The following is a 72,089-nucleotide window of genomic DNA, read 5'->3' on the forward strand; positions in this document are numbered from 1 at the left end:
AAAAATAAAATGTTGTATGCACCTCAGGCATTACTCAATATTTAACCCTCGGGCGACTTACAATCCCTCGGGCCGGAGGCCCTCGGGCTCTGTCGCCCTCGGCATAAATATTGCCTTAATGCCCTTGATGCATAAATAACTATTTAATTAAATAAGAAACATAAAATCGTTAACACTGATTTAATAAAATTTACCCTATGTTCACTTTATTTTACTGAATACAAGAATTCATTTAATTACCGCGTACCTAATTATCCATGTTTCGTGAATTTGAATACTTTCCCAATATCACGTGACCAATTCAAACGATTCAAACTTAAGTCATAGTCTCCCATTTGCTTTCAATAACGAGCATCTGTGCCAATACATTTAATACCGAGATGTACTTTGCACTGTAAGTACAACACTGCTTATCTGCAATAAGTAGCATTTTAAATGTGTAAATGTGTCCAGCGAGGTGTCCAGTGTGACACGTTGAGATAAAAGGCCTAAACTCCGTACAATCTGCGCATGCGAAAGAAACGTCTAAGCTGTAATGTTATTAATTAATATGTAGGTTATTTTATTTTTTATTTAATTATTGTTTTCATCACAGGCTGTTATAATGAATAAACATATTCGTAAATCGTAATGTACATTTAAACTCACAGACTTTTGACGTTGTTATACCAAGAGCCATGTTTCGCTGCGGCAGTATAAAATCCGAAAAGGACAGTATAAGGCCCCATGTTCACAAATCGTAACCCAAGACATTTCAAACACCTACGAATCGCTCATAAACCGGACGGCTACTACGGTGATAAAACTGGAACGCTCCTACTGGCATATAAATTTGCTTTCCTACCGCCTCCAATAAGACAGCCCGATTGTAGATGACAACCGACACAAACAGGCCGTCACGTAACTTCATAGTTCGTGCATTACATCAACGGACCCGACACTCACCGAGAGCACGAAGGAATGGACCATCAAAACCAGACTGTATAAGACCATGCACCAAGTCGTTAGAGTACACATAAACTCCGCTTGCAAGGCATCTTTGTACGAAGAACTGAAACCTAAAAGTAGCAAACATTAAATTGAATGCAGGGAGGTGCGCCTGTAACGTTCACGTATTCCAACGACTTGGTGCATGGTCTTATACAGTCTGGTTTTGATGGCCATTCCTTCTTGCTCGTGGTGAGTGTCGGTCCGTTGATGTGGTGCACTAACAATGCAGTTACTTGAGTCTTGACGGCCTGTTTATGTCGGTTGTTCTACAACATTGCAACTTTAACGTTTTGAGTTTAGGCCTTTTATCTCAACGTCAGTGTGACTGCAATGAATGAATAAATCTATTTATAAAACACATTTTTTAACATACAAGATCATCAAGGATTTAAAGTCTGCCCATTGCGGTTTCGTCACCAAGCATAAATCCAGTCTTAAAACCATCTAACATTTGACAAGACATGGATCCTGCCAAGGATTTAAAATGTAACCGGTGTGATTTTGTCCCTGAAAACACACATTCAATTTTAAAACACATTTGTTAATACACAAGACCAGTAATAATTTCCAATGCGCCTGGTATTAATTACAACCCCTTAAATCCCGTTACTTTCTAAGGAAATAATGTTAATATGCCACGCGCCAGTAAAATTTCGGGAATGTCAACTCAGTTCGTATAAGATCTTGCATCTCTGTTGCACCGTGACTCCCTTCGGTGCTAAGAGTAAAAAATAAAAGGAGAGAACCTTGCATTAAAAGGGGACTTGACGGAAATGGACAAAAAGGAAGTGATAAAAGTGCGAGAAGAGTGGGGAGAAACGCGTCATTATTGGCAGTGGTGTAATAAAACAAAACTGACTTCATCTCTTCTGTTTTATGATAAGTCAAGTCGACATAACTGACCAGCGCAAAGGAAGTGATATTTTGACGACTTTCGTCGCGTGTTATGCTATTTCCCACCATCGTTATATTCTCTCCTGTTATTTTTTACTCGTAGCTTCGGTGGCTCCGCACTGTCCAACCGCAAGCGCGCTAGAATTTGAGTTTGCGTTGAACCGAACTGTATTATAAGGAAAAGGGGTAAATCTACGAGTAAAAAAATGTACTCGTGGGGGTACATAATAAAGATAACCTCTGCCAGCCTCCGAAGACTTGTGAATATTTTTAGTGTGCCCACTTAGATTGCACCGTCTCGTAAAATTTTTTTCGCGTAGTCAGCAGGAAACGTGGAAAGTACTATTTAAGTGTACCTATAATATCTTCTTATACCGGGTGAATATTTCGAAACCGAACATAGGCAATTAACATGGGAAAAACGTTTTACAGATTGTTCCTCCCCATGTTAATTTAGAGGGTTTATAATACCAATCGAAAGAAGATTTTTTTTCTCATCTAATGGTATTAGTTTATTTTCAGGTGTATTTCTCATTATTTTATCAAAAATTCGACATTACCGTAACATAATTTGCGGTTCTTCTTTTCTTATCCGAATAATAAATATTTTGTTATAAGCTGTCCCCGGTTCCTCAGTAGACCAAAGTCTTGCATATCCAAACGAAGGAGGCATCATTTCGAATTCCCCTTTTTTACGCAATTTAATATTTACTGCTCACGGTGTACACGCTTACAAGTTACAGGTTCTTTTTCTTTAACTTATTTAATTCAAAACATTAAATTCGTCGATTTAAAAACGAATTTGCAAATTAGGTTTCACATTAATTTGCAAAACCAATCCAAATTTTGCCGATGCGCATCCTTAAATTTTGTCGCTTTCATGTTTAGTTACTATGTACGCTGCCTCCCGTCTATATTGACTCCATAATAAAATCAGAATACGACTGGAAGGTAGGCAATAAGCATACGAGGTGAGATTTGGTACACGCGCTTCCTATATAAAACAGCAGAGTGCCGCCACCGTTATATCTACCTTGGGCTTGCCTCTATACCATCAATTTGAATGCGGGTTTAAGCATCATAAACCGATACGTCTCTTATTCTGACCACAGCTGCCGGATCATACTCATACACTAACTAATCATAACAGACTTTCGTCTTGTGCGGCTGAGAGACATTCATTTTGCTCTCGGAATGTTGTAGGGTACCATTCTTGAACGTGTGACTTCCGTGTGAGTGAGTGGGTATGACGTTATGTCGAGCGATTTTCATAATTTCGTATATTGTTGACACTTTACGCCAATTTTTCCAATCTCCAGTGCTATTTAAAGTAGCCGTACCTACCTTCCACTTCTCCTGTATATTTTTATTCGTAAAATTAGTGGATGTCTTCCCTGTCACAAAGTTTTTTTTTTTTTAATGCAGATAGTAGCATGAGTTTTTGCCCTTCTGAAGCGCAAGACATAATTTACTTTTAAATTTGAATTGATTGCAGTAAATGGCAAACGCAAGCGCATTGGATAACACTATGACAAATCCAAACGGGCGGTTTTAATTTAGTGTCAAAAATACGAAATTTGGTGAGGGAGTGAGTCACCGATGAGAAAGTTACACACTCACCGATTTTTTTCGAACGGTTCAAGCAATGGGGGTTTTAAAGAGCGCGTTCGGCTGAAGTCAAGCGATGTACTCGGTCTACCTATTACTTACGGTACACGTCCCCAAAAAAATGTTGTTATGAAGGAAACATAATTAGAAATACGGTATGAGTGGTATTTTGTACCTCAGCACAATGCAAACGTCATACATGATTTTTAAAAAGGTATATACAGTAGTCAACTTGACTAGTCTCCCTACTTTTCGACCCTGTTTCAAACCTTTGCACACTAAACTGTTGACGACACCGCGACTAAATATTCACAGTGTAAGCGGTAAATCCTAAACGAATATATTTATTTTTAATCAAAACGTATGCGAGACGTATGTAAAAGCCGGGAAACTAAACAATTTGGCGTTTTACGTGAAGTCGGTGTAGTGGATTTGGTTTTTCGATGTTGGCGCCAGAGATCCCCAGCAGCTATCTTGATCTCGATCCGATCAGTGTGTCAGCAAGACGTGTGCACTGTGCAGGCCTTTATAAATATCGCTGGTTTTGGTGTTCTTTCTGAAAGACACCATGCCTTTTGTGAAGAAAAGTGCTCAGCAGAAGAAGGCAAAGATTGCCCTAGCTCAGTTATATACTAGACTAGTGGAAAAGTCGTCAGATTTAAACGCGTGTTGCATAGCACACCGCCGCGCCAGAGCAGACGCCGCTCCGGCTGTAAATATCTTCCTTATTTCATCATGAACATGTACTTTTCCGTGCATATTTAGAATCGTCACAAAATTTCGCTTCTAATGAGACCCATCTCATTTAAGTCTTGATACAAAAACCTTCGCTAGCTCAAAAAAACTGAGTGTGTCCATAAGAGCCCTGTTTTTACTGTCAAATATCTCAGAAACGGTACATAGGAACACTTTTTTCTTTTGACCATTAGAAAGTGCGTCTCTCAGAGAATAAGTGACCAAATTTTCACCAACTTCTTGTTACTTTTACCTAGGCGCTCTTAACTACTTTAATAAATCTATAAAGCGAACAAACCGAGTCGATGCGTGTATTACAAAATATATTTAGACGGTACTAACTTGTAAGGAGAAATCATTCATCGGTATTTTAGCATGCAGAAAATTAAGCAAAATCCCTCTTTTATAACATTAAATTATTTTTTCATTACAGTGCGCCTTTTTCAGCATAATTTGTGATAATCGTAAATAATCTTCCAGTCCTCTTTCAAATTACCTAATATTTACAAATCCACAGGATATTTCCGTAAATTAGTTTTTCTTAACAAGAAAATTTGTATAAAGGTAGGCTTTCACAGAATAACACTTTCAGAAGCGTGCTCACTATATCTAAATAATTAGGTCGGGTGATATATTTGTGCACAAAGCTGCTCGTTACACTTATAATTACAGTAAGAATTTACTAGCATTTAAATATAAAATTAAATGTTCTTTCTAAAAACCTTTCTATCTCTATAAATGTATAATGTTTAATAAACTTTTAATTAAGAAATATTGTCGTATATTTATAATAATGCAATATATTCTGTAACAGGGTCGTCTCCTGGGAAAAGTGGACGCATACTTTAATTCATTCAGACGCTGCAACTACCCTCGTGTCAGTCCTGAGGGAATTGTGGAGATAGTAGAAGAATGTGGCCGCTACACAAGGTAAAAATTCTTCACGGCGTAGTCTAATACGTGAGAGTGGGTAGGCGGATGCGCGAGGGAATGCATTTTGTGTGAATTACTGCTCTTTTATTTTCTCTATATTACATTCTGTGGATGGAATTTTTACTTTATCTACAATTGCTAAGACACATTAGTGAATTTTTTAGATACAGAAACCGTGAGCGAGACGCATTTATTTACGTACAGTGGACTAATAGACGAAGAGCTGGCTACGAAAAAAGTGATTTATCGCTACATGGTTGATTTTTGGTGTAAAAAAATATGCTGATACATAGTGAAGTAGAAAAAGTCTTGTCTGTCAGCGAGATCCCGGGGATTAAGGTTGGGAGGTGTGGTCAAATATGTCAAATTTTAATAAAACTGCCGAGTTTCCGACTATACAGTGTGTCCCAGACCGGGTGGGATTGCATGGGTAACTCTCTTATTATTAAAGATAGAGAATTGGTTAAATGGACAATGTTTCGCAGTTTTAGATGCTTATTTAAAATTTTCTTGTGGAAATTCTAACTGTCGAATAGGTTCGACGTAAATTCAAAAAAACTAAAATTTCCTTTAAGGGGGGATTCCAGTTGTACATTAATGCCTAAAAATATGCTATTTGAAATGTCGTTTTACGCGTTTAAAATCTGAGTTGAAGAAAGGGTCTCTATCTGTACGTCTACAGTAACTATTCAAGAAGCCGGCTATAAGCCCATAATTTCGTATTTTTGAAAAACAATTTTTTTACAGGGCACGACCCGGACTGATTACATGCGTCTCACGCGATATTTAACAAAAAACCTCTTATAGCCGGGATGAGTAGGTTGTAAGGAAGATTTTAAGCTTTTGACCGGGTTTTCAAATTCGTTCTACGCCGTTTAAAACGAAATTTTGTAAAACGCTCAATTACGAAAGTGTAGAAAAACGGCATGCAAACGTTAGGCAACACATCATGCTAGATACGGTCGGCAAATCGCCTTTAATTGCTTCTGTTCTATTGGTTGCATTATTAGCTAATTGTGTTCACTTTGTAAAATCGGCGTGTTTACTACAACAAGGCTTAATCATCATTTTCCATTGTTTATACTACTGCGGCTATAAATAGTAGAATGTGTATAGTAAAAGCAATACATTCCCGGACTACAATAGCCGAAGCCAACTAGAATTAGAGTTCGGGAATTTGCTTTCACTACGAGGTACACATACTATTTTTTTCTGAAATCGCAGTCAACATCGTCATAAATTAAGGAATTGATAAATGCCATAAATGTGCATAACAGTTTATTATTATTAATAATTAAACTTCATCTTTTCAGTCAAGTACAGTAGGATACCGTAAGAAAAACAATTTGGGATATTTTGATACCTTAAAACTTGACTGCGTCCACTAAGAAAGCGCCTAAATTCATAATTTTCAAAATATGAAACAGATATTGATGATCTATGTTACAGTCATACATTGTCCTATTGGGGATTGAGTAGCTTTGATCTGCATGTACAAGTTTATTAATAACTGTAGATAATCTTTTTGAAATTGCCTTTGCGATTATCTTATAGTCTGTTGATAAGATGGATATTGGACGCCAATTGTTTAACTCCAATAGATCACCTTTTTTTGGTAATAGAGTTACAACAGCTTTCGTTGTTGAGCTAGGCAGTTTCTTACTGATGAGGGCTGCTTTAATCATTATATGGTACGCGTTTTTTAATACCTCCCAAAAATAAATGTAAAACGCTGGAGTTAACCCGTCCAGTCCAGGAGCGCTGTTTTTGTTTAACGACGAGAGGGCGCTCTGTAACTCTTCCAAAGTAAAACCATGTTGAACGCTGTCTCTATCCGCATTACTAAGCGTGGTGAGATTTTCATAAAGTCAACTTGACCTGTTCACTCTGATGCCTTTACTCGCATGTACTTTGGTGTAGTATGATACTACAATTGAGCATAGCGTTTGTGGGTCTTGAGCAATTGTGTTGTTATGCCTCAGCCTGGTCTACAGTTGGTTGGTCGGACATGATTAAGCTGTTAAATTTTGAAGCTGCCAGTTGTTTTTCAGCTGCCCTGAAGTAAGCGGCCTGAGAGTGCTTAATAACGGTAGCTAGTTGTTCGTTTCGTGTTACGGGATTAAGATGTTCGTCGAAAAGTGTGGCTTGTAACATTCTTTGTAACGACTGGAGCTCGGAGTGAGCTTTTTGCTTGTTTTGTCTCATATATAATATAGTTACTTCCTTGATTTTCAGTTTTAACCGCTCCCACCACATCAGGATGTTCGAGTTGTTTACGTGCTTGACTTCAATAGCGAGAAACGTTTTCATCAAGTCAGTGAAGTTACTGTCTTGTAACAATAAGTCATTAAATTTCCAGTAAGGAGGCGGAGAGTAGCCTGCTTCTGTTCTAAATGCAGCAGATAATGAGAAATGGTCCGAAAAGCTGGTGTGCAACGTAGTAGCGATCAAAGGTCTAATTAGATGGGTTGAGACGTATAGTCTGTCTAAACGAGCTGCGGTTTGATGTCCCTTCGTACAGAAGGTAAATCCACCCTTATTGGGGTTAAAAATGTTCCAGCAATCGTGCATTCCCGCCCTTCCCAGAATGTTTTCTAATAATGGCGCAACATCTGGATATCGGTCATAGGAGCCATCGCGATCTCTTGTTGGATCTAGCGTGCAATTGAAATCCCCACCTAAAATTACGTGAGAGCCATTTTCGAGGGTCCTAAGAAAGTTGTTAAGGAAGTGAATGTATAGTTTTGTGTTTTCTTGCGCATGGAGAGAGGGAGGACGAGCACGCAGTTGCAATAAAGCATGTTAGCAGGAAGGTTGTTTTTATATCTTCGAGAAGCCATTCGTTTTTACCGAAAGTAACAAGTAATACAGTCCACTCTATTTAAGGGCAAAACATTGGTCCTTCGAGCCGGATATAACAGAAGAAAAATCAAATGTGTTATCAATTTTAGCTGTTGACGTGATATTCGCATGCGGCTTCCCCTCAGTGTTCCAAGTAAAAGATGGAATGGTAACGTCCCATCCGTTGATAATGAGCTGCACTGTTTGGCGCAAAAACTAAGGAATGCAGGTAGATGACATCAGCTCTATTCATGAGAAATCGCATACGCACATATCGTAAAACTATCTGGGTGAGTTCCCAATATTCCTTATTCCTAGCTCAAATCTCAATTTGTCAATAAATTTAATCAAATCATTTTGATCAACCAATAATAATATTGACAAGCAACTAGTAAGAGCGCATACAGGATTTTTTTAATTAGGGACCATTGATTTTTTAATGCGTGTAGCGTGTAGGTACAACAAAACAACAAAGCGAGGGTCATTGACCAGTTAAATTAAAAAGCAAAATATAATAATTAATTAGGTGTTATTATCTACCTAATTAAGGTGTTAAAAGAAGGGCATTATTCATTGTTGTCATAAATATTTTAATATTTCATATTTGTACTGGGTATTCATAATCAATCAAAACAAATTGCAAATAAAAAAAAAAATGGATGTGTCTAAAAAACAACGCGCTATTATAAAAGGCAAATTGACCGTGTTTACGAACTTTATAAACGAAATTGATGCAAAGGTAAAAGCAGGTGAAATTATTGATGATGTTAGCGCAGCTAATATTCAACGGCGTTTACCGCTGATTGAACCGCTGCTAGATCAATTTGAAATGAATCTTGGCAACATTTATTCCGAAGCAAATGAAGCCGAGGCGGAATTGAAGGAATTGGAAGACTTCCAGCAAAAATTCTTTGAGGCCACGGCTAAGGCCGATTGTTTATTAAGTAAAATTATAGATACTGACAGAGGGCTCTCCTCTCGCGGTTCACCGGCAAATTCCGTCGCGAATTCTATTGCGTCTAGTGCTCGTTCCGTTAAAAATTCTATTAAATTACCGACAATTAAACTGCCGAAATTTGACGGGAAAAGCGAAAATTGGCTTGAATTTCGGGATCTCTATGTAAGTTTAATAGAGGAAAATGCGAATTTAGACGAGGCACAAAAATTTCATTACCTGAAGGCAAGTTTAGAAGGCGACGCGGCAAGGGTAATAGAATCTATTAAATTTAGTACAACAAACTATACTCTCGCGTGGACCAGACTGCAAGAACGGTATAACAGTGAAAAGGTGTTGATTCACAATCATGTGAAATCTTTGTTTAATTTAGAGTCCATCCAAAAGGAATCCTCTATGAAAATAAGAAATTTATTAGATTCAGTGTCAAAACATTTGGCCAACATAAAGAGTTTAACTTCTTCCGAAACTTTGGGAGAGACTTTAATCATATATTTAGTCACCTCAAAATTAGATTCTATGACCATGCGCGAATGGGAAAAACATACAAAAAAAATCGATATGCCTAGTTTTAACCACCTCTACGAATTTTTGAAAGAAAAATCAGATTTATTAGAAACCGTAGAGGCCAAGCAAAAACACAAAAATCAAGAAACGGTAAAATCCAGATCACTAGTAACCAAGCAGGAGTCCTGCGTGGTATGCAAAAATTCTCATGCGATTTGGTCATGTGACAGCTTTCTGAAACTCTCTGTAAAGGATAGGCAGGAAAAGGTTAAATCTCTTAGAATATGTATCCTCTGTTTAAAAAAGGGTCACTTTATCAGTAGCTGCCAATCAAAATATCTGTGCAATAAATGCCACAAACGGCATAATACACTTTTGCATGAAGAGGTCAAAATCGCTCCTGAAGATGAGAACTCACAACTAGTCGCGGCGTTCTCTGCCAACACAGCGCAAGTGTTGTTGCCAACAGCATCCGTGAAGGTGTTTGGTTCTTGTGGTAAAGTGCGCACAGCTAAAGTCTTATTAGACTCTGGTTCTCAATCATGTTTTATAACCTCAGATTTGTGCAAGAAATTAAAGATTCAAACAAGCAAAATTGACATGACTATAATCGGGATAAGCGAGTCAGAATCGCCCGTTCAAATGAAATGTGATGTACAAATTCAATCGCACTATAATAGCTCTGAGCTAAAGTTATCATGCCTTGTTATTGATAAAATAACAAGCTCCTTACCAAGCCATAACATTAATTTATCAAATATAAACATTCCTCAAAACCTTAAGCTGGCTGACCCGGCATTCCACAAGCCAGGAAATATTGAAATACTTATTGGCGCTAGTCATTTTTGGAATCTGCTCTGTATAGGTCAAATAAATTTGGGACATAATCTGCCCACGCTTCAAAAGAGTAAATTTGGTTGGTTGGTGTCAGGGCCCATTTCAACTAGTTTTGCTAAGCAATCGCGCTGCAATTTCAGTAAAATTAATGACGTGCAAAATCAATTAAGTAGGTTTTGGGAAATCGAAAAGGTGTCAGAAACGCGCACATTGTCATTAGAAGAAAAGGCTTGCGAAGCGCATTATAAACAAACCACGAGAAGAGAATATGATGGCCGTTTTGTGGTATCCATTCCTTTAAAGGAAACCGCGGATAAATTAGGTGACTCTTTTGAACAAGCAAAAAAGAGGTTTCTTGCATTAGAGCGAAAACTACAAAATAACCAAATTTTAAAGGATCGTTACCATAATTTTATGTCTGAATATGAAAAACTAGGTCATATGTCAATTGCTCAACCCAAACCAAACGAGGCTTCTTTCTATCTTCCGCATCACGGAGTTTTGAAAGAGGAAAGTGTATCCACAAAACTGAGAGTCGTATTTGACGGCTCAGCAAGCAGTACATCTGGTTTTTCGTTAAATGACTTGCAAATGGTGGGACCTACAATACAACCAGATTTAATATCAATTTTGCTATGGTTTAGAAAGGGACAGTATGCAATTTCTGCGGACATCGAAAAAATGTACCGCCAAGTGCTAATTAACCCTGAGCAACGGCAGTTGCAAATGATATTATGGAGACCAGACCCCACCGAATCAATAAAACAATACAATCTAAACACAGTGACGTATGGCACGTCGTCTGCGTCTTTCTTAGCCATTAGAAGTTTAATTCAAATAGGTATGGAGAACGAAATTTCGAACCCAGACATTGCCAAGATTATAAAAAATGATTTTTACGTCGATGACTTGTTGACCAGTACAGATGATTTAGAAAAGGCTAAATATCTTTGTAATACTCTTCCCAAAATTCTAGCCACCGGTTGTTTCGCTTTGCGGAAGTGGATTTCAAACGAACCCGAAGTTCTAAGTGGCATAAAGCTAAGTGATAAACACCCGAATGTTCTCAATGTTGGTTCAAATGAAAACATCAAGACTCTTGGTCTGATGTGGTCGGGTAAAACAGATAGTTTAACGTTCAAAATATCGCATTCTCAACAACGTAAGGTCACAAAGAGAATAATTCTCTCTGAAACAGCTCAAATTTTTGACCCTTTGGGACTTTTAGGTGCCTGTACTATTTCGGCAAAGATCGTACTTCAAGATCTTTGGCGCGAAAAATTAGACTGGGACGAATCCGTTTCTAATGCTTTGTTTGAAAGGTGGTCTCGATTTAGGGAACAATTGCCTATATTAAATAACTTAAGGGTACCAAGACATGCCATTTGTAAAAATCCAAAAAGAATAGAAATGCACGGTTTCTGCGATGCCTCCACAAATGCTTATGGAGCATGTATTTACATACGTTCTATAGATCATAACGATGAAATCACGACTAGGTTATTGTGCGCAAAGGGTAAGGTTGCTCCAATCAAACCGTTGACCGTGCCAAGACTCGAGCTGTGTGGAGCTGTCATGTTGACAATTTTGGGAAAAGTTGTTTATGAAAACTTAGATATAACGTTTGACTCTTGTACTTACTGGTCTGACTCAACGATTGTATTGGGTTGGTTAAAGACCTCACCAAGTTTGTTAAAAACATTTGTTTGTAATCGAGTCGCCGAAATTCAGGAGATTGCTCCAAATATTAAATGGAAGCACATTTCAACGAAAACAAATCCAGCAGATTTGTTATCCCGCGGGGTGACACCAAATGAATTGCTGGAATCAAACCTATGGTGGCATGGTCCATCGTGGCTATCTGAAGATTCAACTGTTTGGCCTATTTCTAATGAGAGTACTCCCAGTTTACCAGAATTTAAAGTAGTGACAAAAACACATATTTCAACCTGTTCGTCGTCATTTGATTTTGACAAGTACTCCGATCTTAGTAAGATGGAGCGGATTGTGGCATACTGCCTCAGATTTAAAAATAATAGCCTTAAACCAAGGGAGGAAGGTCTCACTGGACCGTTGCGTGCTGCTGAAATTAAGGCGCATTCTTTTGTTTAATAAAAATTGCCCAAAATGTGTCATTCAGTAATGAAATCAAGCAGCTCAAACAAAGCAAACCAATAAAATCAACTATAATAGTCACATTCAAAGTTTGACCCCATTCTTGGACTCTAAGGGTCTAATACGTGTTGGAGGCCGTCTAAGTAATTCAAAATATAGGTTTGACAAATGTCATCCTGTATTAATTTGTGGAAAACATAGACTAGCTAAATTAATATTCGCACGTGAACATATACGTTTAGTGCATGCTAGACCTCAGCAAATGTTAGCCGCAATTCGCGAACGTGTTTGGGTCACTGCCGGAAGAAATATTGCCAAGCAAATAGTGCATCAATGTGTAAAATGCTTTCGCGCAGCACCAAAAGAAATAAATCCTATAATGGCCAATTTGCCTCTCGCAAGGGTACAGCCCTCATTTCCTTTTCAAACCACGGGTGTTGATTATGCTGGCCCACTACATATACGTGATCGTAAAGGCCGTGGTTTTAAGACCTCAAAGGCTTATATTTGTATTTTTATTTGTTTCGTCACGAAAGCTGTGCACATCGAACATCGAACTAGTAACTAGCTTGTGTACTGAAGCCTTTATTTTAGCACTCAGACGTTTTATTGCACGTAGGGGAAAACCCAATAATATATACTCCGACAATGGAACTTGCTTTGTTGGTGCGAAGTCAGAACTAAAGGAATTGCAAAATTTTCTCAGCGCTAGTAAAAATATTACATCTGACAAAATGAGCAATAAGGAAATTAATTGGCATTTCATACCCCCACGGTCACCCCATTTTGGCGGGTTGTGGGAGGCTAGTGTGCGCTCTTGCAAGCATCACTTAAAACGTGTAGCGGGGAATGATTCATTGACGTATGAAGAAATGTATAGTTTATTGGTTCAAATTGAGGCAATCATGAATTCTCGACCCATGTCGCCCATGCCATCTGACCCTAATGATCTTAACCCCCTTACCCCCGCTCACTTTATGATAGGAAGATCCATGGTGGCTGCTCCGGATCCAGACGTTTTGGGCATTCCAGAGGGTAGACTATCTCTTTTCCAACGGATACAACAATTAAATCAGCATTTTTGGAAGCGATGGAGTAGGGAGTACATAACTGAACTTCAGCAACGCACAAAATGGAGAGCACAAGGCAGAAATTTGGAAAAAGGTGCAATGGTGTTGGTCAAGGAGGACAATCTCCCGACGTCATTGTGGAGGATCGGCCGAGTAGTTGAAGTATATCCAGGACCTGACGGAATAAATCGAGTTGCCGTTATTAAAACAATCAACGGGAACATCAAGAGAGGATTCGCAAAAATTTGCCCGCTTCCCTATGTGACAACATAACCACTTCAACCGATAGTGAAGTGATTTAAAGTTTTAGTGTTTAGCAGAGGTCACAGTGATCGTTCTTTTGTTAACAAACAATTGGGTTTTATGTTTCCAGGCCACAGGCTGTTTATAATTAGGACAAATATTTCGTTTTGTTTGCATATTATTAGAGTTAATTTTGATCAATTATATTTAACTTGTTTGTTTTTGAAAACCGCACTGTTTTCAAGGTGGGCGGTATATGTTAAGGAAGTGAATGTATAGTTTTGTGTTTTCTTGCGCATGGAGAGAGGGAGGACGAGCACGCAGTTGCAATAAAGCATGTTAGCAGGAAGGTTGTTTTTATATCTTCGAGAAGCCATTCGTTTTTACCGAAAGTAACAAGTAATACAGTCCACTCTATTTAACGGCAAAACAAAAGTTGTCCAATCTTAATAGTATTTCTTTAGTAGTAACTCTGTCATGAGGTAAATATATAGTAATTAAATGCCATTTTACATCCTTGAGCGTTATATCTAGTCGTTGTAAATACGATGGATACAAAATCTCATGATAAGTTAATTTTAAGTGTGCACTTTTTCTTACGGCAAGTAGTGTTCCACTATAGTCCAAGATGCATGGATTTACTAGGAGGTCGTAGGAATCGCAAAAGTGAAATGATGCCTTTTGAAGAATGTTTGTTTCTTGAACCATTAGAATGTCCTTAATTCGTTCCATTAAAATTCAGAACGTAAGCTTTTCGCATTAAGTGTAAAAATCCTTAGAGTAGCAGATAAAGAGGACGGATTGTTAGTACAGTGTTTGTTATAGTTGTTATACATGTTGTGGTTATTATTTATTAATAAGTGCTTTGAATGCTGTCCACCGATGACGTGCGTTCTAGAGAAGAAAATTCCTGTAAGGATTTAGAGGAAGAGCAAGTAATTCCTTCTTTCGCGAGGTCTCGTTTTAAATAATTCATTAATCGCTTACATCTTTCTTTTATAGCTCTTTGGGAGAAGAGGGGTATTACATCTCTTATTAAAACGATCAAGTCGTTTTGATCTGTGTATTTTCTTGCTATCTCGAGCAGTTTATTGTGACCTTTAACACTATTTAGGAAATCCGTAAAGGTAGTAAAATCTAATATATTCGATCACCCTTGGACCACGCTTGTTCCATTTCATCATAGCATTCCGGAGATGGTGAAGGGGGTTGGGAAGATGACTGTTCTACTTTCCGTTTCTTGGTTATTAATGAAGGCCTGGTAAAATTAGTGGATTGTGCATACTCGTCGACTGGGATTGTCATATCGGTGTTCATAATGTGTGCTGAGTCAGTTAGTTCCTCGTTTGACTCCTGTAAGTTTGAAGTTACTTCCAAAACTTCTGAGGTAGATGCTTCCGTGGATGGGTGCGGTCTTTTATTTGTTGGAAGATCTGCAGGTGGCATGGGAAAGTGTTCATTGAGCGGCTGGACACATTTTGAAGCAATATGTCCTAGTTGCTTACATTTGAAACATTTTACTTTTTCATCGGATACAAATACCCTATAATCCTCGTCGTCATATGTTATTAGGATAGATGGCGGTAAATCTAGCTCTGTATCTTGGTCATTGGCTATGAAAATTTGTCTACGGAAACTGTATACATGATTGTATTCTTCCACCCCTATTCCTGCACCAATAAAGGATAGAGGTGATACCAATTGCAAATTAATGTTTTTCAGTTCGTTTTCAATTACTCGGTGGGGTATACATGGTGATACATTTGATAAAATTATGCGTTTGGCCGGTAATATCAATTTTCTAGCAGGTACGAAAACATTGTTAATGTTTACTCCCCCATGGTCATCTATGAAATCGTGAACCAATTCCTTTGATGCTAAGTATATGCAAATACGGTTATTGCTCATTCTTGAGGCAAATAATATATTTTTTGCCCCTATGACGTTGCCGGTAGCTAAAACATAGTCTTTGACTGAGAAACCATCAATAGATCAAAATATTATGGCTTGCTCTTTTTTTGGAAATGTAGGAGCTGATACTACGTTTGAAAACGATCTTATTGTACTGTTCATATTTAATTGTTCTTGAGATGCCGTATTAGTTATGGAGGTTGCACCCCTGTGGTCAGAAGTGGTGGGTAAAGGATTTTGCGCTAACATTGTAATAATGGAAAAAAACAAATACGCAGTGGGAACCGCAAAAGAAACTGACATCACGTAGGTGTTTAGGGGACTAAGGTGATGGAAAGGTTAAATATGTGACACTTATCACGATAACAAACGTAAATATAAAATTTACCTTGAATAAATTTGCTGTTTGGGTTTAACCGATATATGTATGTAAATTTAACACTGTGAATTAGCGTCTTTTCGCACAAGGAAGAAAAAAAGGAAGGATGACACCTTCCCCTTCTCCTATAGAAACCTAGATAACACCGTTACTTGTTTTTTTTTCACCGCACCGCGTAAAACAAACGGAAGTCAAGAGAAACAAACGGAAGTCAAGAGAAACAAACGGAAGTCAAGAGAAACATACTCTGAACCGTATATTCGTGTACCTGACATACACAATTGTGTGTACTATACAGTGAGTTTTTTTTAAATGCGAACATAGGATTTTGCATGCAATGTAATTTCCCTATGATCGATTAAAAAAAAACACATCAATCTATGAGGTGTGCGCGGTTCACATTCCCACCAGCAAAACGCACAACTTGCGTGACTACGAACAGCAACGGTTTCTAGTCTTCATGATGAATACCACTAAGATTGTTTCTAAAGAAGCCATGTGAGACCATGTTATAACAACTTTAGGATACAATAATTTGACCTTACAATTTGATCTATTCACTACATAAATGAAGAAAATAAATAACGAAAACAACTACAATAAATGTTGGAAGTGTCCTCCTTGACATTATAAGCAATAACGTAAGAGATTTCGAAATTAAATTGAAGAAGTGAAGAACGAATAGGCGAACGCTGTTAACATACTAAACATAACCTCACTCTTGTTAAAAACGGACCAACGGAAACGTAAATGTTCAACTTCAACCAACTTTTCCGTCGTAAACGGACGACGTACGATTTAAAAATTTGCTGTCTTCTGATTGGCTAACGGACAAACGGAAACGTATGAACGGAGAGCTATGAACTTACCTTAAGGGGTTGGCATGGCAGCATTCAGTCTGACTGGTAGTCTTCCGCGCTCAAGGGTCATGTAAACAAATATCGCGACTGCTTAACCGCGATCCTCGCCAATTAATTAAGTAACTCACCGGGGGGATCTCCGAACACTCCGGTTGGCGATTGGGGTTGAATGCGTCGTTGAGGATGACTTCCTGAAGGGTTAAAATGGAGCTCATACCTATTTGGGAAAGGGTTACGCCGCGCGCACGTGTATTATTTAGGATACACATCCCGCCTTGGCCCTCTGACTAGGGCCCTCGGCCAATAGATCAGTAACGTCAATCTATGTCACTCATTGCCCTACCTGTGAACGACACCCAGGTCGAGCTCACCCCCGAACTGTTTGTGTTAACAATGAGGCCTTTATGTTTCATATTGGGTCGACACCATGATTTACTCGAGCGAGTAGATCACTCAGGGGACCGCGTCATAGGCACATGCACACAATGCACTCTAAAAGCCTAGGAATATATCCGGATATCTGCCAAGGGTTTTACCATAGCCCAACAACAATGCACGGCCAGCACGATGGCCTGCACAATACACTCACCACCTACACGTGGGAGACACTCACCACCTACGCGTGGGAGACACACATTAAAGGGCTATTACACCAAACTCACTAATACGTCCGATGCTCTACTTAGCATCCCTTATACGATCGTGACCAGAGCGTGTACGCAACTTAACTGCCTTAACACGATCCCCTAAGACCCTTGCACCCATATGTGCAGAATGCGCATACTTGAACAGTCAGCTTGCCACATTTATCAAATAGGGGTTGCGTTGACATTTTACTTTTTCGTTATTAAGGACTACCCTAAAAAAATATGGTTCTTACAATTTATATGTTTGCATTAAAAAAAAAGTCACTGTATAAAAGTAAATTTTTACCAGATTGCCACATTTTTTCTAATACAAATAATTGTAACGTAAATTTAATTACGTGCTTTATTTATTTACAATTACTTAACAATAAAACAATCTAGAACTGGATTAATTTATATCATCACAACGAAAGGAATTAATTTCTACCAACCACCATAGCCCTCCTCCTCGACCTCTTATCGTGATTGGGTATATTCCCTTATACCTCAAGAACGAATTGTCGGAAGAGAGTATTCACAAAGGGCGATTGAGAGGTTTGCAAGAAATATATGTATATTGGTGATGTCAAAATAAAAGCTATTTCGGTAAACAAAATACGCTTTATCTGCACAAGCGAGTGCACAAAGTTGTGCGCAATGTATACTTTTCCACTTAGGTAGCTTACATGTTGAAACCTATTTAACAAAAAAATCGCAGCCTCCGAGTCCCAGTGCTGAGCTCTCAAGCCCTCAAACGGGCGGACGAAGGGGTAAATGGAATTTACACATACAGGGTGATTCCTATAGTACCTGCCACCGTTTGGGAGCGTGTAGGTGGTGCGTAGGGGAGTATTTTGATATAGGACACTTGGGGTCGGAAATCTAAAATAAGGGTGCCAGAGCCAAATTTACCTTCTGGAATTTCGCGCCTGTAGGTAGGCAACCCAACCGGCCGGCGGTGCACACGGAGCGATCTCAGGCGGCGATGTGTGGCTGACACTTGATCAGAATTTTGTTTAAACCCACGAAATCCCGTCTGCAACGACGCGTATCAAGTGAATAAACACTATGGCAATAGTATAATAATAGTTGGCTAGATGTAGGAAGTGCATTGAGAACAACGGTGGCCACGTTGAACACTTGTAAACGTTATTGCTTTTGACTGTCGTTTTCCCTCCTTCCCTCCCATGTCGCTTCCTCGCGCTAACTCGCTCTGCATCGCTCCGCGCGAAACGTCGGTCGGTTGGGTTGCCTACATACAGGCGTGAAATTCCAGAAGATAAATTTGGTTCTGGCGCCCTTATTTTAGATTTCCGACCCCAAGTGTCCTATATCAAAATACTCCCCTAGGCACCCCCTATACGCTCCCAAACGGTGGCAGGTACTATAGGAATCACCCTGTATATAAAGAATAAACTATATACTTTTCAGAAAACACGCTTTTTGAAACTGACTTTTGTGCAAAGAAGTACGGCAATATACAACATGCAAGCATTTGGCATTACTTATGTGATGTTCTTTTCAGATTTTGGGATATTCCAAGTCCTTGGTGGCAAGCGAGTACAGTTTTAGTGGGCACCGGCAGTGCCCTGTCTCTATTAATTGCGGTTACGGCCACGGCTGCGTGCTGCATAAAGTATGTTGTTTACTCCACAACGGCGCGAATTGCAGGAATTTTGCAATTTACTTCAGGTAAGTTTCATACTTAATACAATCATCCAAACCATTTAAAGTGCAATTTTCTAGTAAAACAACTTTATGTTGTCGTTAGAAATACTGACGTTCTGAAATTTTAACAGTTAACTACCGATTTTCCGTTTAAGCAATAATTCACTTTAAAGTGTAGTGAGGTTAACGCTCATGGGATACTCTCAGGGAATTAGAAAGCGTATAAATCGTTGATCTGTCTAAAACCCCAGTGTTTCTGTGAGAAAATTAGTTTTATAATTATAAACATGTAGATACTGACACTTGTGGGCAAAAAGTAAAAGCATAAAACTTTGATAAGCACCCAATTAGTTGGAAAAATAAAAAAGTATACAACTGCAACACACATATTTTCTTAACGGTGTACCATTTAAACCGCTGAAACTGCTTCGAAGTGAAGTTTTCATTTTCATTATAGGTCTAATTAGAAATTTTATTCAACCAAGAACTTAATTTTAGATGCCAATTCCTTCTTAATAACCAAGATTATAAGTTACTTTTACTAGAACAGGGTGGCTTAAACTGCTTTGCATTGGCAAAAGTTTACACTGACATCAATAGGTTATTCAATTTTTTTTATAAAACTCAAAATTGACAAGATTTTGTCTTTTATTATGATTTACCTAACAATCAGAAGTGGGATGTATTATATAATGGAAGAAATATTTAATATGTGCAATAAGTTTAATACTTTACAGTAGGTATATGATGATTTTCAACATAAACGCTTCACCTGCTCTTCATACTTTCTCATTTCTAACCTTACCACTCCATTTTGCTTTTAACAACCTCCTCCAAGTTCACATCTCGAATGCTTCCCGTCTTTCTAATTCTATTTTATTTAATGTGCATACCTGACACCTATACAACAAAACACTCCAAACTAACTATTTCACCAGTCTTTTTATCAATTCTAAATCTTACTGTTAAGCAACATTCTCCTTCTCATATACGCTGTCGTGGCCATTCCAATTCTTACCATGATTCATATTTAAAGATTTTTTAGGTAATTTCGTCAGATGGATCAGTATGGAAAAATCTTTTTGCAGGGCGATTTTTGTTATGTTACCTCAATGTAATTTATGTTTTTTTTAATTTGGAACGCAACATTTACCAGGGAGATTGGAGCGCGCGCGCTCGATGGTTCGAACTCGCATATAATCGAAGAGCGGCAGCCTTATACAGTTGCTCTACGCACCGTCCTACTAAATATACAGTGAATTTTTTTAAAATGCGAACATAGGATGTTCGATTTAAAAAAAACACACATCAATCTATTGAGTAGTTCAAATGAGTAGTAGATACAATTGACATCTGTCACATTTTTAAAAATACCGCCGTCCAACTTAATTACGAAATTGGTTAGGTTATTGCTTAGAATGTCAAGGAGGACACTTCGAACATTTTATTGTAATTGTTTTCGGTATTTATTTTCTTATTTTCTTCATTTATGTATTGAATAGATCAAATTAGTAGAATACCAGGTGCACATGATCTACAAATAATTGAAGGTTGATTCACAGTGAGTTGTGGTGTCAGTGCGTGGCCTGTGAGGTCAAGTTATCATAAGTTTAAGAAAAATGTATCCTAAAGTTGCTATGGCCTCACATGGCTTCTTTGAAAAAATCTTACCGAGTGCTCTTCATCATAAAGACTATAGAGTTGCTGTTCGTAGTCACACAATTTGCGCGATTTGGGAATGTGAACCGCGCACACCTCATAGATTGATGTGTTTTTTTTTTAAATCGAACATAGGCAAATTGCATTGCATGCAAACTCCTATGTTCGCATTTAAAAATTCACTGTATAACGGGCGATCAAAAATGTGTCGATTCGCCTTTGGAAGTTCAAGTTAAGTACGATTTCCAGTGTAAACAAAAATTCCAAAGGTGACTCGACAGCAACTCATTTTGATCGCATAGTATAATAACGTAATAGCATTCTGAACGCAGGACGTTTTTAGTCTTTTCCGCTGATGAATTGAATCAGCGTCGAGATCGTGGCTATCATTACTCTCACTCAACGTTCAAGGTATCCTCTTTCACTGGAGAATTAGGCATGTTTATAAATTAATACAACAAAATTAAACAAAAATTAAACAAAATTAAAACAACGAATTGTGCAATTTATTACATTTAATGCATTTTTTCGATCCAAAATGTGAATCCCTTAAACAATTGATTCATTGAGAGATAATTTGGGTTTCTCTATTGCTGCTATCTTGTCTTTAATTGACAGTTTCAAAAAATATTGGCAATTTAAATAGCATATGATTTTCCACAATGTTTGCAAATCAATTTACTGAATATGATACAACGCTACCACCAGAGTGACTGGCGTTGGAAAGAAGTAAAACAGTGGATTAAAACGCACAGACCATACTTATCATGAGTGCTCTACTGTATGTTTATTTGATGACCTTAGACATTACATTAAAGGAGGATATACAAGGATTTCGCATTTAGTACCACACGTATTACCCTTTCTACACCCTGTTATCTTATACGCTTCGCCCTTATTATAACAAGTAAAAATTGTGCTCAACCCTTGTGCAGGTAAAGCGCTTTTTTTTAAACACCCCTACGAAATTTCTTCCATAAATAAGAAAGTTGGCACTGGGCATGCGCAAAACCAAATTTGGAAAATGGCGCTACATTTGTTTTTATTCCAATTGGCTATGTATCAAATTTCATTTAAATCCCTCCCTAAATAAGAAAGTTGGTACTGAGCATGCGCACAACGAAACTTTGAAACTGGCGTTAAATTCGGTTTCATTCCAAGTGGCTATGTATCAAATTTTATTTAAATGCCCAATGGTTATATTTCTTCCAAACGTCCCAATCGCCCTTTGCAGGTACTTTCCTTTGACAATGCACTCTTAAGATATATAAGGAATTATAACCGATCACGACAAGGGATCGAGGAGGAAGACTATGGTTAGTATAAATTAATTCCTTTCGTTGAGACCTTTCATTAGAGTACCAAGAGTAACTAGTTCACACACCCCACCCCCCACCCCCTCAGGCCCCGTCGCTCACTGATCTCGAAATAGAATCGCACGGGAAAGTTATAGTTTGTACAAACCAATTTATTTCGATGATACCACTAAAGGCATGTGTATGCAAAATACCATGAAGAATAAAACTAGTTCCACTCCCCCTCCCCCCCCCCCCCCCCATTCCCATTCCTACCCGCACTTTGATAAGAGGACAGAAAGAAGGGCAGGAGTTTGTAGAAACCTGTTCCTTTCGTTGACACAATGAGAGATAAAATTAATTTTTAACCCCCTCTCCCCCCCCTCTGGCCCCGTCGCTCACTGTTCTCAAAAAGAGTCGCACGGGAAAGTTATAGTTTGTACAAACCAATTTATTTCGGTGAGACCTTTCATAAATTCTTTTACATTGGCATTGTCATGAATGTAGAATATGCAGAAAAAAGACAAACTAACGATTAGCGCTTGTCCGGTCGTTAGTACTTTCAACGAGGGTAGGAAGTCATCACTACACAAGGGGGAGTCGATTTCTCGGAAACGGCCGGTCATGCTCATGGAAGTTATAAAGCACTAAGAGGCACTAACGATGTAATCATGTACTGTGGTTAGTTCTTTTAATGACCGTGCTAACTTCACGGCCCTGGGGCTCGTATGCTAATCTGGTATACACGTGGTCAAGATTGACAAAAGCGCATTTTTCTCGCACAGAATAATAGTAATAACTGGGGAAGGAAGTGACTAATCAACAAAAATCTTTTACCGTTCTCATCTCGGGGCTGTGCTACGCCGTATAAGAAAGAAATCACAACGAAAAAGCTTAAACTGGAGGATTAGTAGTGATACAGACGGACAGACCGACAAACAGACAAAGTACGGACAATAACATTCACTTTCATTTTGGAAAATGAGCTAAAAATAAATACTCGTGCGATTCCATTATCAAGTTTCGGTGAATAATAACAAGTTAAAAAGTAATCGTAAACGATTTACATAAAGCGCATTTCCACTTGCATTCATTTCCCATTTGTAAGATGCAACTTCTGTTAAAATCGTAAAAATTCGGCCACAAATATGAAAGATAGCGTTGCACATGGGCAATCCATTTTTGACGTGCTACTTCAATTTCAGTTTATGAGAAGAATTTCATATCAATGCTTTTCTAAATAAGAAAGTTGGAAATGCGCATGCGCAAACCTAAATTTTGAAACTAATGTTAGATTTTCCTTTGTTCCAAGCGCCTAAGTATCAAATTTCACTCAAATGCTTCCATAGATAAAAAAGTTGGCACTGCGCATGCGCAAAATAAAATTTTGAAACTGGCGTTTGACTTCCCTTTATCCCAAGTGCCTATGTATCAAATTTCGTTTAAATTCTTCCATAAATAAAAAAGTTGGCACTGCGCATGCGCAAAACCAAATTTTGAAACTGGCGTTTGATTTTCTTTTATCCCAAGTGCCTATGTATCAAATTTCGTTTAAATTCTTCCATAAATAAAAAAGTTGGCACTGCGCATGCGCAAAACCAAATTTTGAAATTGCGTTTGATTTTCCTTTATCCCAAGTGCCTATGTATCAAATTTCGTTTAAATTCTTCCATAAATAAAAAAGTTGGCACTGCGCATGCGCAAAACCAAATTTTGAAATTGGCGTTTGATTTTCCTTTATTCCAAGTGCCTATGTATCAAATTTCATTCAAATACTTTTATAAGTAAAAAAGTTTTCAATTCGGTTTATAAATGGTCGAGATGCGAAAAGGGCACTGTGAATTTTGAATCGATTCGATTCAACTTTTGGCATTGCGTATTATATGGCTAAAGCTATGCCCATATTGAATTTCATGCAATTCAGTTCATAACTAACGGAGATGTAAAAGCGATCGAACATTTCTAAACAAAGTTATCGTTCACACGGACAGATAGATGGACAGACAGACAAAGGAACAGACGGACAGACCAACCGGCAGGCGACAGATAGCAATGCAAAATTATAAACGATCTCTAGGATCGTTAATAAACGGCAAAAGTGTAAAATTATGGAACATGTAAAAAAACGGTTTTTTGTTTTTTTTTACAATAACTTTTTTTGTAAGCGGTACAGAAAAAATTCCTTCCTTGGTACAAGACTCGACACCATAACGAACCAAATAGCGAAAAAAGTAGAACAATATCTCTTAAGATAAAGAACTAGTAGCGTCGCAAAACGAGCGGGCGGACGGACAAAGTGGCCACAATAGCGCATTTTTTTTAATTTTTGTGGAAATGCGCTAAAAACTGTTTTACACTTCGTGGACCCTGCCGTGGACTAAATGAAAATGTTTTCCCTTGCATTTAAGGGACTAAAGTGTCAAGTGATCTATCCATCACACAATAAGTATCTTTTAAATGATTTACCATCTTTATAAGTCGCAAAGATGAAGGTGACATTTAAAAGAAAACCACATTAGGTCCGTTTCATTCAAAAATTCCTTTGATACGTACAGGCGTAGGCATGTCTCAACATAAAGGAAAACGAATGAAATAATTCAACAGAACAGAACTTGTACGGATGCATTCAGTTTGGAATCTTCAAGCTGGTGTACTTCTAAAACTTTACACGGAAATTGCTCTTGAATGTTTTAGTAGGACAGAGCAAAATACTTCTGCAGGCATTTAATATTCTATTGTTGGTCAAATAAAACAGCACTCTGTAGAAATATATAAAGAATATTCTGGCTATATACTGAACTACCAACCAACTGCTTCGGATATTTCAAAGGACGGAACAATTTAAATTCTAAATAATTCATTCATAGTAAACCATTTGTCAAATAATTTCCACATGATTTGTAGGTACATATTTTCGCAACGATTAGTGGTGCCGTAAAAAGTGTAAGCTATATTGGGTATTCTAAATCAGTTCCTCCAAAATATAATTTCAGTTCGTTAGAAAGAGGGCGTGTTCTACAAGAAGCTTAACTACTATACAATCTCTTCTGATGTGCCCATAAGCCATTCTGACATGAACGAAAATTCGGCCTTTAAATGCATAAATCTGACTTTAAACTCAGAATTCTGATTTTTAACTTTTATTTTTAAACATGTAACCTCAAAGTCAAAATTCTGAGTTTAAAGTTATAATTCTGAGTTTAAACTCAACATTCTGAGATCAAAAGTTAGAATTCTGAATTTAAAGTCAGAATTTTGCGTTTAAAGTCAGAATTTATGTTAATTTCGCCCCTAGGACAAAAAATAAAATTCCGCCACGCAGGAGTTATGCGTGTTTACAACCTCTTTCCGACGACACCAATTTGAAAAGAATCGGACCAAAACTGTAGTAGAAGGTAGGAAAAAACTGGAAAACCTTCACGTTAGTAAACTACGCTCGAGGATGACACCCAGATGTCGCCAACCCCACATCATGTAGCTCTGTCCCTAGGTTGACAAATTACACGGCCTTGTAGATACACGTACACCCGTTGCCTTTCAACAAGAGTTCTTCTACGCGCCCACATTTGCTGCCAGCCAGCCAGCCAAAGTGAGAATAAAAGCTACTTTTTACAAATAAATTTGCAAAAATGCGCTAAAAAATGCGCTTTGGGAGGCGTCCTCTTGGAACTGCAAAAACTCTTTATCTGGAATATTTCTAATGGTGTTTTTGCACCTTTGTACAAGACAATACCTATAAAATGGTTTTTTAGCTTTTTCCATGGTCTGAATAGCTATTGCAACTGAAAATCTGTATAAAGAAGTCAACACTAAAAGTAAACAAATACTGGTCGTGGCTTGTGACGTCATCTAAGGCCCGCTGAAAATGTGGCGGCGTTCAAACACATCGAATAAAGTCATAACGTTTTAACATTGAATATTTGGATATTCAATGGTTTTAAATATTATTTTACAATATTTTTTATGAAAATCTCCATTTTACAAGTTGAATTGAATTGTTCTAACAGTGTTTACACTTTTTACTATGTTAGAACGATGTAAGCGATTAAAAAATTGAAAAAGAGACATGCATATTCCCTATTGGCTTTTCTGTTTATTTGAAGACGCAGTTTTCGTCGTATTTAGAATAATCTGTGAAGATGCAATTAAGTAGAAAGTCTTGGGGAAAAGCTGCGTCGGAATATAACACGACAGTTTGTTACGAATAGATTAAGAGATTGTTATTTGAAAAATGGTAATGGTAAACTTCTTTGTTTATTTGTGTGCCACCTGCGTGTGGAGTATATGTAATGGGCTTTTGTCTCTCTTTATTTCAAGTTTTTCTTGAATATTTATTACGTTTTGAGTTCTGAAATAAGTTCTTTTGTCTGTTACTAATTCTTTCAGCACTTCTTTGCCACTAGAAATAAATGTCAAATTGTCAGGTCTGGGTGATGACACAATCATTGGTCCGATAAATAATAATCAATGTGTGTGTGTTCAGTGCTCGGTTCAGTGCATCAACGCAAAACGTACTCTTTGGCAAAACTATCCATCGTACGTCAATTACACGGTTCGATTAGATGGATTAGAATAAAAGCCCAAAACTCGTGAAATACTTCTATTCAAACTAATACAGACCTTTTATAGTTATTAAGGTATCAAGGGCCTTATGAACTAAATAACGCCCCAGGTCAACAGTGTAGACAGTGTATACGTTGACCGTGGGCGTTGTGTTCATAACGCCCGTGGTGCCTTCAACGTTTCATGTCATACTTGATGATTTTCCAAAAAATAGCGGTGACAGATGATTAAAAGAGAAGATAATGAGAATCATCGAAATTAATTTATCCATGGTCGTAACTATGGAGATAGATATTATATTTGGGAAACATTCTAACAACCTTAGCTAAAAACTTTCTGAAAAATAGCAGACCAAGCGTCTGATTTACCGGCAAACGTTCTTGCGTGAGCCGCAAAATAGTGCCACAAAAATCGAAATCCTCTTATGCAAAAGAGTACGCTACTTTTGAAAAATGGATGGTGAGTAATTCTGTGGAGACAATAAACGAAACCGTTATGTTGGGTTACTTCCAAGAGTTGGTATGTTTAAGTAATTTTATTAACAAACGGAAAGGTGATTTACAGTCAGAGTCATTTTCTTCTAATTCGCTTTGGACGGCATTTTTAATGTTACGTAAAGAGTTAATTAAGAAGATTAAGAGTTTCGAGAAACTTGTGCAGCTGCAGAAAAGCTATCGTACAGAAGCATCTGCAGTATCTGATGTACAAAGAAGAAAGAAAATGTATGGGTCTGGGCCAAGCTGCTGCGGTGTTTTCTGGGCAGTTCCAGAATTGTTCTTTTTACTTCAAAGTATAGCAGTAGGATAATGCGACAGCAACACAGTTCTTTTTATTTAGTTGTTGAAAATAAAAAGTTCGTAGAGATTCACTATTGCATATTTATAGGATTTACAGAAATAACGCCCTTGGGCGTTATAGACATAACGCCCGTTGCTACGCATTATTGGGGTTGTCATGGTGGAGTGCATTATTTTTCATTTAATATATCTTGATTTAGGATTATTACGACTTATGGAAAATCCGTGCGCCGCTCCACTATTTATTTTTTTTACTCCGGATCCGTTCAACATAGAGCCACGAAATTTCAATGAGAGCTTCTCAATAGTACACACAATCAAATTATGGTGTTCGTTAATTTTTAATAACACTAAAAATAATTAATTTTTAGGTTTAAAGTATTGAAGATAAAACGATGTTAGTAAATCCGCGTTTTTCTATCTTTACATCATCATATTTCTTTTTCTAGGAACTATATCATTATAATCCTTTCGGTGTCTTAAACTAGAATAATCAGCGCCTCCAATTATGCGTATATAATGCCTTATTTGGTATTAGTATAGTTTTAACAGGCCCTACAAAATCGCGCATTTATTATCCGCGCAGAGAACAATTCACCATGCGAGAAACTTTTTTGTTATTGCTATAATTGTAACACATATATCGAATGAATTGTGGCTAAAGGACACAAAAATGTTCTTCAGAAGGAAATTTTAAGAAATGGTCTCTTGTTTAATTCTTTTCAGCAGCTGAAGTAAATAGCGCAGCGCGATTTTAAGAATAAGTGAACGCGCAAAGGAATTATGTTTCAAATAATTGTTAGTAATCGATTTTCAAATTGTGTGTGTGAGATTTAATTTTACATTAAACTTATAAAATTAAAAATATTAAGCTTATTGCGCTTAAAGTCGCATTCAAGAGGAGTTTTTGCATCAAAGATTTTGTTTCGTCGTGTAATTTAGCAGAAGATGAGGCGATGTTAAATATAAGTATTGAAATATTCTAAGATTTAGAAAACGACAAAATAGTTACTTCTGAAAACGATGTCAAGGTACTCATATTTATTGGAGGATATATCATACAAAAACTGTTTGGAAGATATAGCACCTGTTCTAGGTGTAAAAGTAAATTTGCTACTGAAAGACCACTGGAAATTGATGATTCCAGTAAAACATCGGAATTAGAATACATAAGATGTTTAGATAGAGATGGTTTGAGATATCCCACTGATAGTTTCCTGAATTTTTTAATAATAGCCTACAATATTTTTAAACAACTTATTTCTGAAAGATACGAAAAAGATTTTTTGTCATGCGGTAACCAAAAATTATTATTAATAAAAATATGTTTGAAGAATTTAGAAGTGGATGATGAAATTTGAGACCAATGTCAGAATAGTTTTAAATACTACATTTCAAAAAGTTTGCAAACATTCGCCAACATCCTACTAAATAATTATTCAAAATGTAAGAATAACAATTTAAGGGACAAGACTAGGACAACAAAAAATTGAAAAACTGATGTCAGTCAAATAGGCAGTTTTATATTAAATTAAGGGTTGATTGTTGGATTTTAAAATATGACTGTCTATATTCTTAAAATATATTATTAATTTTATATTTGTAGTGTTTATTGAAATCTAATCTAGCGGCCTGGGCCAGTCCGGCACTGCATATTCCTTACAAGCTGTACTTTTTACTAAAACTGCTGTAATTGTTGGATAGAAAAAGTTATTTTTTAAAACTTCCTTATTCAAAAGGTTATTTTTATTTATTCATAGAATGAAGATGAAAGCCTACGATACTTACCAGGCCTCATAGGCGGACAAGACAAATTTCCCATTTCACTTTCACAATAGTAGGTACCTATAACTAAAATACTTTATGTACTGCAAAATTCATATTAACGAAGATATAAGATATACTCCATACTTTTGACTGATAATATCTTTAATTTTATAAGTTTAATGTAAATTTGAATCTCACAAACACAATTTGAAAATCGATGACTAACAATTATTTGAAACATAATTCCTTTGCGCGTTCACTTATTCTTAAAATCGCGCTGCGCTATTTACTTCAGCTGCTGAAAAAAGGAAACAAGAGACCATTTCTTAAAAATTCCTTCTGAAGAACATTTTTGTGTCCTTTGGCCACAATTCATTCGATATATGTGTTACAATTATAGCAATAACAAAAAAGTTTCTCGCATGGTGAATTTTTCTCTGCGCGGATAATAAATGCGCGATTTAGTAGGGCCTGTTAAAACTATACTAATACCAGATAAGACATTATATACGCATAATTAGAGGCGCATATTATTCTAGTTTAAGACACCGAAAGGATTATAATGATATATTCCTAGAAAAAGAAATATAATGATGTAAAGATAGAAACACACGGATTTACTAACATCGTTTTATCTTCAATACTTTAAACCTAAAAATTAATTATTTTTAGTGTTATTAAAAATTAACGAACACCATAATTTGATTGTGTGTACTATTGAGAAGCTCTCATTGAAATTTCGTGGCTCTATGTTGAACGGATCCGGAGTAAAAAAATAAATAGTGGAGCCGCGCACGGATTTTCCATAAGTCGTAATGTATTTCATGACTCCTAACGTCACGTGACTTTTTCGAGCGCTCCGGGCTGTAAGTATCGTAGGCCTCGGTATGATGTGTGTGATGTGAATTGTGATGTACTATGTACTGCAGTGATTTCATTGCTAGCGTACAGAATATCAAAAAAACCGTAAGTAAGTAAAGTTTATGGAGGATCCGTGCAATATTCTTCGGAAAACGAGATTTATAAGACTGTGTGTGCGTGCAATATCAAATTATGCTCACTCACTACGCGTATTGCCTACCTTTCGGCATATGCCAATCGGTGGGGTTTCTTTTTGAAATTACTCGTATAGTGCTAATTGTAGTTGTAAGCTACACGTGTACATACATTTATTTAAAGTAAATACAACATCTTAACATTGATATCCAATTGGTGATAATACTCATTTAGTGAACATTCATTACGTTTGTAAAAGTTCACAATCCGAACCATGGTCAGATGAAATTGACAAATCCGAATCATCCACTGTCATTATTAACACTTATTGTAAAGTTCAGCAACATCAACCAATATAACTTCTCTTTTAAATTAATAACTTTCCACATATTCACACACTTTCTTCCAATTGTCAGCTGTATTTTCTTCAAATTTCTTCATTTGCAAGTTTTCTAAGTAACATCTTCTATTTTAAATGTAACGTTTCTTACTGCTATGCGATTTAAATAAATAAAAAGGCGGTTTATTTATGTTCTACAGTCTCAAATCTGATAATTTTCTGTGTGATTTGTGCTAACAATTTGATTGACAGTTATAATAAATAATGCGAATCTTGTCTTCCATGCTCACAGTACCTCTATAAAGGATAGCGCTATACGTAATTAATGTGCCGAAAGTGATGGTAATAGATGGTACGTCCTTTTGAACTATGTTGGCGTATGGTTGTATCCACTGTATCAATGTACTGTGCGATCAAAAATGAGTTGCTGTCGACTCGCCTTTGAAATTTTTGTTTACATGGAAAATCGTATTTAACTTGAACTTCCAAAGGCGACTCGACAGCAACTCATTTTTGATCACCCGTTATTTATACGTATATCTATGGTAAAAAGAACCCACGATTTCAGTCCGGTATATGGCACATGATAAATCGGATCGCTGTCGCATAATGTGCAAAAGTCCTTATACTGCGTTTTTAGATCGAAAAAAACCTGTGCCTAGCACAGGTACCGCCCACAACCTGCTCATGCGCGATTTTGTCCTTTTATGTCTCAGAAATGTGTACCAAATTTGCTTCCAATCGGTTCAGCTGTTTAGCCGGAGATGAGAGTAGGTATGTACAGCCAGACAGACAGACTGACAGACCATCGAGATTTTGTCTGATGAGCTTCCTGGTGTTTCAAAACATTTCCGTCAAAAAAGTGGAGTGTCATTTTTCCCCAATGCAATACCTCTCCATTGGTAACGTGCGGGTGGTAAAAATCGGTCGCGTGAATAAAAAGATAAGCATTTTCGAAAATTTGCTCTGAACTTCCTGTTCAGATTTCGAGGAGCCTACATCGATATTGGTGTTCAGCAAGTCCTAATTAAGACACTAAAACACTAAAATTGAACCAGTCTCTAGCTGTAGGTGTCCATCATTGAAATTGCAGTAATCGGTTGAAAATTTCCTGCGTTGAATGGATTCGGGGTTTGAACTTTGCGCTTAAATGAGGATGTGTGGAATCAAATTGATACGAGCAATATCTCTCTGTGGAAGTCGTCCGGTGTTCGCGTTGCGGGTCCTTTTAAAATGAAACGGAATACAAGCCAATTTTTTTACCATTCAAATTTGACGGCGTTTATTTTAAGTTTGAGTTTGAATTTTTGTATTAAGTAGTTAATTCTTCATCTTCTGGTAGGAGCAGTAGGCTCTAAATTCACACTATGTTTTAGGGTATAAAGGTAACTCCATGTTTCATTTATTAAGGATCCTCAGATCCTTTATAGTTTTGTATTGTCGCCCGTCCGTCCGTGTGCGCTCTAACTCTTTTCAAAAGTGGCCGATTGTGTTGAAATTTGGTGTACGGGTACTTTGGAAATTAAGGACGGGCACTATTGATTTTCAGGAAGCTGGTTCAACAGGAACAAAAGTTATAGGACTTCGAGTGAATCGGGAACAAGAAAAACTGCTGGCTCAGTATAATAGAAATCAAAATATTTCATTCCCTAGGTCATGTATCGAATTCGGACTTTCGCTACATTATTCCCTATGACTCTTAAGATGTGTAACAATAAACAATTCAATATAACTCTTCTCTGTGGTCCAGTTCAAAAGTTTTAGAGCAAAATGTACCCAAAATTATTCTTTACACATAATTTGGAGTTGTAAAAGCTTGCAAACGCATTATCTTGATGCTGAAAGAGTACATCACGATCACGTGCACATTTGATAACCGCATGTGTGTGATTCAAAGATATGTTGAATTATTTTTCTGAGGCAACATGGATTTTGATCAAAATAGGTCAAAATCGTTATATATGCACCAAGATCGTTGGGAAAAAGACCAAGCGCATTATCTCATTGACCAAATCCTGAATTTGATCTATTTTTGGCGACCATGTGGATTTTGATCAAAGCATACCAAAATCGTTATTTATCCACCAAGAGCGTTGGGAAAAAGATCAAGAGCATTAGTTCAATGACCAAAAGATGCATTTGATCTATTTTTGGCGACCACGTGGATTTTGATCAATTCATGTCAAAATCGGTATTTATGCACCAAGATCGTTGGGAAAAAGACCAAAAGCATTATCTCAATGACCAAAACCTGAATTTGATCTATTTTTCGCGACCATGTGGATTTTGATCAAACATACTACAATCGTTATTTATGCACCAAGAGCGTTGGGAAAAAGACCAAGACCATTATTTCAATTACCAAAACATGAATTTGATCTATTTTTGGCGACCACATGGTTTTTGATCAAAACATGTCAAAATCGGTATTTATGCACCAAGATCGTTGGGAAAAATACCAAATGATCAAAACCTGAATTTGATCTATTTTTGGCGACCACATGAATTTTGATCAAAACGTGTCAAAATCGTTACTTATGCACCAAGATCGTTGGGAAAGAGACCAAGAACATTATCTCAATGACCAAAACATGAATTTGATCTATTTTTGGCGACTACATGGATTTTGATCAAAACATGTCAAAATCGTTATTTATGCAACAAGATCCTTGGGAAAAAGATGAAGAGCATTATCACAATGTCCAAGACATGAATTTGGTGCATTTCTGTTAGCTATAAAATGTATTTAGTAAGATTAAAATAAATTGTCGTTAAAAGTGATTGTAATACTGAGGATCCTTCGATATTTCGGTGTGTCGGTTTATTTTGAATTTATTTATCAGGCGACAAGGTAATTTTGCCAGAGGATTGAAAGCGCACTTTGGTTTTGGTTTTGGAGGTAAAAGCATGGTGTATAATAACACCATGTGCAGAAGTCACGCAACTCCCGCACTCTGGACTCCGTAAGTGGCATGTTACTACGTACTCCTATTACTGTCGATCCCAGTTTCCTGGAAAAAACTTCTTTCTTGCGGCTGCCGCACAGTTTAATCTTATATACTTCAAAAGTTTAATTTAATTTTATTGTTTCAGTATTATTGGTAATTACGGGTGCCGCAATTTATCCATTGGGTTGGGATAATAGGGAGGTTCAAGAAGCTTGTGGAAACTCAAGTCACGCTTATAAATTAGGTACGTATTATCAGATAGAACTAAACTAAACCACTATTTTGCGAACGGTAGTAGATATATTTGAATGTCAAATACTTTCCGTTACCCACAAGATTTTATTTTAAAAATTTAAGCGAGGTTGAAGAACATGTTAATCAAACAATAGCGGGAGATTTTAAAAAATCAGCGTCATAACTCATAGTTGGCAATGGAAGTTTAAATTGTGAACATACCCTGTATAGTAAAGAATACCAGAAAATTCCGATTACTTCCCAAGATACGCCAGAAAAAGCGAAATTTTCCGATTTCGTTTTAATTTTTTTCTGATGATATTTGAACAGATACAACAAAATAAAAAACGCCTTTTCATTGCCACTTTTTGAGCTCTACCAGACACCGTTGAGGCATTTTCAATACGCAACGTTTCGCGAAATCATCATCAACTTGAGAGGTTCCACCCTGTATATACATTATATACAACTTACGGCGATGCACACATTTTTAGAGTTGGCAACCACGCAACTTTTAGATGGGGATAAATCTTGGATAAAGTCACTCTATCTCTACAAAGTAGCGCAATTGGCAAGGACAGTGTGTTAGACAGAGAAAAAACTACTTGGAATTAGTGACTTTATAGAGACAGTGGCGACAATGGAGTCTCCAATTTTTGATTGGTCGTTGAGTTCGGCGACCATTTTGCATCAAATTTCACAGCTTACTTACTGTTTAAGTTGTGTTTCCGCTAATAGGTATGCTCCTGGACTGCTAATTGTAACTAAAATATGGTCAAGGACATCGCCTGGGTATGTGAGTTTCAGGGTAAACGAGTCTGTCCTAAGTTGTCCGCTTAGACACGATTTGAGACTGTCAAACTAGCTGTCAACCTATAAATAATAATAATACACAGACACAGACACTAATCGTTACTTGATTTTAATCCGTGCGATTAGTTAACCAGGCTAGACCTGAGTTCTCACAAGAAACACCGACCATAATAATAATATATTTACCCTGCTATTGTGCTAAGCACTTACATTGGTCAAACTAGGAAATTAAATGACAAACTTTTACATAATAAAAACAAACAAACAAGTAAATCAATAAATAACGTGTTAATAGACACTGCCCAATTTTGATGCTGATGTAAATTCTTCGAAGCTGTAAAACGCATTTTTGAGTAAAAATATGTTTACAGTCTTTAAATGCTGTAGTTGGCAATTCTCTTGTAGCTAATGGAATACAGTTATATAGAGTTTGAGCTTGCCAAAGGGCACCGTTTTGGGAGACTGCTAGTCGGTAACAATTTGTACGAACGTTGAGTTTTCTACGTGTGTCATGTTGATGTCCATCGCAATTTAATGGAAACTTGGAGATGTTGCGTTTAACCATTGAATAAAAACACTATACCATTGAATAAAAATAGTGTTTTTATTCAATGGTTTAACATAGTGCACTGCTTCTAAAATGTATAATCATGGCAACGTTAAAATTTTTAAGTTTATAAAAGCGTTACGACAGTCATCCCTAAAACCTAACCCAGAAACAAAGAGTACCTAACCATAATCTTTGCCCAGAAATGACTCGTATAGCCTTCCGCTGGAGTCTAAACACTTTAGGCCATGAGCAACAGTGACCCCACACTAGAATAGCGTATCTTAATAAGCTTTCCACTAAGGCAAAGTATGCAGGTGTTACTACTAGACTAGAGACATTATCAACAAGCCTCCGCAAGAGAAAAATGTTTTTGCTTATTTTCTTATTTAACAGTTCACAATGAATTGAAAAATTTAAACGACTATCTATTTCACAGCCCAAAAATGTTGCACTTGGAACAACAGGGAATTTTTCACCACACGTATTTTTAAGAGAGAAATGCATGAGTGCTGTTTTAGCGTTTAGCACCAAATGTTAATTAAGTTTAAGCTTTGGTTGGCAATGTTGAACGCTGTCTTGACATTTCTATCTGTAGTAAGGAGTGTTGCATCATCTGCATACAGGATACATGTAACGTTATTGGGCAGGCACAGCGGTAGATCGTTGATATAAACCAAGAAGAGTAGTGGACCTAGAGTTGATCCCTGCGGTACTCCACTTGTTATTGAGGCTTGCTTAGAAAGTTGATCGTTAAACAGCACACATTGTGACCTGGATTGTAAATAGGAGGAGATCAGAGAGCAGCTAGATGGCGAAAAGTTGTACCTACAAGTGACGAAGTTAGCGTATTAGTAAATTGTGTTCCACGCAATCAAATGCCTTCGATAGGTCGATAAAAGTGGCTACAGAAGGAAAGCCATTTTCGAATCCTTCAAGGGTTCTCTTGGTAAATTCCATTATCGCATTAGAAGTACCGCGTTTATAATTAATAAACGTCACTTAATTAATCGCCTAGATATTCCAAAAAAGCAAACCTATTCTTACTTGTGGACGGATAGAAGATAATCAATAGTATTTAAAGCTTCCCGTACGGCCGTACTACTCAGTTAATATAAAAGCCACTCTTTACGCGATCCTAGTGGTGTTTACACGACTTTAGTTTACCCTGAGATTCACATAATTACCCACGACTACGGTGCCCTCTATCCGTGACCATCCATTTTGTATTGAAAGCGCGGGCTAATAGCAGTCCATGTACTATGGTCTAAGTGCTGAACCCTCACTGTAAACGATCAAAAACCACCATTTGGCAATGAGTTATCACTTCCGAAGCGGAAGCCTCAACCACTGAGTGAGTTCGAAATCAACCATGCTGTGATCAATTGAAAATTGATGTTCTCAAGGAAGCGGGATGGACGAATAGTACAGGAGAATTGACAACGTACAAATCAAGGTTGATTACTCGTGGATTCGCAAATTTTTCTACATGGGAGTCTTGAGGAGGACATTTTTATGGAACAGCCAGACAGTGTTGTGAAAGGATAATTTGTGTGCAAACTGAAAAAGTTCCTGTATGGACTTAAACACGCGCCTCTAACTTGTTTGAGGCACAATAAAAATGATTGTTGTGTTGTTTTATATATCGCTAATTGTACTAATGAAACGCTTATTAAATATTCATTCACAGTAGGTGTAACGCCACCGTCGCTAAGTAAATTGGCTACTCCTTAATATTGTATTGTGTATTGCCTACTTTCCAATTTGAGTTTTTGATGCAAAATGGCGGATGAACTCCTATTGTCGCCACTGTCTCCATAAAGTCACTACTTGGAATACGAATACATATATAATATATGTATATACGGACATAAGGACATTATGTATATAAGGAAAAAATGTGGAAGGTAATAAAATCATAACATACTGTCCACAGCTGGGTAGGTATAAATTGATATACGAGTAAAATACGTAGCTGTAATTATATGTACTTTCACCCTTAATTTCATCAGAAACTGTAATTTAAATGCGTTTGCGACCACCAGCATGTTTATTTATATAAGTTTTCATTTAATTACCAAGTTATAGGGTGGACAAGAGGCTGCCCTCACGCAAATTATAATTGTATACTGGGGTTGTCAGCGGAAATTTCATTAGCGTAAATATATCTATTCCAATTAGAATATATCAGAAGCTATACCAACAGAAGTACATTACATGGAAATAAATGTGTTGTGTTCTTGGCACTTACAATGAGTTTAGCGTGCCTTTGGAAGTTGTAATTAGGTTTACTTACTGATATTTATTTAATATCACAAACTGTCTTAAACAGTTGCCTGCAAGAAATTGTTTATTAATGCTGTGTATAGCTTTTTGGGGTAGGTAAACCGAGAAATTTATGAGAAGGATTTATTGCGACAGAAGGATTTATTTTGAAGCTATCCTAGCAAAATTTTATGTGGAAATACATAAACGATAAATAAATCATCTTTTGCGCGGAATAGGCCAGTAAAATCAAGACTTTTACAATTGCAAACGTGGACTTCGTGAGGTCGTTAGTCACCTGTGTCGCATTAGAAAAATAGAGATTTGTAACAAACCAATTTACCGGCAATAACTCTTGATTTTTATTTCTAAAAATTATGAAAATGCTATTGGTACAAGAGCGAAATAATATGTGTAAGCCAGAAACTTATTTGTACTTACCTAATCGCAGAATGATATGATACTTAAGGTGAAACCGAATTAATATAAATGAGACAGTCGGATGGTTGTATGTGTTCGGATGAACACGCACGTTTTAAATTTAGATGGTGTTATTTGGAGATTGAATCAGACATATAGAGCGTGGAATACAACGAGTAAACAACGTTTTGCATGATTTGGGGTATAAAAAGTCAAACTTAGGGTTTTGACATTGTGCGTAAACGAAATTAAATATATACAGGTTGGCCAAAAATTACTGTCGGTGCTGAAACCAAACAAAACGTCCGAATGACCTAGTTTACACAACAATATGTCGGAGTTGTTTCATTTACCGAGAAATAAACTGCACATACCATTATACCAAGGAACAGTCACCTTGCCCTAGGGGAATTTTTCACTACGAGGAATCGACGTGACTTCCAAATAATATGGATGAAAACGGTATTATTTCTTTTGTATTTTGTTTGTTACAAAAAAAACCGTACCTAAACTATTGCGGTGACGTGTAAACATTTCCAAATAGCAAATTCTTTTATTTCATGTGTATTTTAATAGGTAGACCTTAACTGGGGGAGGTTTTCTATTATTTTTGTATTGGTTAGATTATTGTTGTCATATTAGAGGTTTGGTTATCGAACTTAACGACTATCATCACTGAGGCACTTATTGAATGCCTGCGCAAAACCAAATTTTGAAGCTGTTGTTAGATTTGCTTTGATTCCAATTGCCTGTGTAGTTGTTAGTGTTACTTATATTTGTAGTGTTTCATTTAAATATCTTCATAAATGAAAAAGTTAGCATTGTGCATGCGTTAAACAAAATTTTTGACACTGTGCATGCGTGAAACCAAAAATATCGGTACGCACGGAATCCTTTCATCAAGCTCTACCAAATGAGTTCCATATCGCACAAATCGGTTCAGTCGTGCAGAAGTAGTACGTGTGACGGACGGACGGACGGACACAGAGATGACTAAGTGCAGCCAATAGCGTTTGTTCACTTTGAGGAAAATATACTAAAAATTAAGGTAGATCTCATTGGTAGGACGTTAGGCAGCATATCGAATAATACTTTTATTATACCATGAATAATACTATACACTAGCTTATAGTCCTTTTAAACCATTTTGTTTACATTTTTAGCGTATTTTCTTCAAAGTGAAAAATCTCTATTGGTTGCACTTTGTATTTGAAACAGTTTGGTCAAAGGATTTCAAGGTGCATACCGATTTTGTTTGGTTTTGCGCATGCGCAGTGTCAGAAATTTGGTTTAACGCATGTGCAATGGTAACTTTCTGATTTATGAAGATATTTAAATGAAACGTTACATGTAAACACTACGAATATAAATATAATTAAATGAAATATATGTATTATGTAGGCACTTTGAATAAACGTAAAACTAATACCGGCTTCAAAATTACTTTTTGCGCATGCTGTATGTTTTATTTATGAAGGTATGGTGTTTGATTAGATTATAATCCTTACAACTAATTTGAAATCTTCCTGATTTATCCTTCATTTCCACCTTTCCTAATCATCTTTGCCTCCTATAGAAATAGTAGCGAAGTATTTGAAAAACTTGTAGTAAATGTGCGGTAATTCCGGATTTTAGTCAATTAATAATAATAATAATACTAATAATAATAACTCAGGAACAAAGAAACACCATAAATACAATTAAAAAACACAAAACTCCTTCTTCACAGAAACACACCACGTTATCACAACCCACTCGTATTCAACCCAAACGCAAAGCCAAAGAAACACTTACAGAATAAACTCCATTTAATAAAATTACAGGACTTATTATAATGATTTTTTTTGTTTTGTTTTGTTTTCCTCTTTCCTGATAGCGTTGGCTATTGTGCCCATCAATAGGTATGTTGGTAAGTACGAATTACATACTATCCCCAGATGTCTAATGTAGGTACTACATAACTTCACCAGACACAGACACTAATCGTTACTTGATTTTAATCCGTGCGATTAGTTAACCAGGCTAGACCTGAGTTCTCACAAGAAACACCGACCATAATAATAATATTCCTTGATTGTTTTATTGCCTTTGGTATAGCATTAAATACTTTGATGCAATTATTGTAATAACCTCTCTCATAACGCGTTGTACGCGTAATTTCTTCACAGACTTCCTTACATTAAAAAAATGAAGTTGTTTTTAACAATGTCATTCTTATAGTAGTTTTCTAATATTGTCTTATTGTTTCAGGATCATGTCAACATTCGTGGTCTGTTTACGTACTGGCCAGCGCTGTTCTCATTCTACTTCTATGTGTGTGTTTAAGTTTTTGTGCTTCTCGTGTGAACGGTCATTCTTTCAGAATGTGAGTGTGCATCGGTGGCTGGCTTTTATTTTAATAAAATCAATTAATAAACCTATAAATAAAACAAAGTGATAATGTAAATAGACGAAACTTATTTTCTGTGGACCAATGACGATACTTTATCATACTGTCTGTCTGTATAATACTAAGCTTATATAGAAAAAACCGATGTTCTATTGTAAACATTTTATAGAAAAACTCTGCATTTATTACATTTAAACTAGTATCAAAGAATTTTTTTAGATGGGTAAAATTGGTTGACTGGTGGAAAAAGAAACTATAGCGAAGATAGTCATCCCTAAAAAACAAAGTGATGATCTTAGAGGTCCCCAATAATCAGGCACTGCAATTTCACTTACCCCATACTTCTTATACCGTGCCCCATACTAACAGCTGGCTAACTTTGGGGAAAAAAAATTTGAAGCGAGGCCATGCAACATCCATGTCAATTTATTACTTTCATTAGAATACCATGAAGGGTAGAACGTGTGTTGAAAAGTGTTGCTTGGCACCACTAAAGGCATGCATATCCGAGAACAATTGGTTTTATTCCTAAAAAAATATCCTAAAAAATCGATAGTTTTTCTTTAAATGATAAGACCTAGGATAAGACAATATATGTAGGACTTGCAACGTTTTGGAAGCGTTAATTGTCAGTGGGCTCTAAAATGGCGGACGAGTTTACGGACGAGTCAACTGTGGTATATAATAGTAGCTATAATTCACATGATTGCAGCTGTCTTACACAGGGTGTTACTGTTACAATGTTACATGACCGCATGCAAAAATAATTGGGTGATAGAGGGGATCAAGCACTTTTTCCAAATAAACCGAGGGTCCAACGTGTTTCGTTTGGGAGCCACCCCCAAAGAAGTGGTGAAATTTGGTTTTCTTCTCTCATTTTTTTCTCAGCAACCATAAGAGTTACAAAGATGGGTAGCACGTCTTTGAATAGGTTTTCGGATATGCCCTATCCGATTTTGAAATTTTTTTTCAAAATTTCTACTCTGATTTCGACGAAGTTTGGTATCTAGGGGTTTTTGAACATGAAAATGACGAATCTGAAATTAGTTTTTGAAAATTCGAAAATAAAGTTCCACTGCAATTCTTGGCCGGACAACGAAAATGGAAAGAATACCACGACATTTGTTGTGTAAATACTTGATAAATTAAGGAACAAAATGGGGGTTTACAGTAGGTATAGTTGAATTCCGCAGTTCTAATTTAATAAGCGTGTACCTGAAACCATAAAACATTTTTTTGGACAGTAAAAGTTTATTTAAAAATAGAGGCTGATTAGCAAAAAAATAATGAACATGTGCGGTTTTAAAGGTTTATTCAAAACGATATGATTGTGGCGGGCTCTGTGACGTAATAAGCCCGACCAATCAGTTCCTATTAGAACCATTCAGATGACATAACGACTTGGCAATATTGCAGGAGAATGGCATTTATAACTTGCGTCATCTGTCACAGGCACTTGTCACTTTCGTGCTAGATGCAGTTAAACATCCCTCTCAAAACTTCAAATGTGAAAAACGTCAGACCCTCGCGTAAGGTTGCCAGCTCACTTCTACGTGATTGGTTGTAGGTTTGTGATGTTTTTAGTCTGAAGCGTTTCAAATTCGAACTAAAAACACAGCTTTTCCATAATTTAGTTTGGGTTAATTTTACTCGCAAATAAAAATTGAGAACACACGGGTCTTTTTATTTTTAATGTACTTTGTGGATCAGAAATAAAAAATTAAGGCGGGATGACCCCATTGTGGAACAGTTTTTTAAAAATAACCTTTCAAACAAAAGTTATACTCATTTGAAGATTGGGCCTTCGGATTACAAAGTGTCCCCTGCCTACTAGCATAGAGTAAATAATATAGTGGGTGATCTAATTTCGGATGTAGTTAATTGAAAATGTCGCAAATATCAAAAAAATAAACATTCACATACCTACTCGTGTCTTAATAACTCTTATTAAATGCGAGTTTCATACACTTTTCTACGACTATGATGAGCTATTCGAGAAGGGAAGTGATAACAGATGGCGCTACCACAACACAAAATGGGCGGTGTAAACGGGGTTAAATTGTGTTTTGTATGTATCGTGCATACGTATTACCATTGAGTATTACTTACTGAGGCACACAACAATAATTCTTGCTCTTATTTTTTTTAAAGAGGACGAATTTAACGTACATTCAGCCATAATGCTTATTATTTATCCCGTTTAGGTTAGTTACATATTTCTCCGCCACGTGTCGCGTCGATCTCTCCCCTTCTCGAATAAAGAGGTGATGTTACGATGTCTTCAGAAGCGGTCCAAAAGTTGAGATTTTTATTGTGTGCAGGTAGCGAAGTTACCGATATCAAAGCATGCGCGCTGCGCAGTCATTGTAAAGCTGGATTCACATGAATACGAAATCCGACGATACGGTCATCCGAAATGCTTATGATTGGTCAATAGTTTGAAATGTCAAGCACATTTCAAATTATTGACCAATCATAAGCATTTCGGATGATCGTATCGTCGGATTTCGTATTCATGTGAATCCATCTTAACGCGTTCCAGGCACAGAGTTGTATATAAGTAAATAGAGGGGCAGTACATACGACCTGCGCGTGGAAAAATAACTCCAACTACAGTGGTCAACTTTTAATGGCGGAGCCGTTGGGACTCATGCGCAGTGCGTGAAAGGGAATCAGCACAATTTTTGGGTGCATTCAGTTACATAATCACAAAACAAAACAGCAATAACTTTTCAGATGCTTCAGATTCAATTCATTTGTAAATAAACAGACGCTTTGGAGTAATAATTTAAGCATGCCCATTACATTATACTCTTTACCGCCATTTCAATGTTTAGTAGGCGACGATCTGTACATAAATAAAGGATATTTTAAAATGCTCCTAGAAAAGTGCAAGAAAAGATCAAATATATGGGTGGAAGGAAAACTCTTCGCAAGCAATTGTTGAAACTTGGTTTTCGATACAAGAAGTGTCGGGACAAACGTAGGTTGGTAATGGAAAGAAGTGACATTGTAGTATGGCATCTCGTTATTTAAGAAGATTAAAAGAAAATGAACAACCTGAATGTGACAATTAACCCGTTATATACTTGGACGAAACCTATATTCACCCATCGTACGAAGTGAGTAAATGCTAACAATCAGATGAAGTATCGGAAGTTTATAATAGGGCTGGTCAGAGGTACATCGTAGTATGCTGGTAGTTGTTCTGGTTTTGTAGAGGATGTCGCACAGTAAATCGGGGGATTATTACGATGATATGAATCATACCAACTTTATGCAGTGGTTAGAGAAGCAGCTTATACCAAATTTACCAGCAAACTCACGCACCTTATCAGTGTTCAAATAAATAAGCCACCAACAATGAATAATCGTAAGGAAGTGATACGTTCTTGGTTAGAAGCAAATAACATTCCTACGAGAAATGAATTTATTGACAATGTACAATTTATTGTGAACACCGGCAGTTCCAATGATGATTAGTGGTCAAGTGACGATAATGAATGAAAAAAGTTAAAGGTTGTGTGTTAATTTAGTCAATGTGAGTGTTATTAATTTCAATGTGATTGTTTCAATAACTGTCCATATTTACACAGCAGAAGTGCATCAGAATTGTAAATTGTGTTGAACATGAACATCTAACAATCTTAAATGTGTTTACGTTTTGTAGAAATAAAATTATTAATTTTACTGTTTCCCCTTGAAGTAATGCAACTCATATCGCGTGGCCCACTTATTTATATTTAGTAGAGTCAAATATTGCATGAGAATGTACAGTCTAAATTTCCAACGTCCTCGGACACGCCCTGTCAGGAACCTTCTGAGCGTGGTGCCACTGTACATACCCTCTGCCGATGCTCCATTTTTGAGATATTTGAGTTATTGGCATTTGAAGTTTGTCGACTTTGTGGCTACCCGTATTCAAACTGTGTTTTCGGCATTGCACACCTGAAATTTTGTCCCGCACCAAAATAAAATTTCAACTTATTTTATTCTTTCATTGCTTATTTTTATACTCACTGAGTGCATAAATAGATCTTTAAACTCGATCGCACGACAAATATACGATTTCCTTTATACCAGAATCTCAAATCTCGATTCTGATGTTGTAAGCCCCTTACCAGCTTTGTATTGTAGTCTACTGTATTAAAAGTTCTTAACGATTGTAATGTTTCTTATTTATTCAAGACACAGTGTTAACAACATCATTCACCACACATTGAATTTCTTTTCAATTTTTGTTGCAATGAGAAACCATATTATTCTCAAGCCGAACCTGCTTTAAGGATCATTTAATTTGAAGCCGGTTCTGTTGTCGATTACTGCGCACACTCACCAACGGCCTGCGCAAGGTTCAATTGGAGTCAATTTTTCGCTACAAGACTGTCTCTCTATTTACTTATATACAACCATTGAATAATAAATTCAGATTTATTATTCAATGATACAACTCTGTGGTTCCAGGGGAGTGTCACGTCAAATTTATTCAAGATGACCGCCGATTGGAATCATATGATTAATTCATAAGAAAACCACAGAGTTGTATAGGAGATATTCGCATTTGAAATGGTTTTTTTCTAAAAAAAACCAAAACAAATGCGATTTAAGTCACCTTGTATTAAAATTTTTAAATTTTAATACAAGGTTTAAATTGTGCAAAAAATTACAGATAACTTTAAACACACAACATTTCTTTCAATAAATGCTCATTGCCTTCCGCCTGCTTCCATACAATAATAAAGATTTGCTTCAAAACGCTGCCGTACATGTTGCAAGATTTCAGGGGTAATAGCTCGAAATTGTTGAGTTATATCATAGTGTATTCTATTCTTACACTATGGTTATACGTGCTCGCAACCCCTGTAATGTTCCGGGCGGAGTAGCATAAACTTTATTCTTTAAATATCCCCACAAGAAGTAATCTAAAGGACTTAAATCAGGGGAAAAAACCATTTCAAATGCGAATATCTCCGAAACGAATCAATAGAATTTAAAAAGCAAAGCAGATTAGTAATCACGATTAAATTGGCTTTCAAATAATGTGCCATTTGCCATAGGATTCCATTTAAAATTTTAGGGGTTAAGCTCCCTACGTAGAGGGGTGAAGACTTGGGTTCGTGATTTGTATTCCAAAAGTTGTCCCCCTCGAATACAAAATTGACGTGTTCGAGGATTTTTCGAAATTTCTAAATTTAATACCCTAAAAGCCCTCTGTATACTTCTCGTTGAGCCACTCTGTATACAACTCTGTGAAGAAAACGAACCACCAATATCGATATGCCCACCAGATGTCAAAACTCATGGTATCTACATCAAAACTAATAAATTTTAGACTTATCATTCTTATGGCAACTTTGATTTTCATAAATCATGCGTCGTGTTTCCGTGATACTGCATTTCTACTGGTCGTAAACTTTTATCTTAATGAAAAATCTGTATCGAAATGACTATAGTTTAAGTACAGGTAGCTAATGTTTAATATATCAATTAAAGTACAGGAGTAGAAAAAATTCGATATGTCGATCATGGTAATCAAGTCTACAAATTCGATTCCAAAAATTCCATGGCTGCGGGTGGTGGTGGGAAAGTGTTATTTAAGCTCCATTACAATCAATAATCATTATTGCAAGTATCGTAATATCGACTTAAATCGTTATGTTTTTGTTATATGCGACATTTTCAACTACATGCGAAATTAGATCACTCACTAGTAGGCGGGGAACACTTTGTAACCCGAAGGCCCAATCTTCAAATGAGTATAACTTTTGTTTGAAAAGTTATTTAAAAAACTGTTCAACAATTTTGTTCCTTAACTCATCAAGTGTGTACACAACAAATTTCGTGGTATTCTCTCCATATTCGTTGTCCGTCCAAGAATTGCAGTAGAACTTTTTTTTCGAATTTTTAAAAACTAATTCCAGATTCGTCATTTTCATGTTCAAGAACCTCCAGGTAAGATAAGGGTGCGTCTTGAATCCCTCTATCACCCAATTTTTTTTTACATGCGGTCATGTAACGCCCGTCGCCCTGTCTATGGTGTTAAAAGTCGAGTGCACAAATGTTAACCGCGGCTTAGTCGCATCATGTTCTTTTGCTTCTTTTTTGACAATTGGCAGAATTGTGCAGAAATTCGTTACGGCATCGGCAGGGTCTGTGGTGAACATCCCAAACACATGCTCGTCCGGGTACGGTCCGGCTCTACAAGAGAAGTTGCTTGGACACATTATCTCCCGAAAAGCATTGAATAAGACTTAATTTTTCACTCTACGCGAAAAGTTAATGTCAACTGGCTCCCAAGATCATGCGATTCGAACATGTCTGTTCTACGCGTTTTTCGATTAGTATCAGTGAATTTTACGAATTACGCATACCTATTCGTGGGTGCAGGTCGTTTGTTCTGGGTCGTGCATTTTGATATCACAATGCAGCACTCACAATCTCGTAAGTATTGATTAGCGAATTGAGCTCGGTTTAAATTTTACCATTGAATAAAACTTAATTTTTTATTCAATGCTTTTACTAAGCCTGGACCAAAGAGTAAAGTAGTCTTTGCCTGGACTTATATAAAGAGTATCCAATTTGAGCTCTTTTGAGGGGTAGGTATCTTACCTTTAAAGATAGGGTTGCGGTTTTCGTCAAGCTCTTTTTGTTTTTTAAATATAAAATATATTTTTTAGACGGAACACTCTAAGTACTCGTATAAGTATGATGTTTTCTATGTATTAAACATAAAAGTCCACTCAAACCGACGCGGGAACGGGTGCGAGATTGGTAGCATTGGTGGTAGATATATGCGTGCGAACCGCCGCCCGCACCTACATGTATACAATTATTTTCACAAATAATTTCAGATTGGTAAATTTTACAATTACGAGTTCTTCGGAGCATTTCGTTTTTAATAAATTTTAGCCATGGCATAGCCTCCAACAATTAAACTTCGCTCTGTTAAGCTGCATTACTTTAATATTTAAATATGTCATTCGATTTTTTTACTGTAATTGTGTGTATGTAATTTCATAAAATACAATACTTATTATTATTTATTATGTACCTAATAAAAATTAAACATTTTAAATTTTGATGTTTTTTAAATCAGCAGTATACAGCAAAAGCGCCCACATAGATTGTTTTATTAGCTGACTTAAGCAAATGTTTTGTTCTAATTTAAATGTGAATATTTCAGTCAATTTTAAGGGAGAAATCAAGGCAAAGTGTAAGAAACCTAATAAATATTAGGTACATTGAGATATTGGACATGGCATGGCTTTGCTCCGGCATCGGATACCAGTAATTTAAAGCGAAAAAATGCATGTGCACAAACCCGCATACTAAATAGGAGAAACTTTAATTAGAGGACCACCTTCTCGTATTGTTTACGCACCATCCGACGGTAGACACGAGATGAGAAAGAAACAGATGAAGCGAAGTATCAAAACTGAACCGATATGTTGTATTTCGTTTGGAAATTGAAAGTTATTCCCTACATGCTAATTTGAGCTAACTTCCCCTTCTCGACTCACACTAATTGTAACACGATCTTCTGAAGGCCAGTGGGTTAGAAAAACTATCTATATGCTTTGCTAATCTCCACTTGTGACGAATTGCAGAAGTATGGCATTACGTGACAACCACGCGGTGATATCACCGTGGTGTCAATTTAAGGGGTAAGTAGTAATAGATCGCATTAATCAGATACGTTTCAGGTAGACATACCCTGTGTGTAAGTATAAAATGAAGCAGGGGGCTGCTAGTTGTTTGGGTCCCTGATGGCCGTATGTATCGGCAAATTTAAGTGAGGCTTAGTTTAAGCGTTGCCTCCTTAGACCATATAGTACATGGACTGCTATTAGCCCTATGCTTTCAATGCAAAATGGGTGGTCACCATGGTATTGGTGGTCACGGATAGAAGACACTGTAGTTGTAGGTATGTGATTCTCAGGGTAAACTAAAGTCGTATGAACACCACTCGGATCGCGTAGAGTAGCTTTTATGGTAACCGCGTGGTACGGGAAGCTTTAAATACTCCCGATTATCTTCTATACATTCACTAATAAGAATAGGTTTGCTTTTTTGCCATATCTGGGCAATTAATTAATTGACGTTTGTTAATTTATAGGTTAACAGTCTCAAATCGTTGTCTAATCGGACAACTTCGGACAGACTCGTTTACCCTGAAACTCACATACCCAGGCGAAGTACTTGACCATATTTTAGTTACAATTAGCAGTCCATGGTCTAAGGTTGCCTCGCTTAAATTTGTCGGTGCATACGGCCATAAGATATTGATTTAGACATGATTTGGTAGTTGATAGTTTGGTTTTAACTTTACAAAGCAACACAACAACCTTTGCAATGTGTGCATCCATTAAGCTGATGTGACTGCAACTGTATATAAAAATACAATTTAACCTTAAATAACTTTAATATTACATATAACAAATTCAATAAGTTCCCTAAGTACCAATAGGTAGATAGTGTGGAAGTACGACCATCGTTAAGTATCCATCTCAGTTACATAAAGCATCCATAATTTTTGTGAGAACCTCTTCGTTGTAAAATGCAATTATTCCACCATCATTGCAATAAAGTTTAATTTTGTTGACGTCGCCGTTGCCAGAATGTGTAGGGTATTCTATGGGTTTGCAATGATTCCCATTAACAGCATTATATTGAACAATATTGCCACCAATTGACTTAAGAATCGCTTGAGGGCCGCAAGTATCCCATTTAAACGTTGTATTTTTTGACAATACATACGCGGCCGCCTGCCGTGTTATAACTGTTAGTATTTTATAACCAGCTCCAGCGGCTTCAATTAGATTAAATCCCGCGCCCTGCAGTTTTCGTTTGATGTTTCCATCTTCGCTGGTACTAATACAAATCACATTTGACTGGTTGTCAATACTGTGGTTGACTGTCAATGATGATACGGTTATAGATGGTGTTGTCAGACCCCAGTAACAACGTCCACTCCATCTGGAAAAATTAGATTTGTTAATATTTGACGAAAAAATGAAGTCATGTTTATATGAACTTATATTCAAAAACAATATCAACAAGATAGGTACGAAGAATCGCATACAATTTCCAGTAAGGGAATTTTTTGCCACTCAGCTCGTATTGGGAAACCAGAATTTTAATCCGGCTCTCATTCAATGGCGCTGATCGTTGAATAAAAATAGAAATCGATCGCTGTGTCTTTTCGTTCTCGAGTTAGACGTGGAACAGATGGACAGACAGACGGACAAAACCATCACATAAGAGGGTTTTTTTTCTTTCGAAAAATTAGCCTAAAATTCGGATAAAACTGAGTACCGAACGATCCTCGGGATCTAACTTTTTGGCCCGATATTCTACGTAGCGCAATAGTGACCTCTCTTATATCCTTAAGAACATATTGTGTAATAATTTTCAAAGCAATCGGACTTTTCTAAAAAAAAGTTATCGTGCACACGGACATACAGACAGCAATACAAAATTATAAACGATCTCGAAAATCGTTAATAATAGCTTCGTGGTGGCACTCAGAAGACGTATTTTAAACTATTTTAGCATTGGAAATGCTTATGTTTTGTATGGGTATGAATTTACCAAGTTTGCGGAGTAGAAAAGAAGACAAGTGGTGTCGCGTCTAGTGTTGATTGTACCGTACTCGACTGCAATCGGTAGATTCAGGAAACGTCGCGGATACTGTCGATACGGTACTTACTTAACAGTGCGCAGGGGTTTTGTTAATTCGAATTTAAAATTCTCGCACATCGCCCGTGATAGTGTTACAAGCATGTTACGCCGCTTATTATTCAGAAAGTAAGTTTGCGACACGAGCGAGCTTGCGAGCGAGTGGGGCAAGATTATTCCGTGTGAATAAGGGTTTTTTATGGCTTTATAGGTCATACTGTTATCATTTCCAATGTCTCCGATGGTTGCAAGGATTGCGAAATCTGTGATTTTTTTAAATTTTGAAGGTGATTAAAAATTACCCACTTTTTACCTAATAGTTTCTCGGATTTTAAAAGTTGACCTTGATTTATTCACGGAACAGTCTCAACGTAAATTCATAATACCTGTGATAATATCACAGATTTACTAAATCTGTGATAATGCATAACATTCTGAGTATTCTAGAATTCTTAACTTAATTTAAATATCTATACAACCCTTTTTTTTAAATAAAAATAATCCCGAAAATAATGTTATTTGCTGGTTATTTGTCTATGATCTGCTCATCTGCTCTGGTACCTAGATAGGTATAATGGAATATAGAACAATTATTAAAGGATTTTAAAAATCAGGTTCGCCGTAAAGCAATATTCTTACAATGATTATGTAATCTTAGAAACGGTAAAAGACAAATTTTATAAAGTTGTAACAGTATTTTTGTACAGGTTAATTAAAGTTCATAGAATAGAAAATAATAGAAATATCCAGTCTAAATGTAATCATGACTCCCAAGTACGAATGATGTGACGGAATGACAATGCATTTAAAGGAAAATTGTTTATTTCAGTTCATTGTAGCCGAATATACCTACAGTTTAAATATAGCCGCTATGAAGCAGAAAGGAAATTAAACATCAGTAATCATCGCGGCGTAAATAGAATTGCGCTCACCGTATGTAAATAATGTAAAGTAGGGTAAAAAACTGTATAGAAATAACGAGTGTTAACGCTAAGGTCAAAGTCCGAGTCATTGTAAATAATTAATTTAGAGCTAGTAGAACGGGTTGAATCCGTCTGTTCCCTACCGGTTCCAAAGTATCAAACGCTCAATTCGTTTGGCGAGCAGTCCTAGCTATTAAGCTTTTACTGCTTGCGTCTTTTAGTGTGTGTTGCTTTGCAGATCCTTTGGGTGAGGATCGGGAGAATGTGTGTTAGGGGTCGTGGGTTAGGGGTCTTGCGTTAGGTGATTTTTCGTTTTCCAGTCACCGCCCGCGGTTGGTTAAACTGGAATGGACGCTCGTGTTTACTCTTCTTGCAGCACCCTCCTTGGCCGCTTCTTCTTTTGCTCCTGTGTTCCAGCCACGGGAGCGATGTCTCTTATGTGTTGGAGGTCGGAGTTGTCCATCCTTTGATAGATTTTTTCGGCCAGCGATCGAGTTTGTTCTGCGAGGGTGTCTATTTGCAGGTCCTACCTGATGGTGGTGTTGGAGACGAAGTTTGGGGCTCTGGTTATCGTGCGCAGCGCGATGGATTGTACCGCTTCCAGTGCGGTGGAGTTGGATTTCGAGACATACGCCTTCCAGCCTGCAGAGGCAGATGTCAGCACGGGGCGAACGTAGCTCTTGACCAGGTGTACCTTCGTTCTTGGCGCCAGCGCTGGTGATGATAGAAGAGGGTATAATCTGGATCTTGCCCTCCGTCCTTTGGCGAAAGAACCAAAATGGTTAACACCTTTACTACTTCTCTTAGACTCGTTGGCTAAAGTGGGAGTGTGTACCCATCGGAAACGTAATATGCATGCGGTTACAAATCGAGTTTGGAGATGGTATGATGAGGTAACAGGTACAGTGACTTTATAGAGACAGTGGCGGCAATAGGAGTTCGGCCGCCATTTTGCGTCAAAAAGTTGGCAACACACAATACACGTAGGCATGTGTGGCATACACCGCAATATCGTATTAGGGAGCAGTCAAATTACGGGGACCGCCGGCGCTGCGCGCAGTGGTTGCGTTACACATATTGTGTGGGGATGTCGTTTTCACGTACATGTTGAACAGTGCTGGCGATAGGCATCCTCCTTGTGGCACTCTTCCGACAGCTGGTCTTCTATTTTGACCCGGAAGGTTAGGTTCGAAAGGTAGCTGTGGAGAAGCCGGGTGAATGAGGCATGTATGTTTTGGGTTCGATGCATCTTGACGAGCAGGCCTGCCGTCCACACTTTGTCGAATGCCTTTTCGTTATCGAACGACGCGGCCACTGTGACTTGACCTCTGTTGTAGGCTTCGGCGACGGCGTCTACCAAGCGGATGATTTGTTCTCTGCGAAACCCGAACTGTTCGGGCCTTATGTTTGGTTGCAATTTCGCCAGCAGTATTCTCTCGAAAATCTTCCCCAGGGCTGGTAGGAGAGATATGAGTCGATAGCTCTGGGGTTCGGCTAGATCTTTCCCGGGCTTCGGTAGCATTATCACAATCGCCTTCTTCCAGCTTGTTGGGAAGTGTCCTAACGCTATCGCGGCGTTAAACACTCTCGTGATGTAGGCGAAAATTGGGCGTGTGATGTTCTGTAGGGCTCTATATGTTATGCCGTTGGCTCCGGCCGCTTTTCGAGGACTTTGTTTGAGGATGATGGTGCGGACTTCCGTCGGAGGTACGAACGCAAGTTCGTTTTCCACGCGGGCCGCGAGGATTCTTTCGAGCTCTTCTTCCACTTGTCTATTGTGTTCTTCGTCTTCGACGGAGAACGGGGTGAAGTTCACTCGAAGGGTTTCGGCGAAGAGCTCTGCCTTTTCCTTTGCGTCGTAGCGGTGACCGTTGGGATACGCCGGCGGTTTCCTGGAGGTAAGCGCACGACCGATTTGGAAGACGTTTCCGCATCGGGTCATGGTTTCCTCGACGTGTTCGTTCCAAGATTTGTTGTTGAAGTCCTGGATGGTACTTTGAAGGGCGGCTTGTTTGGCATTGACCTGTCTCTTTATGTCGGGGTCTCGGGTGAGTTGCCATCGCCGAACGAGTCTCCTTTTCTCTCTAATCTCCTCCTTGAGATACTGAGGGAGCTGATTCGCCTTCTTGGCCGGGACTTGTTTGGTGGCCGCGGCCAGCGCCTGTTGAAGTTTGGTCGTCAGTATCTGCACTTTCTCGTCTAGGTCAGCCGGGGTGCGGATGTCGGGGTTCCCGGATGGTATGCTTCTCTGGAGATGTTCGTTAAACTTCTTCCAATTGGTAATCTTCCTGGTGTTCGGGGGTATGGTGACGGACGGCTTCGTGTGAAGGGTCATGACGATGGGAAGGTGATCGGAACTCCAGTCCTGGACGATGTCGAACACGTACGGGTACGGAATCGCCTGCAATACCGTAATGTCGAGCACGTTTTTTGACTAATTTTGTTGGGAAAAAAGAACAACCCAGTGCGATAAATAGGCTACTAAATATTATGCTGTGTAGACCAATTTATAGACCTACTAAAGGGTCACAAATGAAGGAGCTGAAAAAGTATCACCTATAGTATTCAGGAAAAAGTAGGTAGGTATATTAGGTAAGTAATAAGGATGGAATGAAGACGCATTATGAACTATGTATGAATCTCTCTCTGACCCACGTGACACGTCCACCACAAAACATCGGAATGATAAATTCTACATTTCCACAATGCCATGCAATCGTACCGGTAACAGTGGCAACCCAATATCCTCATCTTAATTGGATTGGTAATTAAGTGTTATCTCAAGAATATGAATAGTATTGTCTGCCCACTTTGATTATGATATCTAATGCTACCGTAAATTAATAAAGCTTATTTAAAATGTACGAGTATAATAGGAAACTCTTTATCAAACAGTTACTTTACCACAACCACAACTAGTTTCAATTCAAATTTATCGCTTATGTATTGTTAAAATGTAGTCAATTAAATTACTAGTATTTAGGAAGGAAGGAATAGTACTTTAATCACTTCCTCCGGCACTCTATTGTCGAAATATTCATACTTAAGGTTTCACACCGCCAGTAAATGTCTCGTCCAGACCATCCCCTTGAGAGTACCCATCTATGACACTTCGTTCTGGAGGTATTTGAACAGTTAAAAAGAAGGGCAGTAGTCATGAAAGATACAACCAATTTCTATTTATTTTAAATTTGCGAATGTGACGCACTATGTTTTTGAACGCGTGAAGTTTGCATACTTTACATGTTTCACTATGTGGCAGCCTTGATGATTATATATAGATATAGTGTTACTTATTGTTATTTATTTTACGTAAAATATGTAATTTCATTGTGTACCTACCCTGCAGAATAAATCAATTATTATTATTATTATTATTATGGTCGGTGTTTCTTGTGAGAACTCAGGTCTAGTCTGGTTAACTAATCGCACGGATTAAAATCAAGTAACGATTAGTGTCTGGGTCTGTGTCTGATGAAGTTATGTAGGGTCCTAAAAAAAATCAATGAATCTTTTAAACGTTCTGAATTCTACGTATTGCATCTCCCCCCTTAAAAACTGTTACAAACCGATACAATAACGTGACAATCAAAATAAGAACACTGAAACTGTAAAATTATAAAATGCGAGTAGTAGGTACACTGGATACTCGTTCTAGCTTTGAACAATAAAAAAAAGACGGTAATTGATTTACTTCTTTCAAATAGTATCCCTGGTTAAAAAAACAAGGACCTTTAAATCTTGCCGCGAATCTTGCTTTAAATATAATATACTATTTATAGGTGTAAGAAAAATTCGACTTCCTGAATTGGAAAATTAAAATATATACCTACGACCTTTCCTAGAACGTGATAATATCCCTGATATTAGAAAATAAGCCCTTTGGATAATGTACCTAAGTAATCGTTTTCACGGGACGACCATAAGTGATATGAAGAACAAAGTCACCAAGTGACCATGAAATTCCTATGAAAGTGAGAGATTGATAATAGGAATAAGTTACAAATGAGAGACAAACAAGGGAGAGGATACCTAATTACGTATGAGAAAGGATCCAAACCAAATTTTATGACATTTTTGGACCTAAGCTATAGTGGGGATTTCTATAGTGATTTATTATACATATATACGTATATATTTATTATAGGGATTTGTCTGTTCTGCAGATTGTATGTGCAGAATGTTTATTTTTAGCGCATTTCCACAAAAAAAAAAAGCGCTATTGTGGCCACTTTGTCCGTCCGTCCGTCCGTCCGTCCGCTAACTTTGCGACGCTACTAGTTTTTTATCTTAAGAGCTATTGTTCTACTTTTTTCGCTATTTGTTATTTCGTTATGGTGTCGAGTCTTGTACCAAGGAAGGAATTTTTTCTGTACCGCTTACAAAAAAAGTTATTGTAAAAAAAACAAAAAACCGTTTTTTTTACATGTTCCATAATTTTACACTTTTGCCGTTTATTAACGATCCTAGAGATCGTTTATAATTTTGCATTGCTATCTGTCTGTCCATCTATCTGTCCGTGTGAACGATAACTTTGTTTAGAAATGTTCGATCGCTTTTACATCTCCGTTAGTTATGAACTGAATTGCATAAAATTCAATATGGGCATAGATTTAGCCATATAATACGCAATGCCAAGAGTTGAATCGAATCGATTCAAAATTCACAGTGCCCTTTTCGCACCTCGACCATTTATAAGCCGAATTGCAAACTTTTTTACTTATAAAAGTATTTGAATGAAATTTGATACATAGGCACTTGGAATAAAGGAAAATCAAACGCCAATTTTAAAATTTGGTTTTGCGCATGCGCAGTGCCAACTTTTTTATTTATGGAAGAATTTAAACGAAATTTGATACATAGGCACTTGGGCTAAAGGAAAATCAAACGCCAATTTCAAAATTTGGTTTTGCGCATGCGCAGTGCCAACTTTTTTATTTATGGAAGAATTTAAACGAAATTTGATACATAAGCACTTCGAATAAAGGAAAATCAAACGCCAATTTCAAAATTTAGTTTTGCGCATGCGCAGTGCCAACTTTTTTATTTATGGAAGAATTTAAACGAAATTTGATACATAGGCACTTGGAATAAAGGAAAATCAAACGCCATTTTCAAAATTTGGTTTTGCGCATGCGCAGTGCCAACTTTTTTATTTATGGAAGAATTTAAACGAAATTTGATACATAGGCACTTGGGATAAAGAAAAATCAAACGCCAATTTCAAAATTTGGTTTTGCGCATGCGCAGTGCCAACTTTTTTATTTATGGAAGAATTTAAACGAAATTTGATACATAGGCACTTGGGCTAAAGGAAAATCTAGCGCCAGTTTCAAAATTTTATTTTGCGCATGCGCAGTGCCAACTTTTTCATCTATGGAACTATTTAAGTGAAATTTGATACTTAGGCGCTTGGAACAAAGGAAAATCTAACATTAGTTTTAAAATTTAGGTTTGTGCATGCGCAGTTCCAACTTTCTTATTTAGAAAAGCATTGAAATAAAATTCTTCGCATAAACTGAAATTGAAGTAGCACGTCAACAATGGATTGCCCATGTGCAACGCTATCTTTCATATTTGTGGGCGGATTTTTACGATTTTAACAGAAGCTGCATCTTACAAATGGGAAATGAATGCAAGTGGAAATGCGCTTTATGTAAATCGTTTACGATTACTTTTTAACTTGTTATTCCTTAGCGCTGCCGACATGCGCAGATCTAATTTTATGATTTGGGTTTATGATTTTCCTGAAACACGAGATAGTAACAGCCTGGTAAAACCAGTGAAAGGACACTCAAAGTCTCAAACCTGAATTATTTCTAGTTAATTCCAATTGTGAAGACCTCAAAAATCAGTATTTTACCGTATGCAATTTTTCAAAATTTGGAAACTACTGAGGCTGTTCATTCAACCACAGATTTAAATATTTAAATCTGTGATTCAACATTATGAACCACGAACGGGCATGGAGCGCAAAAACGTCGCTTATTGTTCCAATTTTCAAATTTGAGAAAGTATAGATTGCATGAACATTATGTTAATTCTCCGGGTGGAACAAACAGTAACTTTTAAGAGGTTCCGAAAGTAGCAAATGTAAGTCTTTTTTTTTTTTTTTTTTATTTTTAATTGCAAATTTACAATCTACTCAAATAAACTACAGAGTAATAAGTAAAGAGGATGATATTTTTGCAGGTGGCTTGAGTTGGGCACCATCCATTGATGGGTCACCATGATTATTCAGTCAGATCTTCGGGCCATTGTCTTTTTAATCTTCTGTTCACTAGCTGATGGTGATAGAGGTTAGCTATTAATCGATTGTTATGGTGTAAGGTGCGGTCACGACTATTTCTGGCTGTGGATCTGATTACTTCGTTGACATATGGGATTCCAAAGTCATTGTGCAGGGTCTGGTTGCTGACGAACCATTCTGCATTAGCTATTGATCGCAGAATCTTGGATTGAAATGCCTGAAGCATTTTGGTATTTGAGGGTTTGCTGCAACCCCATAGCTCAATTCCGTATGTCCATATGGGTTTTAGGATGACTTTATACAGTAATAGTTTGTTATTCAAGGTCAGTTGCGATTTTCTCCCAATTAGCCAAGACATCTTTATTGCTTTTAGATTGTTGGCGTTTTGCTTTTATGTGAGCTTTCCAGGTCAGCTTTTGGTCTAATGTATGCCATAGTAGCGATAGCTTAGCGTCAAAACAAAATGCAGCTTCTCATTTGTTTACGGCTTGACCACCTAGAAGATTTTTGTTACATTAATGGTTAACCTAAGTGTGATAGGTGATAAGTGTGATATGAGCACATTCATCATTGTAAGGATACATGCCACACTACACAGAATTTGCTGTACCTATATATATTATGCTTACCTTTATTAATGTATTTTGTTTTTTTTTGTTTTTTGTTATGTATTGGGGTTGTTATTGTTATGCTTAGGCACATTTGTGCATTTTGCCCTGTAATTGTTGGATTATTATCTGTTGGGCACATAAATAAATAAATTAAAATTAAATTAAACCTACATACACATTTTACACAACAATTAGTTTTTTGCCACTTTTATGTCTAAGAGTATGTGTAGATACTAAATTTGGTTATAATCTGTTTAGCCGTTTAGCCGGAAATGAAAGTGCAGACAGACAGACCGACAGATACACCCACATCACCGAAATTTTGTTTGATTCGGATTCCTAGTGCTTTAAAACGAGTATTTCTGTCAAAAAAAATGGTCGGGGTCATTTTTTACCCCAATGCAATACCAAAGGTAGAAAAAAAACACACTAAAAGACAGTAATGCCGCGTTTTGAAGATTACTGTGTTTCTAGAAAGAATCAAGTGTTTAATAAATATCGATTCTTTAATTTTAATCAAGCGGAACGTGAGTACTTTAATGCTTTTCTTACCGAAACCGAAAGTTAGCTAAAAGTTGACAAGCAAGAGGAAAGTCTGACAAAGGATAAAGATAAAACAAGAGGAAAAATAATACTATTATAGAAATCCAAGATCGTGAACTGCAAGAGTGACTGCTGAGGGAAACCGACATCACTTTAGAAAACGTGACCAAAGTTTGTCGACAAACAGCAAACAAAGCTTATGCATGAAGGAATGGTAAGCGAACTGAACATTAATAAATTAACAATTGGGTATAATGGGTAGACAATTAATAACAGTAAAAATGTGATTGTCCTGCGTAAGAAAAAAGTGTGACCGATGTAGTCGGTCGTCCTGAAACCTTAGACCATATAGTAGGTACATGGACTGCTATTCGCTATGCTTTCAATACAAAATGGATGGTCACGGATAGAGGGCACTGTAGTCGTGGGTATGTGAATCTCAGGGTAAACTAAAGTCGTGTAAACACCAGTAGGATCGCTTAAAGAGCAGCTTTATAGTAACCGCGTAGTACGGGAAGCTTTAAATGCTCTTCATTATTTGCTATACGTCCACAAATAAGAATAAGTTTTTTTTTGGGGATATCTAGGCGATTAATTAATTGACGTTTGTTAATTTATAGGTTGACAGTCTCAAATCGTGTCTCATCGGACAACTTCGGACAGACTCGTTTACCCTGAAACTCACATACCCAGGCGATGTCCTTGACCATATTTTAGTTACAATTAGCAGTCCATGTACTATATGATATAAGCCTAAAACCTTCATTTTCATGCCTACTTTCTGTCAGGAAATTTTGGTTTCCATGACAGAGGCAGAACAGACTACGTTTCCTGGCACTTGTCACTTTACTGGCCGCACTTGTCTAGTATTAAAGTAGGTTGCGAACAAAGCAAACAAATATAAACAAGTAAAAAGGTTTTCGCCTTAAGGCGAGTAATTTCAGCGCATTTTCCATGTACTTCCCAAAAGGCTATAGCTCTGTGCGCTGTGATTTTCCATACTATAGAGGCATATATGGTTTAAATAAATATCTCCATAAAATTACAGGTGTTCGGTATACTGAAGACGTACGACATAAGTTTAAGGAACATTGTATACTTAACTTTACCTTGTATTTATATTTATCACACCCTCCTCGAAGTGAAAAACAACGTACATGTATATACGACTCAAAATGACATTCATGCACACGACACCCGCCAAGGTCCCCCAAAGACATCAACATAAAACGCTTAAGACTCAACAGGAGTAGGAATTCAACCAACTATCACGGTCCCAAATTGTTTAATCATCTACCTGACACGCTAAGGACTGCCTCTTTAAATAAATTCAGAATTGATGTTAAAAAGATCCTGCTAACTGGTAGCTTTTATTCGATCGATGAATTTTTGTCCTCCAAGCTGTGATGTTAATTTTAATTTGTTTTATTTTTAAATATGACAAGTGTAAATACAGTACTGTATTTTTAGCACAAATATATTATTATTATTTATTATTTAAACAAAAAAGTTGGCGTTGCGCAGTTCGCGTATAAGCACAGGTATGAGAGAGAGATTTTCATAAGTAAAAAAGTTGGCATTTTGCAAACTGCGCATGCGTGGATTTGATTTTTACTATGTGCGATATGTTTGCTTTTCCTAATGACATTTGTAGTTTTCGATTTTTACTACATGCGATATGTTTTTCTTTACTAGAAGCATCTATGGTTAAAATTTCAAAGAAATATCTTGGTAAATAAAGAAGTTGGCACAGACTGCGCATGCGCACATCTAATTTTTGCACTGTCAGTTATGTTTGCCTTTAACAAAAGCATATGTGATTAACATTTCAAAAAGATATCTCGATAAATAACAGTTGATATTGCGCATCCGGCGCATGTGCGCATTAATCTGATGTTTACAATATGCGATACGTTTGCTTACACTAAAAGCGCAACTTTGGTTAAAGTGTCATAGAAATATCTCCATAAATAAGAAAGTTCTTGAGTCTTGAGATCGTTTATAATTTTGTATTACTGTTTGTCTGTCCGTCTGTCTGCCAGTTCGTGTAAACGATAACTTTGTTTAGAAATATCCGATCGCCTTGGAAATTGGTGCATATGGTCGCTATTGTTTTTCAGCAACGTAGACTATTGGGTCAAAAAGCTACACTCCAAATACGATCTCGAACCATGTTCGGTACCTATTCAGTTGTATCATTTTGAACAAAATTCCCGGCAAAATCTTCAATAACTAATGTTAAGAGCTAATGGAGTCCCTTGTGAAATAAAGACCCTACATATACGTATACAGGGTGTTTTTTTGGGAGCTTTAGTTAAAAGTTTCTGGAAAAGTAAAATAGGTAGGTTTTTGAAAATTTGTACTTAGGGGTTACTCTGAAGGCCGAATCGATGTAAAATATTTTCAAAATGGCCGCATTTCCGGAAACACCGGAAGTAGATAGTAACTTCGTTATTTTAAATGGCAACCCCTATTTTTTATTGCATTTTTGGATTCTACGTGAAATTTCAGTTCTTTTGATACCCATATGTCGATATCTGCCATTTATGGTTTTTAAGTTATTTTGACTTTAAGAAAAAAAATGGCGGATGCAGATGGTACCTTGATAATTGATTACTTGAAAAAGGTTATAGTCATGGCAACCCATTTTTATCAGTGCATAGAGAATGAATAGGGCTTTCTTTTACTGTACTTAAAACAAAGTTAAGTTGCGTACAACCGCACCTATGGAGATCCAAATTTAAGAAACTTCAAAGTCTATAAACTCAGTTTTTTTAAATGGAATGACCATGTTCTTAATATTGCATGAGATAGAGAATCGAAATTGGCATATTTTGATATTACATGTTCCTATAGCTATCTTTAACAGTTTCTGATTTATTCCCATTTCATTGAATTGATCTCGGAATTGATGCCATTTTTTTCGCATTTTCTTTTTAGTAGTTGGCCATGATTTTATAACAATCGAATTTTAAACAAATCAAGGAATGGATTCTTTAATACCATTGATTCTAGTTCTAGTTTAAATAATTCATTAATAAATAACTCATTTATTAAGGATATAGGACGGAAAATTTTTGAAAAATCTAAACAGAGTCGTTCAACTGAATTTCTTAAACAACTTATAAGTCTGGAAATTCAGAAAGGTAATGCGATATCTGTTCTAGCAACAATTCCATACCAAAAATGTTTCAACGAAGTTTTTTTATATTTTGCATTGAATTTAATTTGTTAATCTTGCATTTGCAATTCAATTCATTTTCTTAAATATTCTCTTGTAGAGCTTTGTATCACTTATGCTTCAACGGTTTGTAGTGCATTAGGGGTACAAAATTTCCAAAATTCATACAATTTCGTTCCAGTTTTCGAATGAATGTAAGGAAAGCACGCGCCGCGATTCTGCCCATTTCACCATAAATAACAATTAAATTCCAAAATAGGTGAAACCACTGCGAGTCATTTTTCGATTTTTGAAAAACTTATGTTAACCTATAACAGTGGGTGATGGATTAGTGTCACTAGATTTGTTTAAAATTCAATTGTTATAGAATCATGGCCGACTACTAAAAAGAAAATCCGAAAAAAATAGTGTCAATTCAATAAAATGGGAATAAGTCAGAAACTGTTAAAGATAGCTATAGGAACATGTATTGTCAAAATATGCCCATTTCGATTCTCTATCTCATGGAGTAGTAAGAACATGGTCATTCCATTTAAAAAAACTGAGTTTTTAGTTTTTGAAGTTTCATAAAGTTGGATATCCATAGGGGCGGTCGTACGCAACTTAACTTTTTTTTAAGTGCACTAAAAGAAAGCCCTATTCATTCTCTATGCACTGATAAAAATGGGTTGCCATGACTATAACCTTTTTCAAGTAATCAATTATCAAGGTACCATCTGCATCCGCCATTTTTTTTCTTAAAGTCAAAATAACTTAAAAACCATAAATGGCAGATATCGACATATGGGTATCAAAAGAACTGAAATTTCACGTAGAATCCAAAAATGCAATAAAAAATAGGGGTTGCCATTTAAAATAACGAAGTTACTATCTACTTCCGGTGTTTCCGGAAGTGCGGCCATTTTGAAAATATTTTACATCGATTCGGCCTTCAGAGTAACTCCTAAGTACAAATTTTCAAAAACCTACCTATTTTACTTTCCCAGAAACTTTTAACTAAAGCTCCCAAAAAAACACCCTGTATTATTCCATATAAAATTCTGAGCAATAACTTCAATACTAACTGGGAGCAGTCAATTATATGGAATCAATAATTAATTAAATTGTGTATTTGTGCTGCTAGCTTTTGCAGTACTTTGGCTTCTAATTCATTTGCTTCTCACACTCTTGTTAATGATGCGTAACACTTGTACCTAGTTTTACTTCTACGCATCGGTCAACGTTTATAACTCATATGGTGTAAAGTCGGTAGTTGAATGTCCTTCTTTTTTATCGACTATACTTACTTTCGGTGTAAAATAATCTTACACATGAGATACCCAAGGCCACATGAGATGGATTTTAAAAAGTTAAAGAGGGCCTGCTGTTTACTATACATAATCAAAAATGAAAACTAAATTTTTGTTCGAAACTGACAACCGGTAAAGACCATTTTACCATTTTTAAGTAAAAATAATAAACTGAAATGCAATGAGCACAGAATATTACCAAACCACATACCAAATTATCTCGAAAATAATGAATAAATAGTTAAAAAGGAGCGATTTCAAAGTTTAGTTTATCTCCGTTTCCGATCACATACACTGTTACCATTATTTATCAAAAAAACAGATTTTTAACAATTAAAAACCGACTTTTCAACATAATTAAGTAAATTGGTCGGTTGTGTAATGAGGTGAAAGTATAGCTTCCTTTCTAAATTGGTTTTCAAATCCTATATTTATTTAAACAAATTGAAAAAAAATACGCTATCGTGCGCTCTTGTGGTGAACAATGTTAAAAGATAACTGTTTGGCATTTTAGGGAAATGCGATTATTGTCAGGATTATTTAATGCGGGGGCGGCGACTTTGTTGGAAATCTATGGGTACTACCATTCACCGACCACCGTATATGATGTTATTATTTGTTTGGAGTATAACCTATTTGGCGGCCGATTGTGGCTAAAGGGTGATCCAGTATAAGTGCCTGGACTTCTGTCAAGAAGTACTAGGCGCACTGGGTCCAGAACAAACACCGGCCCTTCTTCGATGTAGTATATACGAGTTTACGGAGATTCTAAGTTTGGATTTTTGGAATGGTTTAAGACCCACCCTCTCTACTCGAGTATATTTGCTAACCAATTAATCTCTTGAGCTGTTTTTCAGACGAGACTGGCGTGGTAATAAATATACAGAAGCATTGCTTCATTGGGCCGTGTCGACATCTGTTCGTTATTCTGCAAATTATACAGGGCCGTAGTCAGGAGTACGCCTGCCCCTCGGCTTGCCCTAAAAAATTTTAAGCCTGCCCTAGCCAGATTCAGAATTTCCCATTGTAATTTACGAGTCTGCTAAAAATATATAATAACACAACACAGAAAAATATTACTATTGACGATGTTGCGGTTATCAATTAAACAAACATATCTATGTATAACATGTTTTTTAAAACTGCAACGCTACAATGTGTATCGATATGCTATTACGATGTATCAACATCTCAAAGGGACGAGGGCGTCGCCACATTTTCAGCGGGCCTTGGATGACGTCACAAGCCACGACCAGTACTTTTAAGTTATTGAAACAGATTTTTAGTTGTAATCGCTATTCAGACCATGGAAAAAGCTAAAAAACCATTTTATAGGTATTGTCTTGTACCAAAGTGCAAAAACACTATTAGAAATATTCCCGATAAAGTGTATTTTGCAGTTCCAAAAGGACGACTCCCCAGAGGGTTCTCAATTTTTTTACAGTTAGTGAACCCTAAAACAACCTTTTTCAACAATTGTGCCGTTGATTCTTGCAAATCGACGGACTATGCAATTTTGTTTCAAAATCCGATGAATGTTCTTAGTTAACAAATGGAATAATTTCCAATATACCATAAGAAATGTAAATCTATAGTAGGCGAATGGAAAGCTCTCGGAAACACCTACATTAAAAAAATACGTCCAAATCCGAGTTCACGAGAAATCAGCTTTTGACTTCGGACTTGTTTTCGACACAACAAAAAATGATTTTGCAAATCGGGCCGCATCGAACGATTCTTTAAAGGGTGAGCTTTTTAATGCTTCTATTTTACCAAAATGTATGATTTTTATTAATCAGAACGCCAAGGGCCTATTATAGAGTTACCTTCCTTGTTATATTTCGGGAGTTATTCAATTTGTTAGTTAACTAAAAAAGTTCTACAGTCCATCAATTTGCAAGAATCATCGGGACAATTTTTGGAAATGGTTGTCTTAGGATTCCACCATCTGTAAAAAAAATTTTGAACGCTCTGGGAGTCACCCAGTTTAAAAGACCAAGTATCGTTTTGTAAATTTGTTTATTTAATTATGCAATAACTATCAAATCTACGGTGATCGGGTTTGTCATATTGTTTTGTTATCAAAAGAAGTGGATACAGATTTTCAAAAAGATCGGATGAATTTTACTTAGTAATAACCAAATGATAATCTTCGGGATTGCTTTTTTATATTTTTCCATAAAAAACAATAACATTTGAAAACGAACGTTTAATACCAACCGTATCTTATAGAAAATTCAATTCTAAACAAATTCATTTCTCTTCATTTTTTCCCTTAGAGCAATAGTTAACGAGATAATTGAAGTCAAATGCGAAAAGAAACGACATTTTGCCATTTTTTCTTCGGTTTGTGTTTATACATAACAATATATTCCAGGAGTTTTCGGCTAGGGGGACTATGATTTTCGGATTCAGCGGATCTTTTTACATATAATACACTTGATTTCGTTGAGTAAAATGACAATATCCAGCCCAATCTACCCAAACCGTAATTTGACAATACTTGAATATTGACACAATAAATGCGATCGCGTGGCATTTGACGTCACTTTCATTCGTCCAATAGTGAAGCGTTTCGCAAATTTAAATTTCGTTCGCTTATTTTGCACTTTTGAATTAACATTTTTAGCAATTAAAAACAAACTAAATAAGAAAGTAATGATTTAAGTATGATGCCAGGACAATAAATATTCGCGGTAGAAAGTATCAAGATAATTTCAACCACATGCATATTCCTAAAATTTGAATTTTTTGTTAATTTAGGCAAGCCGAGTGGTTATGGCAAAATACAAAAAAAATGCTTGTGAAAATAAACCCAGTAAATTTAAGTTATTTTGGATGCATAAAATTAGGCGATTTTTGTCATTGAAAAGTAGACATATGCATAAACCAAAGGAAAACAATACACGTAGATCCCTATGTCTACTTTTTAATGAACATCACTGTATATGCTTCTTTTGTCATAGTTCAGGAATAGGCCGCCTGTCCTGAATTTTTGCAAGCCTGCCCTGATTATACAGTCGGGCTACGGCCCTGAAATTATAATTGGCGACTGAGATAAAAATGTCTTTACCAAGGAAGTTAAAAACAAGATTGTTTTCTTTAGTTATTCTACTAGTAAGTTCCGAGCTAACACAATAAAAATGGGTAGACGGTAGACCCAAGATGCACAGAAGCGATTCTTTGGCGTTTTGTGAAATCTACGGTGGTCTTTCTAATAGTTACATACCCTAACAATATAAATGAAAGTAAAGAAACGAATTCTATTTCAATACACACTCGTATCGATCGATCTCCTTGTCTCCTTCACAAACACGAACGCACGAATCTTAAGAAACAGAAAAAATGTAACACGTATTTTATCATTGATTTTAGAGATCCAAATCCAAATCTGTCTGCCCATGAGCACAATAACTTTGTGTAGAAACGTCCAATCGCTTTGAAAATTGATACACATGTTCTTCAGGATATAAGAAAGGTCGCTATTGTTTTTCGGCTACGTAGCCTAACGGCCCAAAAAGTTATAGCCCGAAAACTGCCCAAACCTCCAAAAAAGAGTTTCTTTTATAATTCTTGTTACAAAGAACATCCAGTTTTCTGTGTTAGCAAATAAATATTCCTTAAACCTCAGGCAACTATGCAGACAAATAAAATAGAAATTGCGCCTGCGCAACCTAACATATTTGCCCAATCCCATTTTTGACTGTTTAATGCGTTTGAAAACTTAATACAACAGTTAGTCGTGGGACATGGCGTGATTTGTTCAGATTACAGGTTTTTCGTTACTTTACAGTCGGAGTTATCGAAGTTGCTGCGTCGCGTCGTATGAGATTTTCTGAGTAAGCGAGAAATTACTCCATGTTGCGTTGACTTATGCCACTTATGGCCATCAATGAATCTGATTAATTGTGTACAATTAGTTAATTGGCGAAAAAGGTTTGCGTCACGAGATTTAAAAAAAAGTAAAGTATTGGAAAGTTGGTTATTGTGAGAGAACCGTCAGACAATGTGCGTAGAACCGTGAGCGAATTTGAGTCAACCACCTGTAAATTACCGCAGGGTGGTATGGTATTATATTGTCTATTAAAATTCGCGTTGGACGATATTTCATGTTGCCATTCTTCGCAGGTCTGAAGCGGCCAATTGTGCACAAATAATATTTTTAAACGACATTGACATTACTTACCATCGGATCATGTAATTTTAAGCGATCGTAACTCGAACTGCTTAGTCAAAAGTGCTCTCATTATACGAGACCTATGAAGTTGTACGACTTTATTTTCAAAAGTTGGATCAATCAGTAAGTACTTCGACTTTGAACGACCAAGGGATATCTCCATTATTATATAATTAATTTTAAGGTAACCATTTGTATTCAAAACAATACCGTTTACTTTAAGGGTGTTGCAAACTTAGATTTTTATCAGTGAAATAGTAAGGGAGAACTTTTAAATATTCGGTCACTGACTTTAACCGGTTTGAAAAGTCGAAAAAAAATCAGATTGTTTCATGTTTCGACCTAATTTTTCATGGAATTTATTACTATACTGTATTCATTTTAAGAAGGTAGCGGTAGAAAGCATAGCGAAACTTTGACTTTCAGTGCGATTGGTTAAAACACGGGTCAGTATTACGCTGAAACATAAAACGAGTAGCGAATTTTGCAAGCTGGTCGTTTCTGTTGCCACCTAAACTGTTGAAGTGTCATTAGCTGTTAATGTCAAAGATTTATTTCTGTTTGTAGTGCTGGATATTTCTATTTTACAATAATTTGGGGCCGTTTTATATTTTTCCTGTGTGTGCTTATCTTCAAACACAGCGCCATCTACTACCTTCTTATAATGAATGCAGTATAGATAACAAGAATCCTCCAGATTGGTTCCTTTTATATTTAAAATCTTTAATCGCTAGTAAAGGAACTAGTAACTCTGTGTATTACAAATCAAGAATGCGCTAGGTTTAGTTGAAAAGCGGTCAGTTTAAATAAATTTCGTACAACCTCAGTCCTTGAATTTGAAGTAATATTATTCTTTGATATTACTACAGAGATCTGTAAATGAATTCAACAATTTGATTTTTTTAATATATATGTGAATATTTTCAAATTCATGTGTAACAAAGTATCCGTTTTCCGCCCTAAAGTTTCATACCCGAAGTTAGGACTACACCGTATATTTGTGTAATCGACCAGCTTTGCTGAACACCCGATATCTAGAAGCGTTTTAAGTTGGACGTTCTGTTACTAAGTAGTTTCTGAATTTACTTATTTGCTCTAGGAGACGAAAAGTCAGCTTTGTGTGTTTTCATTTTGTTTATTTGTTTGACTTACCGCTGAGAACTCAAGTGAGTTTCGTAGTCAATCGATCATTTTTGCAACCGTTTCAGTAGGAATATATAAATTGCTTTTACAGTCGCCGAAAGCTCTCTTGCCAGGGAAGAAGAGAGAGAATCAATCTTATTACATTTTAGGTTTCTTAATTATGGATTAATCGATTTTAGTTTCTCATGGTATACGAAAATCCAAAATTTAATCCGGCAAGATCGTGCACTTTAAGGAAAATAGCAACGTGATAACCGATTGCGCCGATTAACCTCACATTCCAATGAGCAAAAAGGGCATTGCTGGACTGCCGAATTGGAGATTTCATTCCGACTAATTGGATAAGTATATTTAAGAATCAACATTTAAATGACTTACAGAAACCCGTCCGATTGAGCTGGGTCTTATCTCAAAAGAAGTTCTTAAGAAAACGTGAAATTTCGCATTGGTACCATGTTTTTCCGAAGTCGGGGAAAGGAGTAATTAATTAAAAACAGTTTAATTAGGTACGCTTCGTAAGTACTCAAATTTTGAGCTTTGTTTTGTTGAAATAAATATAGTTACCTATTCAATTTATTGTAACTATGATACGATAAAAAAATATTTAGTTCATCTGTCATAATTATACAATATACATGTTTTCAGTTTATTGCTCTAATAGTTTCAACATGGTAGCAGAGCGTGGTTCGCTTTAAAGGTTAACACGGTTGAAGTACTATGGAGCATCAAGGAGGAAGTATAGAAAAATTGAGAGGAACTGATAACTGGACTGTATGGAAATTCGCCATTCGGAATGTTTTGCGAGCGTATACAAATGCTTACGAGATATGTAATGGAGATCTCAGAATGCCAGAGGCTCTGAATGAGGAAGCTACTGCCGAGCAGAAAGCAGAATATATTAGAGACCTGAAGATTTGGGATAAAGCGGACAGAGTTGCTAGTCAAGCATTGGTCAAAGCAATAGAACCCAAAATAATGGCATTACTGGTGACATGCAATACAGCAAGACAGATGTGGATAAAACTTCATAGTATATTTGAGCAACAGACCAAACAAGCTGCTCATGTAGTACAGGCGGAGTTCTTTAGTTTTACAATGAATGAGAAAGATGATATGGTAACTCATATTTCAAAGTTCGAAACTCTTATCTTGAAACTGAATGCACTGAATGTGAAACAAGATGACATGTCTTTAGTAGTAAAACTTCTGGATACGCTACCAGATAATTATGATAACTTACAGCAGGCATGGTGGGCCAGACCAGACGAACAACAAACGTTTAATAACCTGGTGAATGTACTAACATCCGAAGAATCGCGAAGAAAACAAAGACATCTACAAAGCGAGGCATCAGAAGAAAGTACAGGAGCACTACTAGCTGGTCGATATAGGAGCAAATCACAGATTTCACATAAAAAGAATACTACAAAAGGTGTAACTACAAAGAAAACGTTTACTTGTTATGGTTGCGGAGGCAAGAATCACATAAAACGAAATTGTCCCAATCGTAAACAGAAGTTTTACAACGAGGAATCTGGAGAAAACGCTTTCATTACGGAAGTCTTGAATGCGGAAAATGACGAAGATTTTTGGATTGTTGATTCGGGGGCCACTGATCATCTAACATATCATGGCGAGTGGTTCTCATCTTTTGAACAATTTAAGACACCAGTCAAGGTCCACATTGGAAACAAGACATCGATGGATGCGTTGGGAAAAGGCGTCGTAGAAGTTAAAACTTTTGTTGATGGTAAAATTTTTGATTTTCGAATGTTAAATGTTCTCTTTGTTCCAGCTGCTCGTAGAAATCTATGCTCGATGACAGCAGCTTTAGACAAAGGATACGAGTTCAAATCAAATCAAAAGGAGTGCTTTTTCGTCAGTGATGGAAAAACAAAAGCTAAGGGTAGACGAGTTGGCCAGTTATTCACAATGATAATGAAGGTGAAAGTACCAGAGAATAATTTATTACAATTAAGTAATACGAAAGAAACAAACGTGACTTCGAAATTGAAATCAATTCAAGAGTGGCATGAAATGCTCGGACATCAAAACAGAGTACAAGTCGAAAAAGTGTTAAACCGTAACGGAATCGAGTACACCAAACAAGATTTTTTTTGTGAAGCATGTGTAAAAGGTAAGCAGCATCGCAAGGTTTTTCAACTACGACAACAACGTGCTCAACGAGAAGGTGAAGTCATGAATGTTGATTTATGTGGTCCTATGGAAATCACTTCGTATGGAGGATCGAGATATTTTATCTGCTTTACATGCGATTACTCAAAATTCCGATTGATCAAATTTCTTAAGGAAAAATCAGAAACTACAAAAGGAATTGCTGAAGTCTTGAATTTTGTGAAAAATCAGTGCGGAAGACCACTAAAAATGTTGCGTTGCGACGGTGGAGGAGAATTTAACAACAAAGATGTGACAACGTTGTTAAAATCTGAAGGAGTAATCCTCAGTGTTTCAAATCCATATACCAGCGAGCAGAATGGATGTGCAGAACGCTCTAATCGCACTGTAGTCGAACTTGCAAGAACAATGTTAGCGGCGAAAGATTTACCTAAAGGATTGTGGGCCGAAGCAGTCAACACAGCTGTTTATCTGCTGAACAGAACGGGGCCTAGTAATGAAAATGGTAAATCACCTCTTGAAATATTCACGGGCAAGTCTTCACATTTAAACAAACTGCACGTTTTTGGTACTACATGTTTTGTACATAAGCCAAAACAAGTACGAAAGAAGTGGGACCAGAAATGTCAAAAAGGTATTTTTGTTGGCTATTCTGAAGAGATGGATGGTTTTCGTGTTTGGTTGAGTTCTACCAGGAAAATACTTCGTAGTAGAGATGTTGTATTTGAACCAGTAAATTGTACGGACCATTCTAATGAAGAGAAGAGCATATCAAAAATGATCACCTTTGACATTAACCTTGACGAGAAGCCAAATTACGTAGCAGAATATCCAGGAGAGAACATATTTGTTCGGGAAAAAGAAATAGAGCAGGTAGAAAATGAAAATATTGATGCTGAGAATGAATTGCAAGAATCGGAAGAAGATGGACAGAATCATGAAAATATTGATGTTGATGACAATGAATTGCGAGAATCGGAAGAAGAAGATGGACAGGATCAACCAAGATATAACTTTAGAAATCGAAGAAATCTTCATTGCACAAAACGATTAATTGAAACAATGACTGCTGAAGTGGATGAACCAAAGTCCTATCAAGAGGCAATTCAATCACCAGAAAGTAGATATTGGAAACCGGCAATGAAGGAAGAAATGCAATTACTGATAGAAAACCACACTTGGATTTTGGTTAATTTACCACAAAACCGAAAAGCCATTACAAATCGGTGGACATTTAAATTCAAAAAGAAAGTTGAAGAGAAAGTCTTATCAGTGAAACACATTACTAGTGAGAATCAATTAGGTGACATTTTAACGATAAACTAAAGATTTAGGAGGGAATGTTGAAATAAATATAGTTACCTATTCAATTTATTGTAACTATGATACGATAAAAAAATATTTAGTTCATCTGTCATAATTATACAATATACATGTTTTCAGTTTATTGCTCTAATAGTTTCAACATGTTTAAAATTAAAAAAATTACTTTTGCGGCCGTACCGCATTTAAATCATCAGCTTTTGCTTTGCATCCGTATACCGTTTCATTTCGCTTTCGCATTACAGCCAAATATGCACCCGTTCCAAAGAAAGCCAAAACGATTCCATCAGCCGGTAACGTCAGGGCGAGCATTTTATCCTCGAAGAAGCTAGCTCCCAGAACACAACCAGGACAATTCCCATGTCACAAGTCTCACGTAGTGATGTGAAATTGCTGAAATCTCAGCCGGACAGCCAGGCAAGCTACAAATTTTTCATCCCCTACGTATACCTATACAATTCTCAGCTAAATGATCGAATTACATTTGGATTTTCCATTTCCTCATCCAATCCTCGATCGATTTCAGGCTATTCTGCAAGATGCAATATCCGGGTTAGTATCTGATGCTAGTATGGCCGTATCATTAGCAAACGTAGCTGTAGTTGTTAGGTTGGTGGTGGTATGTCAGCT

The 72,089-nt window shown here is 36.8% G+C and overlaps 3 protein-coding genes across 5 annotated transcripts in view; 2 read left to right on the forward strand and 1 right to left on the reverse strand.

Annotated features, from left to right (window-relative positions):
- Nucleotides 1–5,041: 5,041 nt before the first annotated feature.
- LOC116163415 (LHFPL tetraspan subfamily member 6 protein-like) lies at nt 5,042–40,412 on the forward strand (the record flags this gene model as incomplete). 2 transcript variants are annotated; one of them, XM_031477325.1, is given in 4 exon segments in its annotated part: nt 5,042–5,157; nt 19,030–19,196; nt 33,683–33,781; nt 40,067–40,412. In XM_031477325.1, coding segments are annotated over 4 exon segments (501 nt in total), but the record flags the coding sequence as incomplete, so codon positions are not given.
- On the forward strand, nt 7,968–13,736 carry LOC116163397. Its single transcript, XM_031477298.1, has 2 exons — nt 7,968–8,058; nt 8,112–13,736. The coding sequence occupies exon 2, from the start codon at nt 8,657–8,659 to the stop codon at nt 12,410–12,412; it is 3,756 nt and encodes a 1,251-aa protein (XP_031333158.1). The 5' UTR covers nt 7,968–8,058; nt 8,112–8,656; the 3' UTR covers nt 12,413–13,736.
- An 8,196-nt stretch (nt 40,413–48,608) lies between the features above and the next one.
- The window catches only part of LOC116163408 (inositol polyphosphate 1-phosphatase), a 26,106-nt gene continuing 2,625 nt past the window's right edge, over nt 48,609–72,089 (reverse strand). The window contains exon 4 of one of the 2 annotated variants that reach the window (XM_031477315.1): nt 48,609–49,181. In XM_031477315.1, the coding sequence (XP_031333175.1) occupies nt 48,713–49,181 (469 nt within the window). In that variant the 3' untranslated portion in view covers nt 48,609–48,712. Of the gene's footprint in view, nt 49,182–56,967; nt 57,553–72,089 lie in introns of those variants that run through there. The other variant, XM_031477316.1, reaches the window with a different exon arrangement.

Source organism: Photinus pyralis, unplaced genomic scaffold (genome assembly GCF_008802855.1).
Source record: "Photinus pyralis isolate 1611_PpyrPB1 unplaced genomic scaffold, Ppyr1.3 Ppyr1.4_LG2, whole genome shotgun sequence".
Lineage (NCBI taxonomy): Eukaryota > Metazoa > Arthropoda > Insecta > Coleoptera > Lampyridae > Photinus > Photinus pyralis.

What these genes read in the sequence shown, in the direction of transcription:
- LOC116163397 (XM_031477298.1), top strand. Translation starts at nt 8,657, where the DNA reads ATGGATGTGTCTAAAAAACAACGCGCTATTATAAAAGGCAAATTGACC.